Here is a 66,320-nt window from a genome sequence, read left to right on the forward strand (position 1 = left end):
AAAAAAAAAACCTGAGCACTTACTGGGTGTAAGTGTAAATTTAGAGCCCAAAACACCATAAATTGGACATTTGTGAAAAATTGTAAAAAGGGGTGTTAAGGAAATTTTTGGGGGTGTTTTATGAGGCTGTGGGCGTATTCGTAAATCATTGGCTCCAGTAAAGAGTTAATCCAACTCTGCTCCCTGATTAAACATAAGAAAATAAGGGAAAGTTCCCCATGAGGCATACATAGGGAATTGTAGGGGGTAGGGCCCCAAACATTTTACGGATCTCGGCCAATTTGGAGGTGATGTGGTCAGCATCACGCTCCGGCCGCCTTTACAGTCAGGTACCCATTTAATTGAGGCTGGGTGAGCCTCAGATCCGCTTTGTGATCACCCACTCCGGGAATCGAACCCGTGTCTCCCGCGTGGCAATCAGACGCCCTACCGACTAGAGCATAGCGGGCGGCTCCGATTAAACATAAGAAAACAATTTATTGACTAAATTATTATGATTGGTATGAAATGTACTCCCAAAATCATTGTACAGTGGGATCCATGAATATTACCGTGCAAATTGTCCATGACTAACTTCATTAATTATTCTCTTACATCCTGTGTGTTCTTAAGCGATGGATTTTTTATGTATGCTGGTGCAGAAATTGTCAACAGCTTGTTTTGAGTTTTCTTTTAATTCTTGAAGCTCTTATTGAGTCAAATAAAGTGCACGAACATGGTGATGGACAATTTGCACGGTAATACTCATGGATCCCACTGTACTATCCTGTATTTCACCGATTAACATGGTACTGGTTGAATCAGGCTAATTTCCAACACACAGTGGCGGCGATTGGGTTCCAAAACCGGAAGAGGGCAAAGACAGTATATTTCCCTTTGAAGATAAGGTTTAGCACAGTTCAAGGGCAAAAGTGGCGAAAAGCAGAGGGCAACTGCCCCCTCGCCCCCACCTAATCGCCGCCACTACCAACACATGTTCTGGCCAAATGAAGTCGTGATTGGCGATTTAGCTTCGGAAACTGAACTTGCTATCAGCTGTTCTCGCTGTCAGGTGTAAATTGCATACGCACAATGCTAGCCAGGTTCTTTAATCTTCTTGTCAGACACAATTACAATTGACCTGGAAGGAGAGACATCGGGATTAGCGGTTTAGCAAGACAAGAAGCGAAATCAACAGCAGTACACGAGTTCTTTTGCTGTGATTACTGCAATTTTGGTCGACCTTCTCCCATAGCGGCTGAAGTGTTTTTCTCTGTATTGTGAATTGTTCATGTGATTCCAGTCCGTGAATCAGGATCTAAGGTTCTTCATAACTGAAGAACTGATTGCTGATAATGTTTATTTCCACGCAGAAGTCATGTGCACAACGGAAATAGCAGCAGCCAGGCGTCTCATAAACGGAACCAAGCAGCAGGTGGAAGAAGCTTTAAGATTCCTTTCAGGAATGTTTGTAGGTCACCGTGTCAGAGGGCGTTGACGTCTTTGGTAACCTGCGGAGTGAGAACGGAAGGATAAGATCGGATGCCTTGAGGCAAAGTAAAGCAACTCAGGTATACACGTCGACCGCAAAATGAAGGTCAGGGACATGGTTGTGTAGTGTCATGGGCATAGACGAAGAGGAGGCGTTGCTTTTTGGAATTTTTAGTGTTTGGAGATAAATTCTAAAACGTGACAATGAGTCTAAAAGCAGAAGAAAACACCATTGGATTTATCCTAAAATCTCTACTTGCCGGGGGTAAGATGTTGTTTCATAAACTTCTTAGTGAGTAAACAGAGGTATTCGAGGGGTCAACCAAAGTGAAAACACTGAAACTATGCTTGCTCATTGTACTACAATACACTTGTTCATTGTGTGAAAGTGAGGTTCAGATAACTACGGATGAATGAGTCCATTTAGTGCCATGCTTTTTGTTTGACAGTTGCACTTCTACCATTAATTATTTCGACTGTGATAAAATAAAAATGAAACTTATATTTATTGTGAATAAAAATATTAAGACATGCTCGTTTACACATTTTCAATATGAAATTCCTTTTGACAGACATACAATAACGTTCAGTGGGGTTTTAAATGGATACGTAACTGCTTGTCTTATTCTGCCCCTAGATGCTAAAAAAAAATATTGTATATAAAAAGATTGGAAAATAATTTATCCTACATAATTTTCGGTATTGTTCCGATTGTTTTATGATTTCGGTAAATATGTAGTATCGCCCGAACGAATTTCTTCATTTTTAGAGGAGAAAGTACTTAACGAACTGAATTTCCGTACACTTTTGAAAGGTCGTGGAAGTGTTTTTTCCCATCGCTTAATTTGGTACCAGGAAGATTTAGTGAAAACACATTTAACTCGTTTATTTCCGAATTATTTACATTTGTACTTACCTTATATGCATAGTGGAACATTTTTCAATTTGGGATTGTTTTTTTCACTGAAAAAAATCGTAATTTTTCACATTACAAGTATTTATTGGTTGTTGCTAATTTGCTTTTGTTACACACAATATGGCGGGCAAATTTTGACTCGCGTTGTCTATATGCAGTGTTTCCAAACTTATGAACCGAAAAATGTCGCACAAACTATTCACAAAAGGTTTTTAAGCTAAAATTGATCCACAAACCATTCACGGAACGTTTGGTTAGGTTAGGCAAACAGAAAATTTAATTGGAAAAAAACCCCGCTCACACGTCATCTTGTAAAACTACCGCGTGGTTGCTACACTGACAGGGTGTTACATATTCGAACGCACAGAACATTTGATTCACTTGGTCGAGGGTAATGGTGGCACGAGCTATCGTACAACGTTGATACATTAATGTCGAAAATGACATTATTTACCGGCCGGATAAGTTCCCAGCTTTCAAAAGTCCACAGGAACTCAATTCCATAAGTACTTTCCCGTCATTTCTCCTGTAAATTTGAAGAAATGTGTTTTCACTATATCTAACTGTTACCCTTAATTTATTTTGCCGGTAAATCATGTATTTTTGAAGATTAATGTCTCTCCAATGCACGAAAGCTGTTGCCTCTATGTCCTTTCACTACGTGAATCAAATGTTGCGTCCGTTCGATGATGTAACTCCCAGTCAGTGTTTCCAACCACACCGTTGTTTTCCAAGAACATGACAATTTTAACTATGTTTGCCTAACCTAAGCTAATGTTGCCTTGGGTAACAGTTTCATACATCGGAGACACATTTCTTCATTTTTACTGAAGAAACTACTTACGGAAGTGAATTTCTCTAATATTTCCAACGTTAGTCGATGTATTTTCTTTCATCGTGGTATCTATTTGACCGGGAAATCATGTCAGTGTTTCCAATACTTCTTTTTTAAACTATGCTTGCCTAACCAAACCTAACCTAACCTTATCGGAAATGGTTTGTGGGGCTATCCGTCAGCTACCCGTGCATAATGTACAATTTGCACATGTGACGAACACGATAGTAGGTATTTTTCGGTGAAGAAGATTGGAAACAATGATATTCAAAAACAAAAGAAGCGATATCATTCACAAAGTAAGTGATATCACACCGTTACGTGCGTTCGGCAGCTCTTAGAAAAATGCATTATTTTAGTAGAAAAACTGTTTGTTTTCGTGTAAAAAGCATAATGGCACCTTGAACTATGTTCCGCAATACACAGTTGGTAAGTATGAATCATGCGATACACAAAATATCCGATTTTAATGTGTCTCCGATCTATGAAACTGTTGCCGTGCATGGTTCGTGGGGTTTTCGAACCTGGAAAAAATACAAAATCAGTAACACGACAGTAGGTATTTTTCGATGAAGAAGGTTGCAACACTGCATAACCACTGATCATCGACAACGCTAGTCAGCATGACACGCGATGATCCTCGACGAGTGCACGCCATATCGTCGGTTACACAAGCGAAACGAGGAAGACAAATAATGACTCGTAATATGAAAAGTTGATACTATTTTATGGAAAAAGGCATAACTTCACCTTAAAGAATCTTCTGCAATACAGAATAGGTAAGTATCAATGCTAAAATTAAGGAAATAAACTAGTGAGAGGCGTTCGGGTGATATTACATAATTACCATGATTTCTGCTAGCACAAAGACTAATTATCGTAGAATTTTGGAAATCATTGTTACTCGAAATTTGAACCTTTCCTAAAGTAATGAGTACTGTTTGGACTCGAAAAAAGTTATTTATGTTGAAAAACAACAACATGAAAATTACCTTACGCACTTCTCATGGACAAGATATTCGCCGCCGACAAGGGACAGTAAATATCTTAGAAGCGTGGGGATGAATGTAGAAGTAAATGGGGACCTTAGTAGAATGAATTTAGGGACTTTATTTTAATGCTAAGGGAACCAAACCAAAGCTGCATAACATAACCACGAAAGCACATATTGAACAAAACCTTAGGTAATCGCTAAAACTCCGCAGTATGTGTTAACAAACGTACATCGAAATTGAACCATGTAAAAATTGCATTCGTAGCATGATGAAATCGCAATAAAACAAAAGGAACTTGGGCCTAATTTTCGAAATATTAATTGTAAATTTAATGTCTGCTAGTTTAAATGACCTCTTACAATGTAGATATTCATGTAAGTTGTGCAAACACTAATATCAAAAAGTTGCCTGCTACAAAGCTGGAGGCATGTATAAACACAGGTCAGACATATGTTTTTTCTTCAATTTAATTAAGATAGAACTTCCGATTTCAGTTCCATGCTGTTTAAATCTAGAGTTTTGTGTAAACGAGTATGGGAGCACATATTCATGCTTCGACTTTAAATAAGGTACTTGATCAAATTATATCAATTTTCACTGTCAGGAATTATCTTAAGAAATGAGGGTTGTGTTATGTACAATACCTCAATTTCCAGTTGCTAGGTGCTAATATTGTCATCATACACATTCCTGTTCTTCCTTGCGTGGATTTGCTACACATATTACATGCCCAGTCTACAGAGGCATAATAATAACTTGGTGTATCTTGCAGAAGAAGTTATAGTTCCATAGGCCCATGTTCCGATTGTTGAATTCCAATCTAATCATGCTACACAGGCATTTTTAACATGGTTCGATTTCTATTTATGTCTGTTAGCATATACTTCAGAGACTAAGTGATTACTTACTGCATGCTTTCTGGAGAATAAATATGCCCATTCGTTTAGTGTTGTCTTCGATTACTGCTGCCATCCACTGCATGTGTGGGGATTTCAGAGGTGTATCAACTCTCTAATGCTTTCATTGTTAGGTTAGGCAGATTAGGTTTAGGGCTCTTAGCATTAAAATAACACCCCAAAATGAACACATAGACCTGGTCTCCTGCATAAAACCCCCGTCAAGTCTCTCGTAAAAGTCTGCTGAATCTGTGTGTCATACAACTGTAAACCAAGAACAGCTGTGAAGTGTAGATGCTCCTGTATGCTCTTCTTAAATCATAATTTCTTTGATAAGTTATATAACTTTTAAGTGTGCTAATTAGTTTCTCCAACTGGGCCTCCGCGATGGCGCAGTGGTAGCGTCGTTGCATTGTAATCAAGGTGTCCCGGGTTTGATACCGGGTGAAAGCTCATAGTGGTTCGGATCCCACTTTAAACTGTAGGTCCAGTCCCGATTAGCCTTACTGTGCATAAAGTGGATTTAAAACACCAAATCAATCAATGAATTACTACTTTCTCTAAGCTTTGAACTTACTTCCTCAATCAGTTCCAGTATTCTAGAGCACTTCCTATACTGCTATAACACTTGCGAAAAATCATTAACACTAGAAGCGCCACCTACGGTCAAAATGACCGGTATTTAAAATATGACCATTTCTCAAAATGGATTTTGCCAATAATCATCTTATTACTAATAAAACAAAATATTTTGTAAAAAAATACAAAAATATCATGAAACCCAGCGATTTTTATTTTCCATGCACTAATTACAACAATAAATATTCATTTTCTTCAAGAAAATAAGTTTCCGTCATGAAATTTCACATATTACATTTTTTGCATTTCAGTACCTTTTCTACACCAGAAACACATTTTCCACAAACATATTTGTTGCACATTGAACAAATGTCACTTGTCTTGTTTTCATTGCACAATGCCACCTGTCATTGGCGCCTCTTTCTGGAAACAGAGCCACTTACATTCCGTGCATGTGATATTGATGTTGACAATATTTTATTGGGCTTTGCATTCAAATGTCCTTCTCTCAGTTCCTCAGCTAATTCTATCAAAAAGTTGTCTCGTAACGTTCCTCCCCATGACTGCCTTGTAAACTAGCCATGCATTTATTGCTGCCAGATCTAAGATATTGTAAAACACATGTACCGGCCATCTACGTGATGAAGCACGGACTGAATATTTGTGTGCCATTTGATCAACAACATCAACACTGCATTTAGTTTTGTTGTAATACTTGATTGTTTCTAGTAGTTTCTTCTGGCTTTGCAAATCTACTTCTACATCTGAATGCACGGAGCTTAGGAGTAGAAAATTTTTGTTTGGTTTATCTTGGTATGCACACAATGTAATGTCCCTCTTTTTTTTAGCAAACATGTTTCATACACTTGTGTTCTAATGTTCACAATTTCATTACGAATCTCCTTTCTATTTTTCTTCATAGTGCGAATTAGGCTCGTCTCCTTCCCCTTTAGCTTCTCAGCGAGTTTTAGCGATGTGAAATAATTGTCAGTAGTTACATTTCTACCCGCATTTAGATAAGGTGAAGTAATTCTCAATACAACATTTTCAGGTACAGTAACATTATCATTCCTTGATTCATCTTTCCCAAGGTATGGAAAGGCATTGCACATGTATTTGGAATGTACGTCCACTAGCATCCAAAATTTTATACCAAATTTGTCTGGTTTGTTTGGCATGTACTGTGTAAATCTACACCTCGCTTTCGAAGGAAACAATTGTTCGTCAACTGTCAGATTTTCCCCTGGGGTGTAGCAACTCCTACAATTAGCTATAAATTTGTCCCAAATTTCAGAGCACAGTGCAAATTTATCAGTTTGTAATCGTTCAGATCTGGATGATTTTGAATCGAATCTAAGATATTTCATTATTTCCCTGAATTTGTTTCTTGACATTGTTTGTTGAAAGAAAGGTGGCCCCCAAAGTAGTTTTCCATAAAAAAATCGTAGTCTATAGAACTGCACCCATACACTCCTCTAGCATATAAAATAGCCAGGAAATCGTCAAATTCTTGTAATGACAAACGCCAGTTGGGTTGCTGCTTTCGAGCTGCTTCTTCTTCCGTACACTTTTGTATGTGTCGAAGCATGGAATCGTCTACAGTAAGATCTGGGTCCTCGACATCGGATTCATTTTCACTAATCTCCTGTAATACTTTCAAATATTCCTCTGGACTGAGGACACATTGTCTAGAAAACACGCTTACAAACTGCAGTGTTCAAACGAAACTGAGTCTTCACTTTCTCCTCCTTATCAGCTTTGACAATACACCAACATATATGGGCAAGTCTAAAAGAGGAAGGAAGAATACGGGTGGAAACTGTAAGTGCAACGTTCCAACCGAGAAGTGGTTTTCCATTGAAGTACATTAGCGGTCAAAATGACCGGCAACGGCTCTTCTAGATAGAAACACAAATATTTCCATTAGTATTATCTTTTTTGTAAAAAACGCATAGCAGTGACAATGTACTGCAAATTTTAGGAAAAGTCACAAAATTTCAACGCACGAAGAAAATTTTTTCTGTATAAAACAAAAATTAAAATTTGAAAAACGGTCAAAATGACCGGGTTGGCGCTTCTAGTGTTAAACATTAGGAACCATTATGCATAAATGCAACAGCTAATATTTATATTCATGAATGAAGTAAAGTAAAAGCATAAAAGTAACAGAAAATGTTCATAAAACAGAAAATTTGGAAAATTTTGCACTTTTTGTAGAGGACGAGGGTTCACTGACAGCATCAACATCATTGTTAAAATGTACTAAACCCATGTTTTGTTGTAAAGAAATGTATAGGTATGTACACATTTTTTTCATGGTTTCAGGGACACAGTATATCTAATTCCTTTGCTTGCAATTAAAATGGCACTTCAAAAGTTTCAATGCAATCAATATTTCTGCAATTAATGACACTTTTGCATACTTTTTTCTTGCAGGGGTGGCTGGCATGTGTTCAAAGACAGCTGTTGCGCCTTTGGACCGGATTAAGATTTTGTTGCAGGCTCATAATAAACATTACAAACATTTAGGTAAGTTTTCTGAATAACATATTGTGAAGTAATAATTGATAAGTTCGAAAATTGTGGAAATGTCAAGTTTCAATTTGGAACCAGTGGTCGATGGGGAGGATGGTATTTCCCAAGGTAGCCAAATTTTTGCAAAGCATCCTTCCAGTTAACTCCAAGGCTTATCCAAACATCCTCCCACTTGAAGTGTTGCTTGCAACCCTAGCACTCCATGTCAATATTCTACCCAGTTAATCTACGGGTGTAATGTGCGAACGATACAGTTTCATTTCTTAAATATTCTGCATGCAGTATCAAGGTGGTTTGATTTAAATAAGGTTGGTTTAAATTGGGTGATTAAAAGAAAAAAAACACCAATTTAAATCACTGTAAAGAAATAAATTATGGAATAATGTACACAAGGAATTTGTAGATACCAGAATCACTTTTAGTATAAGTACATTAATTTCGTAATCATTGAATGGTGTTTATTCGACTCTAAGAAAGAAAACAAAATACATGTAGTGCTGGGGTGAATCTCATACGAAAGAAAATGTATGCAAACTGTAAACATACTTAAATTTCTCTTGATTTAATATTCAATAATTTTGATAGGCACAAATAGTATGCAAAATCATGTTAAACTTTAAATAGTGTCATTATCATTAAGCTGTAAATAAACATGGTAGCTGATATTCTGCAAACTATCATTTAAATTCAGCTACAAAGACTATGGAAATATTTCAAGTTACAATTATATAATGCATCCAGAATATTTTATTTTCACTGAAAGAAAAGTTACTGAAATTATTATAGTTTCATTAACACAGTCAACAAACATTTCCATAGTAGGTTCACGTATACAGTATCGGAAACAGAAAACCTCTTCAATATTCGGCACCAGGAAAGCTTCAAGAATTATTTCAGAAAAATGTATATTTACATGTAATTTTTTGTTTGCTGTAATGAAACTGTTCAAATATTTTACAAGTCTGTTTACCAGAAAGAAGCCTCTCTATAAGAAAAAGATATATCTATGTATGGTGCCAAAAACACCTCATTTTTATCCACCCTGTGTAGTATGCGTATCCCAGTTGTGGTGTTTCATAACAGGGTATGTGGCAGTAAAAGGTTCACATCTTCTTACTTTTAATGATCAATGGTATATATTTTCCTTTTTTTTTTTTTTTTTTGCATCTGATTTTTTTAGTACAGAGCATTCCCTGACATTCACTACGAGACTTGTGGGCAAGCGGCCCGGCATCAGTGCTTGCCTTTCCCGGTGAACGGGGTCCGCGACAGTCGGTAGAGTCGGCTATTAAAATTACAGTTTTCATATTGTACTAACCTTGACTACAGAAGGTGTTGAAAATGATGCCCCTCTGCTGCAACACATCCTGGCATCTCTCAAGGAAATTGGCATTTACACGTGCAAGTTCGTCTATTGTAATTCTCCCGATTTCTCGTACAAAACTCTCTCTTTAACTCACGGGTGGTGTGCGGATTGTCTTTGTATACTTTATTTTTTAGATTTCCCCATTTTTCTTTCCACTTTTATTCAGAACTGACCCTGTTACTCTAAACTTTTTTTTACGAGGTTTAATATAGTGGTCCTATGTGGAGCGGGAACACCAGGAAATTTTGTTGCAAAACGTCATCGCACTTCTCCACAATCCCTTTTTCTGAAGTAACACTCGACAAGGTAAATCCTTTGTTGTAATGTAAACTTTTGTGGTGCCATATTGAGCAACAATCTTCAACACATGGACACAATACAACTTCCAAGGAAGGATTATACTGGCGTCAGTCTGCAACGTCAACAGAAAGGGAAAGAGAGCGAAGGCAGGGAGAGCAAAAAAAAACAGACTGTAGCGTGCGACTGTCGCGGACCCGTTCCCCGGGACAGACAAGCGCTGATGCCGAGCCGCTTGCCGCCAAGTCTCGTAGCGAATGTCAGGGAATGCTCTGTATTATTTGCAAGGAAAGGGAAGTAGTACCCTTGCAACACCCTTCCTTGAGCCCACAGCTACATACTGCTACTCCTGTTACCATGCTGTTTTTTTTTGGAGGGGGGGGGGTGAATGATCGTCTTTAATATACTTTTTCAATTTTTCTTCATGAAAATCAGTTTTTCACGATACTTTTCTCAATTTTTCATTATTTTTTGAACATTTGGATATTAAATTATCAACATGTTATATTCGACGAAATAGTATGTATATTGGAAGAAGGTATTAATTATTCTTTTTTAAGAGAATGATCAAGAAACAAAAACCAAGAATTTTATTCACAATCAATGCTTTTAAATGTAGCATTGATTGTGAATTTTTATTATTGTTATTATTTTATTGTGTACACATCCAGTATGCCAATTTTCATAAAGGCTTGGAAAACGAAATATTCTCAACAATTCGCACAGCAAATAAAATATGGAATTTTGCAATAACAAGTTGTCCAATTTAATAAAAAAAAGAAAGAAGTGGAGGCAATTGAGAGGGAGTTGAACCCAGAACCTTCAGCGCATGAAAGCTGACACACTACCAAGCTACTTGGCAGTTGGACAATATCTTTGCCTCATGAGGCATGCTTGGAAAGCTTTAAAACTTTGAAATGCTTTTTCTCGGAAATGGCTGGCTAAGTGCACACTAGTACATTGGCATATAAATACCCACAGAGTACCCTACACTACACGAAGTCCTGTTACAAACTCAATTTTCCAAGCCGTACTCTTTGCTTGTCAGTGTCCTTATCTGTAAGCATCCTTATCTGCTGCATATTGGCCTTCGTGAGATGCTAAAGCCTGATTGAGAGATCTGTAGATCCCATATGTTGCCCTAAATGCCTATTTTCTTGCTGTGAACAGATTTGTAGACTTTCAGAACAGAAGTAGGCTTCAGGGTCTATAATTGTAATGTGTAAGTTCTGTTGAGCTTCAAATTTAGTACCTATTAAATGTATAACGTTTAAAGAGAGAGGAAAGTTATGTTTCAACTGTGTTCTGGTGTCCTCCTGAAGTTGTTAATTGTTTGTAATTTTTGCACCGTAAGTGTCCGAAATTTCTTTAAATTAACAGTTTTTATTGCAGAAGTGCAGGAATAGAATTTCAAACGTTTCCCATCTCAATCCTGTTCTGGCAAAAAAAAATCCGTTCCTTACACTTCTAGTTACGGCAGTCACATGATTCTAGTGTCTCTGGTGAAAACGTTCTCTAGTTATTTTGTTGGGCATAACAACGATTTGTTGTAACTTACAGCCTGTAAATCTCGGAAACCAATATTTGTAACAAAATATCACTACAATTTGATCATTTGAATTACACAAACTTTTCCCAGATATCTCGTGCCCCTGGCCCCACTAGAACTTTCGATGACCAACAATGATCATAAAAGTAAAGGACAATCGCTTCTTTGATGTCATTTTTAATGTTCATGAAGGTACAGTTTTAATGTAATAGACCATGTAAGTGGCATTTTTTGACAACAGCTCAACTGTAAAGCTATACACACAGTAAAAGTAATACACGTAGCACTAGAAATGTTTGTTTAATGATTTGCGCTGTTTGTACATTTTTTTGTATTATTCTGTGCATTAGGTGTCTTCTCGGGTCTGGCAAACATTGTAAGGAAGGAAAGGTTTATCGCCCTTTACAAAGGGAATGGGGCACAGATGGTTAGGATATTTCCGTATGCTGCAACACAGTTTACTTCATTTGAAATGTATAAAAAGGTTAGTACTGTATTAGTACTAGGTCATTCAAATATGACCGGGACTGATTTTTTTCCAAACAACCTGCCATACACAGCAGTTGTGCATCCTTGGAAAAATAGAGCCACAACCCCCGCTCTCCCTTCTGCGCAGGTTAGAACCTGCTCAGTCATGTCTGAGTGTTGCTAGAGTGATGAGTGAACAGAAGGTGCCGCGGAGCGTGGAACAACGCATTGTGATCAGATTTCTCGTTGGAGAAAACGTCCAGCCATCTGAAATTTTGCAGAGACTCAAACAACAGTATGGGGAAGAGTGTCTCTCACGAACCTGTGTGTTTGAGTGGTGTAAGTACTTCAGAGAAGGAAGAGAGCATGTGGAGAATGAACCGCATGATCATCACGTGAGTGGCGGCATACCGGTTCTCCCAGACCCAAGAAAGCACAGAGGACCCATTCAGTAGGAAAAGTAATGGCAATTTTTTTTTTGGACTGGCAGGGGGTTATCCATGTAGACTTTCTTACAGATGCCAGAACAGTCACTGCAGCTTATTACTCAGAACTCATGACACAGAAGTGAAGGAAAAGATCCGATCCAAGCGGAAGAGAGGTGGAAAGCGGGTAACCTTCCTTCAAGACAATGCACGGCCTCATACAGCCAAAACAACTATGGCAACCTTCAGCAAATTGAAATGGGACCGTCTGCCACACCCGCCATACAGTCTTGATTTGGCCCCAAGTGATTTCTACCTGTTTGGAAGGCTTAAATCAGACTTGGAAGGCATGCATTTTGCGGATAACGACACTATCATCAGAAGTGTTCGAGAGTGGATACACACCCAACTGAAAAACTTTAACGAAAAGGGCAGTAAGATGCTTCCAGAACGTTGGAAAAAATGTATGAACTTTGGAGGGGAGTACTTTGAAGGGTGACATGTGCAAATAAGTAGCTGACAATAAGGGATTTGATAAAAAAAAAAATAGTCCTGGTCATATTTGAATGACCTAGTATTATTATTATTCACAATTACAATTATTTTATTGTTTCTGTAATATTTAACAGTGGTGTGCAAACTTTTATGAAAATATTAATACCATTGTTATAAACTAAGGTGCATCCTTTTGTTTTTTTTAAAAAAAAATATTTTGGATGTTGAAAATTCTAGGGTGTTCGGAGAAAAAGTTAAAGAATGAAATTTCAACAGGCAGTTATTTGTGTTAATTAATTTAATTGGAAACATTACAGGCTGGATATATGTGTTGGATCATCAGTGTTTAGAATCTTTACACATGCTCAATATAAATTTATACTCATAATATTTTCTTTAATTGATTCAGTGTGTCTTATATGAAGCAACAGAACATCACAGTTTGTGACTTAAGAGCTTCTTCCTGGACACCCTAGAATTTAGTTGCATCTTGAATTCAATTGTGTCTTGAATTTGATGAATATATGTATAATTATTCAACAGTATATAGTATCAGATGTTGGTTGAATTTGTGTGATTTCTTACCTAAATGTTTCTAGAAATCTCTTCTTGCCAGTGGTGGCTATTGGGGGGGGGGGGCAACTTCTTCTGCTCCTGCACTATGCTATACCTTATCTACCAAGGGAAAGCAAACTGTTCTATTAATAATAAAGACAAATATTTGTTTTACTCTTCAGATGTTTTCGTCGTTACTCGGAAGCAATTCTCACATTGGGAAGTTCCTGGCTGGTTCAGGAGCTGGCGTAACTGCTGTTACCTTAACGTATCCTCTTGACACCATCCGAGCCAGATTAGCCTTCCAGGTTACTGGGGAGCATATGTACACGGGAATCGTCCATACAGCAGTCAGCATTTTTCGTGAGGTACTGTCCATAAGTATTTCATGTTGCATGTTTAATATTATACTAATCTTGCATTAGTAATATAAATTTTTGTTAGTGTTTCAGTAGGTGTAAAAAAGTGTGAATTAGGTTCACATTGAGTGTAAACTAGAACTGATACACTTTAAACTGATACCATTGATAATACTATAACACGTACTTTTAAAATATTCAAAAAGCACAAAAAATGGTACTTACGTTTTATGAGTATGTTATTTACAAAACAATGTTTCGAGAATCTACTGTTCTCTTCTTCAGGTCCAAAACTTCCACTACAAAAAACTTTCCATAGCCACGTCAAGATATTTTAAAAACCAGGAATAAGGATGTGGATTTCATATAGGTTAGACACAAATTCAAAAACTCTGCCTAAAACTGTTGTGGCCTCCATATTCCGTTACAATTTAGCAGTCCCTGAAGTTAAAAGTTCCTTTAAATCTAAAACACGTATTTCAACCTTGAACGATTTAAAAAAGTATAAAATCTGCCCGCGTCATTTCACTACCCGTAGTGATCCCTGCGAACGTAAGTACCATTTTTTGTGCTTTTTGAATATTTTGAATATTTTTAAAGTACGTGTTGTAATTGCTATTGTGAGTAATTCACACATTCATAACGAGTTATTGATAATACTGTTAATGATACTTCAAAATTGTAAAGTTCAGAATATTTATAAATTTTAAAATACCGTGCGTTTGTTTCGATCTTCAGCCGAGAGATCGGGAGAAGCGTGGCGGGCGACGCTGACGGAGATGCCGACATTTGCGGCCTGTAATGCCCGCTTATTTTTATGGACATACGCAGACATTTATATAAATATTGCAAAACGAGCACTAACCTGTGTTATAACACGCAAAAGTTCTTCTGCAGGAAGTTCTGCCCTTGTATACACAAATAAATACGCTTTAGAAGCGATGTTAAGAGCCACAGATAATAAAACATTTTAATCATAGTTTTGACCAGTAACGTCCTGCTTAAGTTTATATCCTTGAAAGAGTTTTGTGTCGATGGGGATCGTTTGGAGGTTTCGAATGTGCAACACTGTATCAAGATTACGCTGCAGACAAAACCGTTAAATGTCAATGGTTTTCGTGAGCTTCCTTGCAATCCGAAATCTCCGAGCTCGAGTTCTTTGTTCCTTCACAACTAGTTGAATTCAAGAGCTGTGAATATAGTGGCGAGCAGATGTAAACCAAGAGCGTGTTAATTTCGTACTGTGCGCAAGAGTGTTATTCTTGGTTACTTGCTGTTACTTGTTTGTGTTATTGCAGTGTGTATGTGTGTTGTGTCAGTGAGACAATTGGAATGCCAGCCGCATGCCAGAATTTTTATGTATGACACTTACGTGAAAACAGACTCGTGTTGAGACATATATAGGCAATTCCCAGGCGTTTCACCTCCACATAGAGATACGGTTAGACATCTTCTCCTTAAATTACGAGAAACTGGATCGTTAAAGCAAAACTCGATGAAATTGGTGCAGCGTTAGAACGTTCTCCAAACAAACCTCTACGCCGTGTTTCACAGGAGATGGGCGTGTCAAAAGCATCAGCACATACAGCCTTATAACACAGGTTAGTGCTCGTTTTGCAATATTTATATAAATGTCTGCATATGTCCATGAAAATAAGTGGGCATTACAGGCATCAAACGTCAGCATCTCCATCAGTGCCGCACGCCATGCTTCTCCCGATCTCTCAGCTGAAGATCGAAATGAACGCACGGTATATGTTTTCCATCAGATCTCTACAGGGTGTTTCTAAAGGTCATTTACAACATTTGGGAGGTGATTCCTCACACGAAAACAAGCAAAAAGTGTGAGTTCCATTTTTACGACTGAGGCTTCGTTTCCGAGATAGGAGCCTCGCAAAAGGTGACAAAGTGAACGTCACACCTAACTGGGACGAATACTATCACAGATAGAGAGGCGGTTCCAAGGGAATCATCAAGGAATCGTATGTGCTCAGTCCGGAAGTCACTATGAAAAGTTCACTGCATGCATGCGCAATGGAGTCCTCAAAGAAATTGGGAATTTCCAGCAAGAACAATGCATGGAAAGGGTATGTAACGCAGAAAGAAGGACCGTGAGAATGAGAAATGCGTGAAAGACAACACATTCCGACCTCAAACATCAAAACATGAGCATGGAACACAAAATCCGAAAAGTTGAGCACAGGTGCATACCCCAGTTACACACTAGGAATGAACGAATCATGTCATGTGGCATATGAGAGACACATTACTCCACCAGGAGGAGGGAAAGAAAAACACAATATCAGATGATTGCGACAACGTGTATTGTTACATGCGACAACTACGTAATACCCCCCCCCCCACACACACACACACAACAAACAACAAATGCTACAATGTCTGACGCACAGAAAGTGATGTCACTGTACACCAACTGAAGATGTCACTTTCACCACACAAAGGGGGTGGGGAGCAATACCAAGAGTGTTCGCACGCGATCACTGTGACGTAAAAGAGACCGGTTTTGGAAGTGCTGCCCAGGCAAGTCTGGCTCTTGTAGTCTACGTTTGACCTTCATGACTGCTGTACCTACGAGAGGAGCTCGAAGGGTTGGTTCTCACCGGCAGTCGTCCCAGTCGTGTTGCAGGTGCTGGGATATGATCAGCAGTTCGCTCTAGGTTGTTATACACATTGAAGAGCACTAGTATGTTGTTTTGAAAGAATTTGACGTGGTAGAGTGGGCAAGTCAAGTATTGCAACAATTGGTCTGTGGTGTTTGTACGGTGATATGGCCAATTTGTGCAGTGTGCCAGTTTTAACAAATATGATACTTTGCAGTTCCAGCTCCCTATTACACAGATGGCTGCATATACGACCCAGCAGCTAGCAGACATGCATCTCATGTATGGGGAGGCACGTGGTAATAGCTGTGATGCAAGGCGTCTTTATGGAGAACGCTTTGCACATAGACGTTTACCGTCTCACGCCTTCTTTCAGGTAGTGGACAGTCAACTGCATGAAACAGGGTCAGTGTTACCACCGTGGCAAGAAGTTGGAAGACCCCGAAGTGTACGCACACATCAGTTTGCAGAAGATATGTTAACAGCGGTCGCAGAACATCCTGGCACCAGTACGTGTGTGCTTGCTCGGGCACGAAACACCTCTCATGTGAATGTTTGGCGAGTGTTGTTAGAGGAAGGAATGCACCCTTTTAAACTGCAGAAAGTACAAGAACTGTTACCTCGTGACTTTCGCCCTCGTGTGGAGTTTTGCCAATGGTTGTTGCATCAGCTGGACACAAACCCTCACTTCGGGGCAAAGGCATTGTGGACAGATGAAGCCATTTTCACCAGGATGGATGTCTTCAATAGTAGAAACAGTCATGTCTGGGACTTTGACAACCCACATGCACTTTTTGTGGCCCATCACCAGCACGGGTTTTCAGTGAATGTGTGGTGCGGGATAGTACATGATCATTTAATTGGACCATACATTCTCCCTGTTCGCCTGAATGGCCGCACATATCATGCATTTCTTAGTGAGGTTCTGCCTGAACTGTTGGAGACCGTACCTTTGACACTGCGGCAAGAAATGTGGTACCAACACGAGGGGGCAACAGCTCATTTCGATCGTAATGTACGACATTTCCAGCATGACGTGTTTCGCAATAGGTTCATTGGTAGGGATGAGCCTGTGCCTTGACAACCGAGTCGCTAAATCTCAACCCTCTCGATTTTTTTCTTCTGGAGAGAAATGAAAACCATCGTATACGACACACCTGTCACATCAGCTGAGGACCTCGTTGCTCGCATCAACGTCGCCGCCGCGACGGTAGCAGATACACCTGGCTTGTTTGCTCATACTCAACAATCCTTGATTCGTCGCTGTCATCTCTGCGTAGAAGTGAACGACAGACATTTTGAAAACTGTCTGTGATTATGGCCCTAGGCAAATCCCAGTGAGAACACTCTTGGTATTGCTCCCCACCCTTTGTGTGGTGAAAGTGACATCTTCAGTTGGTGTACAGTGACATGCACTGTCTGTGCGTAAAACATTGTAGCATTTGTTGTGTGTGTGTGGTGGGGGGGGGGGGTATTACGTAGTTGTCGCGTGTAAAAATACACGTTGTCGCAATCATCTGATATTGTGTTTTTCTTTCCCTCCTCCTGGTGGAGTAATGTGTCTGTCGTATGCCACATGACATGATTCGTTCATTCCTCGCGTGTATCTGGGGTATGCAACCGTGCTCAACTTTTCGAATTTTGTGTTTCGTGCTCATGTTTTGATGTTTGAGGTCGGGATGTGTTGTCTTTCATGCATTTTTCATTCTCACGGTCCTTCTTTCTGCGTTACATACCCTTTCCATGCATTGTTCTTGCTGGAAATCCCCAATTCCTTTGAGGACTCCATTGCGCATGCATGCAGTGAACTTTTCATAGTGACTTCCAGACTGAGCACATACGATTCCTTGATGATTCCCTTGGACCCGCCTCTCTATCTGTGATAGTATTCGTCCCAGTTAGGTGTGACGTTCACTTTGTCACCTTTTGCGAGGCTCCTATCTCGGAAACGAAGCCTCAGTCGTGAAAATGGAACTCTCACTTTTTGCTTGTTTTCGTGTGAGGAATCACCTCCCAAACGTTGTAAACGACCTTTAGAAACATCCTGTATAATAGCAATCTACCAGAATTTAACATTGAAATTTTCATAATTTAACACAAGATAGTAATTTAATCGTAGACTCCATCACCCTCCATAATGCTGTTGCAACAGTAATGAAAAATATACATTTTACATAAATTTCCAGGATATTTAGAACCTGCAAAAGGGTTACACCCAGACTCTGGAAAAGTGTCATCTGGTATGGGTGATAAAATTCCAACCAGTGCATTGGTATCGGCTAAGCCCTAGTGTAAACTTTATTTTTGCTATAAGAAACATACTTGACTACACACATTGTCAACAAGATCAAGAAAAAAAGAAAAGGATCCACATGTGTATTAGGTAGGTTGGAGATTTAATAGTGGCAACACTACTGTATACATGCCATGAAACAGAACCAGTGCTCCTTGCACATGTTAGTGTAATACCTAAAGTACCTCCCACTAAATTGACTCTTCCTTCCAACAGTAGGTGTATGTGGAGTAACAACAGGAATAGAGCATCGTTGGAGTTGGCGGTCTAAAGTTGTGTAGTCAGAACCCCACTAATGTGAAAGTTATGGTGATTCTTGTGTACGACTGAGATGGTGTTATCATACCACACCTCAAGAAAAGACCATCAATTTGCAGTGTTAATGTTCATTTCGAACATAACCTGTGACCTGCATTGCGAAAGAGGCGACACTTTCTGCTAAATCTCATCAATTTGCAGAGCAATGCTCTTGCATATGTAGCTCAACCTGTGGTTGATTTCTTAGCTTGATGATGGCCTCCCCGATGGCCCAATGGTTGCATCGTCGCCTTGTAATCAAGGGGTCCCAGGTTCGATACCCGGTGGAGGCACATAGTGGTTCGGATCCCACTTTAATCTGTAGGTCCAGTCCCGATTAGCCTTACTGTGCATGAAGTGGACTTAAAACACCAAATGAATCAATCAATTGTATCTCGATGGAGCTGGTAGGTGCTCTTTTTTGTATGATTTTGTATCATTTGTAAATAAATAGTTGTCACTATTAAATCTCTAACCCACGTATATTCATTTCCTGGAACATTTTCAACTCTGCTTAGTTCCATCATTATTAAACAGAATTCCCTTTAATTTCCAATGTTTTTTCTGTTTGTTGTCTTGTTGATCTTATTATTATCCTTAATATTCTTTGTGTGTGCTTTTAGGAGTCATAAATAATTTTTAAGAAATTTTTAAATGAGTAGTTTTTAGATTTATAGCATAAACAAGGTTAGTATAATTATATCTGCGTAACTTGGGAGGAAATGATATATTTGCCTATCAATTTCAGTGATGGACTGCCAACTTTCGACAGCCTTCTGTGTATGATGGCAGTGAGCAGAGGCGGCACTGGGGGGGGGGGGGCATGAAGGGGTGCTTGCTCATCCCCTATTCGAGACCTATGTTGAAGACATTAACTCTTACAGTGTCATATGTCATAGTCACATTGAGCACCCTATTGTTAGGTATTGTAGTGAGACCACTTATTGTATACAACAGCCAAGCATTGAAAGAGAAGCCGCATGTATATTCCTGTACTGTGGGCAGTCTCTACAAAGATCAGAGGTCGCTGTATTTTCTTTCGTCAGTTGTTAAGAATTGTTTCTTCTCTTAAGTGACCTGTTTGTGTTTTTCGATATTTGCCTGCAGCTCTTTTTTTGGCAATGTTGGTAAACGGTTGTTCCATTTTTTTTAAAATCTCACTGGAACAAAAATTTCAGGTGCTTTCAAGTTGTCATCAGGTCGTGCTTGGGAAATTATTTAATGTGAGTTGTATCGTGATGGGTAGTTTACCTGTTCGTACGTTCTATATGTTCTAGTTACACAGAATTAATTATATTTGTATAAGAAATGGATACGCAGTTATTCTTCTAGAGTGAAATCCTAAGTTACTGTGTGTAAATGTAAAAGATAAGCTAGCTACCCCTTGCACATTGCAACGTGTTATGAGATAGGGCCCCACACATTCCTGTTCTCAGCCATTTCTGGAAGATATGATCAGCACCTTTGTCCGGCTCGAAATATTCCCACCCAATATCACATACCCTGGGAATTGAACCTGGGTTTCTTGCATGAGAGTTAGATTCCATATTAACTGAATCACCATGGCTTTCACATGTAAATATGCAGAAGTGATGTGTGATGCAGTTAGATATTTACTTAATGCTTTCCATATAACAGAAGCCATTCAGGATGAATTACAAGTTTAACTGAGATCCTGGTTCATCTTGCTGAGATTTAATCATGGAGACTCTTGACACTTTGAAATAAGCTGATTACTTGAGCATCTGTAAGGAGTATATTGGGGAAGGCTAGAAGGGATAGAAAAAGGAATGAGGAGATCTTACAGACAGTGCGGGTGGTGAAGCTTCAGGACAGAATAGATGAGGCACAGATGAGATGGTTCGGACACATGAAGAGTATGGATGCAGAAAGACTACCAGGATGAGCTTACAATGCACAAGAAGTGGGAATATAGCCAAGGAGGAGACCAAGATGTCTGTGGAAATAGCACATAACAGAGAGAGTTAGGAGAAGGGGACAATATTGGTATTGGAACACTGTGGAAAGGGAGGAGTGGTGGTGGAAGACCAGATAAAAATGGAGAGGCTTGACTTCTATGCCGACACAGCCAGAGGCAGGAAACAGCAAAGGATGATGACGACTTGAGCATCAGCCATCCTGATAAGGCACTACCATTTTTTTTCTTTTTGTAGTTTTTGTAAAAATATTTGCAGTCCATGTAACTTTGCATACACTATATCCCATGTAGAAACTTCATTAAAAAGTGCAGGCTTGACCAGGACTTGAACCTGGGTCTCTAGCATACCATGTTACCGAGCCAGCCCTGGCTTCACCTGATTTTTCACTGTCACTGATTTACCTATGTGAACAACGAAAAGTCAGACTTAGCCATGCTGGCTCGGTACCTCAGTTGTGAATCCTGATTGAACCTGCATTTGTGTCTGAAATTTCTACATATTTCATCTGTGTGTGCTAAATCGTAAGGTACTTCACCCCATGTATATATTTACCCTCATTTTTTGTTACCGTATTAAAAAAAAAGGTAAAGTGCTCCCCTGTGCTTAGCACCATGCCATGAAGGCATATAGGGGGTTGGGGGGGTAACGCCCCACACTTTCTTGATCCGGTCGTGAGTGGGGGTGATGTGACCAGCATCATGCCCCTGACTGCCTTTACCCCCCCCCCCAGGGTTTCCCCCAGGTTCCCATTTCATTCAATGCTGGGTGGGTGCCGGGGCCGCTTCCAACGTTAAAAAAGTTCCCGGATTTGAACCTGCCGGGGATCGAACCCGGGACCTTTAGCATGGTAGTCAGACGCGTTACCGACTGAGCCACCATGGCCACAATGGCCCCCAAGACTGGGTGCGTGTTATGCACAGAATAATTTGGACAGCCAACATTCCATGTATGTTTTCACTATGTCACTGCTTATAACACGTATATATGAACATGCACAAATAAAAAAAATACCAGGTTAGATTTCTTTAGTAATAATAGTTTTTTAAAGAACACCATGAAATTGAAATGGCCATTTTTCATGATTTTTCACTTTGTAACGGAACGTTTTGCAACACTGAGAATAGCAACATTGTGTCGTTCTGGCAGAATTCAAGCATGCACCTCCCATCACATGGGAATTTTGTTCATGCTTTCTTCTACTGCAGAATAAACTAGATAATTACAGCAGTGAAAGCTTTGAGATGCTAAACACAGGAGGTGGCATTGGTTGGTGACTCACTGAATAGGTATGATTTCATTTGCTCTTGATTGGCGTAGCAACAGCTTTACGACCTACAACTATTAAAGCCATTTCTTGAACCTGAATTGTATTGCTCATTATATATGAGATATAATTGTTTGTTGTGGTAGCTCTGTTGTTAGGGAAAGAACCGGGATTTCTTCCACCAGTTCAAGCAGATCCGGCACCCACCCAGCATCATATAAAGTGGGTACCAGGAGGAAACTCTGGGGGATAAAGGCAGCCAGGGGCGTGATGCTGATCACATCACCCCCACCTTCGGCTGTGATAAAAAAAAGTGTGGGACACCCTAACTCCACATCCCCTATATGCCTTCATGGCATGGTGCAAAGCACAGGGGAGCACTTTACTTTTTTTTCCACAATCAATAATCAGTGTGAGCATTATGAACGCGTAAATACGGTATTTTCCTGTGTCTGGTCACATACACTTTGATCTCAGTTTTTGCATGTTATCTGTAGAAATAGTGGTAAGGCACCAAAGCTTCTAATCAATTATTTGCAAAATGAATTGAAACTGAATTCCTTGTGCTTTCAGGAAGGAGGCTACCGAGCCCTCTATCGAGGCTTTATGCCAACGCTGTGTGGTATGGTACCGTATGCAGGGTTGTCTTTCTACTGCTTTGAAAGATTCAAATTCCTTTGCATGAAATATTTGCCACAGTTTACATGTCAGCCTTGCTCAAGAAACACAGGTAAGATTCTTTCTGACAGATGTGGGTTACGACTGATGTTAGGTATTGTTTGTATGTTTTGTGTATCATTTACACACAAACACACATATATGATACACACGCTGATTTTTCCATGAAGACATAGTAATAATAGTAGGCCAACCTCATAGTGTACTGCACTATGAAGCCATGGTCCCAGGTACACACTCAGGGTACTCTGATGGCAATGGCAAAGTGGTAACATAGTTGCCTTGTAACCAGGGTTGCATAATTTACTTATAAATTACTTTGGGAAGAAAACCAGTTTTTTACCCAGACGTAAGAAACTAATTTTCTTTTGTCAATTAGTAATATAAAAACTACTTTAATTATATTACATTTTAAACTTTAATTTTCTCACATATTTCATCACAAAAGTAATATTTTATTAAGATTGTGTATACAGACACCTCACATCCTCACCCTCACAAAGAGATTTTTAAAAATAGAAGGCCAACCTCATAGTGTACTGCACTATGAAGCCATGGTCCCAGGCACACACTCAGGGTACTCTGATGGCAATGGCAAAGTGGTAACATAGTTGCCTTGTAACCAGGGTTGCATAATTTACTTATAAATTACTTTGGGAAGAAAACCAGTTTTTTACCCAGACGTAAGAAACTAATTTTCTTTTGTCAATTAGTAATATAAAAACTACTTTAATTATATTACATTTTAAACTTTAATTTTCTCACATATTTCATCACAAAAGTAATATTTTATTAAGATTGTGTATACAGACACCTCACATCCTCACCCTCACAAAGAGATTTTTAAAAATAGAACTGTTCTTTGATATATTTAAGAATAGAGAAACTTGTTGATATATACGTATTGAACTAGAGTGTGCGTCAAATCTCCTGCATATGGCTATAGCCAATAGCAGCGCACTGCAGCAGTGCCATGTCTTACACGGAAAAGAGACAGTGCATTTGAGCGAAATGCCTTGTCACAGAGAGCACGGAACTAGCACTGTGATTCGCTGGTGCTGTTCAGCCTTTCAAGGCCATATGCAGGAGATTTGACGCACACTCTAGTACTTGTATTTATAATAATGAATAACAATTTATTTGGATTGAATTTCAAAGTAATAATAACATCTTCAAATTCCTTTTTTATGTGTATTATACACTTGCATAAGCTAATTATGATGTGAATGTGAATATGGCAGTTTGTAAAATTCCAACATAAGAGCATAACAAATTTGGAAGGAAAGTTTTTTAAACCCTTTTTTCTTGTTTTCGACCACTGCGATACATAACAATAACCATGGGGGAAAAAAATTGCTTTTAATTTTTATGTTTGATTCTAGTTTTTTACGTATTTTTTTTGTTTTATATATATTTTACGCATTTTTATGCCAAATTTACATGCCATGTAGAAAACCTTTTTTTTTACCCATAGTTTTCGCCATTTCATCATTTCTCCTCATCATAGTACAACTATCTTGTTTACTCACAAGGGACTTATTTGACTTCGAGGTCGCGATCACACAATGGTGTTGACAGTGTTCAAAGCCCCACACGACGTGTACTGCAGATGCCCGATATTGGCTGCTAATGGCAATGAGTGGTATCCAAATGTGAGCTGGACGTGCAGCTATGAGAGACAGTTGAATGGCAAAGTCAAGATATACAGCACAACAGTGCTACGGTGCTAGTAGTGTGGACATCAAAACAAAGCAAACAATGCATTATACTTACAGCAACAATTGCCAAAGCTGACATTTCGGCAGAAAGGGACGCAAACAATTTCCAACAGTGAGAAGGAAGTGGCAGATGACTTTCATATTCGGTTGCATGCCATCCCCTTCCATCAGTTCTCATAATCATTTTATACCAGTATGATTGTCTATGCATTCTGTAAGAGCGGGTACCTAGCAGATTGTCCTGAACGCTTTACAACTCTCAAGGAGTTCGCCTTTGATTTTGCTGGCACAAACTTTTGTGATCACTGTTGGTCTCTATTTGTGTGCTGAGTGTCCCTTTACAGCCTCAATTTTAAACTTAGAAATGGAGACTTTATCCTTTGAGACACTGTAGTTTTAGTAGTTGGTAAGAGTCTTAAGTTTTAGAAATCGAGTGGAATCGTTTTGAAAAGGCATTTTATTTTATTGTTAGTGTCCTGCCCTCAGTTTTCTTTCAGCTAAGGGGCTTGTACCATATTGTGTGTTGCACACAAATAGCCTATGTGCTGACATGCCCATCATTTAATAATTCGATCAGTCAAATCAAATCAACACAATTTACGTTTGGCTTTTGGAAAACTGTGAACATGATGAAATGTAATAGCATTTACAAAAAAATAGCAGTTAGAATTGATAACAAAACAAGTACAAAACAGATACATTGTTACATTTGATTGTATCGTATCTATACGGTAGGCTCTTGCTAATCTGGCCATTCTTTACTTAGAGATGCCTAGCAAGAGTTCATAAAGGCTTTAGTTTAATTCTTTATTGAATTGAAAGTCACAAGCATATATAAAAGAAAGACCACCATGCCAGTCAGCCACTTTTCCCCATGCTACAAAGTGTAAACTAGCAGCACTTTCCCGAATTCACCAGTGTGCACCAGACTGGTAAACCAAAAATAACATCGGATTCGGTGAAATCCAGAAAGCTTCATACTGAAACAAATTAAGACTAGATTTGGAAAGTTCACACACACATTTCCATTTAATGTGTCACTGATAGAGACTAAATCACAGAAGATATTTTATGAATATTATATATTTTCACTTCACACCACCTCATTATGCATGTGCACTACAAATTTAAGTGATATTGTTTATAAAAATATTGAATATTGCAAATGGAGGCTTTCCTGCATGTTGCAGCAGAACACAGACGCGTATTTTCATGCATCAACATACTTCATTTCACTTTGCATGCAAGTGAAGGAGCAGTACTATTAAAAATGTCAACAGTTCATGCCTGTGTTCAGTTTATTCGCACTCAGTGCAACAAAATCTGTTTGACATTCCGTACTATAGCTAAGAACGGATATCATGAATCAGGACAAGTTTGAAAGCAGACTACATCATTTCGATTCGCAAATTGATGACATTATGGTTTAACCTAGTGAAGCTGTGGTGGACACCGGTGAAATATGGAATGCCAAAGCGTTCATCAAATATTGCATGACACTTTCACTTAATGTAATTATCATGGTAATCATGCAAAATTCAAATAATTTATTTGACACCAGTATTTTGTGAAGAATTGGGTTTTATAGTTAAATGGCAGCTGTTTGAATATTCTATGAGTCTTGAATACTGTGCAGTAAAACTCTGGTAAATAGAGGCATATAATTGCAGTGGAATACTTACATATTAATGTAAATAGAAATTTTGTAAAAGCAGGTGGCAAGTGACCTTTTATAGTGTCAGTTGGTCTAATAATAACTAGAGCTGAGCTGATACGGGTAAGTATCGGTTAATATTTTTGCACCGATACTAGCCGATACCATTGTTTTTGAGTTGCTAGAAGTGCAGCCAAAACCAAAATTTCTTCCCTTTCAAAGGTTCGTTCACTTTTTCCAACTTACCTTTGGTTTTGAAAAAAATAGAAAATACAGGGTGGCTCAAAAAGTCACTTAACACCCCCGGTACAAGGCCACTGCAGCACGCAACATGGAAATGGTGATGATCAATCGTTATCAGGCCAAGGGGGAAGCACATTGACGCCACCTGCGCGGTCGGCGGCCATCTTGATGTCCGCCATATTGAATTCAACTTGAGAATTTTAAATGGGAAGGGGGTGATATGATATATGAAATCAGGCTAGAATTTCACGAGAAATGTAATGGTGAAGGTTTTTTTTACTTATCTTTAACTAGTAAAAAGTTATGACTGAATTCTTGTACCAATTTGCTCCTTTTCGAGGTGTTAGAAAAATGCCTTAAAATTTGTTTAGCGCATCGGTAATGCATCGAGATCAAAGTGATGTCTAGGGAGAGAAGTTCACATGCCATTGCACATGATTTTGATCCACGAAGAGCTGTGCATTATGAATGGTTGTCGCGAACAATTTACAGTGTGACGCTTCCATTGAATTAAAAGTCCTTCACAGTGACAAGGCTAATGTTTATGTTCATAAGGAAGTTCATAAACAGAATATGCGACCCTTTTCATCTGATAACTAACTTTGGACAGAAACTGCTTCACAACGTACCCATAGTGTTCTGGTGTTCCTCCCTATTGAAAAAGCTCTGTAAAAAGTACCTTCTTCCATAAGCAAGGATTTATTTAACAAATCCAAGGAGCCCTAAGCATTTAAGGTTCCGTTGAAGGAAAATTGACTAACCAATCGTGTTCCACTCAGCATGCGACACCATTAACTTACCAGCACTAACCATTCAGGTTTGATCTGTCGAAAATGAGTTATCAGATAAAAAGCATCGAATATTCTGTTTATGAACTTCCTTATGAACATAAACATTAGCCTTGTCACTGTGAAGGACTTCTCATTTAATGGAAGCGTCACACTGTAAATTGTTCGCGACAACCATTCATAATGCACAGCTCTTCATGGATGTATCCAATTAAAATCTTGTGCAATGGCATGCTAACTTCTCTCCCTAGACGTCACTTTGATCTTGATGCATTACCGATGCACTAAATAAATTTTATGACACTTTTATAACACCTCGAAAAGGAGCAAATTTTACAAGAATTCAGTCATAACATTTTACTGGTTAAAGATACATCAAAAAAACCTTTACCATTGCATTTCTCGCGAAATTCTAGCCTGATTTCATATATCATATCACCCCCTTCCCATTTAAAATTCTAAAGTTGAATTCAAGATGGCGGACATCAAGATGGCCGCCGACCGTGCGGGTGGCGTCAATGTGGTTCCCCCTTGGCCTGACAACGATTGATCATCACCATTTCCATGTTGCACGCTGCAGTGGCCTTGTACCGAGGGTGTTAAGTGACTTTTTGAGCCACCCTGTAGTTGTGCATTTGTTAAATGAACCTGTACTTAAGTTTCCATGAACAGCAAGTACGTGACACAAAGATCCGTACTCAGATAAGATTCGCAGTCAAGTATCTTGCAAATCAAGCGTAACGTGGAATTATCCCCATAGGAGTTCACTGCTTCTGTTCCGTTCTCTTCGAAGTCTACCAGGCTTTGTTCGTACAGATGCGGTCTCGTGCAACAATAACCCCAATGACGTCCCGAAAGCCAACAATGCACATGTGGGTAATCCTTCCACTTTCTTTGGTGTTTGCGGACATCTCTCTCTCTCGCTCTCTTTAGAGACTTCCCACAGTCAAAAAGGTCATTGTCCTTGAAAGTGGTGGACGTGTCTCAGACATAGCACAGCATTTTCCTGGAAATTCAAATATGTAGGCTAATCCCCCTATTCGTTTCCAACTTTAGACTTTTGTTTGTCCTCACGTGGATAAATGGGTTTCAGCAGGTGTGTTTCGGCACAGGAAAAGCAGCAGGGTAATAATTTTCTTTGAACAACAGTTGATGGCGCTTACTTTCTGGAAAGTGTAGTGATCGGTTTGGATTTCCTTCCACTCCAAGCGATAGAACTATGCATTTATTTCTTTTTAGACATCATTTCCCGATAGTATGTATATCGAAAGCAAAGTCACGTCGGAATATCACTGTACTGAAGTCAATTGCTTGATATAGAAGAAAGAGACTGGTAAGTTTTCATTCTCTCCTTACATTTCGTTTTCTAATTTCTGTTCTCTTTTTTAAAGGACAAAAAAGAAACCGAGATTGGTTTTACATTAGACGTCGTGTCTGGGGCTGGTAAATCGCCAATTATTCTTGTGTTCATGAATGATTTAATGTTAGTTTGGGAAGAGTGATCCCGTAGTTTTAGACTAGGTAAAGAGGCATGATCTCATTTTTCCAATATGGGGGTAAGGGGGCAGATGATGACGACACAATTATCTAGCTCTTAGCTACTCTTAATATTTCTCTCATATTTGAAACATCTGATCGATTTCACTGATCTAGAAAAAGACTGTAAAGTTGAGATGCATCGTTGCAACAGAGTATCGTTTGGTGGGTTAATTTATTCATCGCCCCTCATCAGAAATGTATACATATAAAATGTAATAATAATAATTACACACACGCATACATACATTCTGTCGCCTTTAAAGTAGGCTCCATTTTATGCAACACACATATGCCAGCATTTTTTCCAGTCTGTAAAACACTCTTTATAGGCACTTTCCGGTATGGCCTTCAGCTCCTTCCACGAATTTTGCTTTATGGCTTCAATCTAGTCAAAACGGGTACCCCGGAGTGGCAATTTTAGTTTTGGGAACAAAGAAGTCACATGGGGCTAGATCTGGTGAATGTGGTGGTTGATCGATGGTATTTATTGTGTTTTTGGCCTTAAAATCGTTCACAACTGTCGCTCTATGCGATGGCGCATTATCGTCGTGTAAAATCCACTAATTGTTGTTTCACAAATCTGGCCGTTTCTGACGGATTTTCTCATGCAAACGCTTCATTACGGCCAAATAGTATTCTTTATTGATCGTCTGTCCCTCTGGAACAAATTCATGATGCACCAAACCACGAATATCGAAGAAAACAATGAGCATCACCTTGACTTTTGAGCAACTTTGACGTGGTTTTTTCGGTCTCGGTTCATCTTTTGTCCTCCATTCTCATGACTGTTGACTTGTTTGCATGTCAAACTCGTAGACCCATGTCTCGTCACCAGTTATGATGCGTTCCATGAATGTGGGATCAGAATTGGTGCGATCCAGCATATCTAAAGAGACCTGCTCACGGTACTGTTTTTGAAGAAAATTCAGCTCTTTTGGAACAAGCCGTGCGGCAACGCGTCTCATGCACAAAATATCCACCAAACTCGAACGAACAGACTCGTGAGAGATGTTAAGGTCACTAGCTATCTCTCTTAAGCTGGAATGGTGATTATCGAGCAAATTTCCTTCACTTTTTCGATGTTTTCATCGATTGAAGAGGTTGAAGGTCATCCAGAATGAGGCATGTCTTCGATGATCTCTCGGCCCTTCTTGAACGCTTTGTACCACTCGTAAGCCCGTGTTTTTGATAAAATTGATTCACCATAAGTCTTTTCTAACATTTTTAGCTAGTCAGCACACGAAATTCCGTTCGCAACACAAAATTTAAGGCAAACTCTTTGTTCAATAATTTTGTTCATTGTAAAAATCGTGATGCACTACTGAAGTGGACTGATTTACAGCAACAAACTGGTTGACAGATCGCACTCATGTTTGGCATAGTAATTAAGTACAGTGCTACCAACTTACGGAAAAAGAGATTTTTAAAAAATCATTAGCGCGGGCCTTTTAAATTACAAATTCCTGGTACTTTTTTGACGGAATATATATATATGTATGTATATGTATAATTAGCCTTCGTTATTTTAAATTTGAATTATACAAGTATCGGCATCGGTATCGGTGAGAGTATCGGCATCGGTTCAAAGTGCTATCAGCTCAGCCCTAATAATAACAACCCTTCTTCACAAATTCAGCATAGTATCAAAATTCTTTCCAATTGTTCTGTCACTGTTAAACTGCAAATATTATTCATTTTTATGCGAGATATAGTTCCTTAATGCAGTGCTCAATGTTTTGATATTTCACAAGATCATCATGTGGAAGTCTTTGGTCAAAACATGCTGTAATCTCAAACAGGGAAAGCTAAAAAAGAAATAATGTTCTCACCACATGTACTAAAACAGATTTTTGGGCCTGTTGTATTGTATCAATCTCAAAACCTTACAAACAGATTTTTTTTTTTTTTTTTTTTTTTTTTTTGCTTGTAGGCGGACTTGTGTTACTTATCCCAGCTAAATTGCTGTGTGGAGGAATGGCTGGTGCTGTAGCCCAGAGCGTATCCTATCCCATGGATGTTACAAGGAGGAGAATGCAGCTCGCTATGATGAATCCAGACACAAGGAAATTTGGGTGAGTTTCACGCGTAATTCTATACTAAGTAACTTTCAGGTTATTAGCCCACAGCACCTGATCTTGGCCTCCAATCAGACTGATTCTCTGTGAGGGTTATCTCAGGCTCTGAAGGTCCCTCTTCGCCACAAGGCAGTGATTCTCTTCTGAAGAGATCAGGTTTCCTCTTCTGTTACCTGTGCAGAAGGACTCCTTCTGCCGGGGCAAGGGATTCTTACTAGGGATGGCCAAATCCAGATTATTCAGATATCTGAAATCTCCAGATTATCTGGATGTCTCATATTTGAATTATCCAGATATATGATATTCAGATTTTCTGAATTTATCCAGATATTCGGATTATCCAAAATATCCAGATATGTGCATTATTCGGACAGTTTTATCATTTATCCATTTTACGGGCTATCCATATATTCTTTTATTAGTCATTTTCGTATTTCACTGTACATATTTTCCACAAATCCTTCATCAAATCTGTTCTATCTGGATATCCAAATTATCTACATATTTGGATTATGTGGATATCCAAATTATCCAGATATTTAGATATTTGGATTATCCATTGCATCCAAAATGGACATCAGATAATTTGAAATCCAGATATCCGTTATCCGGATTTTGTGGCATTTTACAAAGTACTACACTCCGTGGCAAAAAGAATCGCCCCCTAGTGATAATATCTAATATTTTCTTTCAAGCAGTATGTTTTATTTTTTTGTAATTATTTTGACAATTGTACATACTATATGTAATTTTAACATTTTCTGATCTTTAACTTACCCTAACAATGAAGGTAATAATGAAGAAATCAACAAAGGAAGCTGTTAGTTGATTAAATTGTTAAGCTTTATGGCTTTTATTGCCTTCCACTATTGTTTAGTTACCTTTGTTTGGTCTGATGTATAGTTCAATTGTTACATTTGTTTAGGGATTGGTCGCATAACCTTGCTGAAAGGTTTTTTTGATCAGAAGTCTTCCTTCTTGCTCACACAAAGTACAGTAAATTGAAATTAGTAGAAAGCAGGGTGTTACAGATCTTAGTCCAAGGAAATAAAAAATATACATAACAAGGACCCGGGTTCGATCCCCATCCGGTTCAAATCCGGGAACTTTTCTAACGATGGAAGCGGCTCCGGCACCCACCCAGCGTCAAATAACATGGGTACCTGGGGGAAATCCTGGGAGGTAAAGGCGGTCAGGGGCGTGATGCTGATCACATCACCCCCGCTCACAACCGGATCAAGAAAGTGTGGGGCGTTACCCCCACACCCCCTATATGCCTTCATGGCATGGTGCTATGCACAGGGGAGAACTTTACCTTTTTTTTTTACCTTTTACATAACAAGGAATTATTGCAATTTGGGTCACAATAGTAATAATAATAATAATAATAATAATAATAATGTGCAAAATTGCAGGAAAATGTAAGAACTCCCTCCTTCATCTACATAGTATGTACTTTAAAATATCACGCACACTGACTGTTGTAAATATTACATTGTTGAAATAAATCCACAAATGAAGAAATAATGCTTCAAAGAAAATTTTTACACTTTATTACTAGGGGGCGATTATTTTTGCCGTGGAGTGCATTAGCCAGAGCCAGTGGGACAATGTTTTTTTTTTTTTAATGAGATGTCCCCCTTCCCCCCTTTTCTCATCCAGGCTTGTGATTGGCAGACACAAGAAAATTTTGGTGAGTTTCGACATGAATTTTGAGGAAATACTTGTTGATAGCAATTTCGTATTTAATCTTAATAGTAACATGACAATGACACTAAAATGAAAAAAAATGTCTACACTGGTTACCAACATTCTTCCAATAGAATATAAAGCTTTAAATCTTCATGAAGTAGAATTGTTCATTCACTTTCTTAAATAAGGCATGTAACCAGGTGGCTTTAGTGGGTTTTTACTTAAGAAAAGAAGAAGCTAAGTACGTAACATATTTTCTCGAGCACCCTGTGTCCTTTTTTTTTAGCTAAAAATATGATAGGAAATGAAGATGCACAGCTTAGGCTGGTATAGAGCTTATCCTGTTTAGGTATGAAACTTGATATCCAGAGAACTTCCATGACAATTGAATGGAAAGCAAGAGGCATGTAATGCTATGTATTGTTGGAAAGAAAATGTGAAAAACATTTTGATGCATACTGCAACTCACTTATGAACCGAGAAAGTTCTGAAAAAAGCCATTACTTTAGTAACTCAATTGTAAGTTTCACTCAGTGATTATCATTTTGTGACCCTTTCCTTCTGAGTTTGATACCTGATGGAGGCATATTGTAGTTTGGGCTCCACTTTAAACTGTAGGTCCAGTCCTGATTAGCCTTTGTGTGCATAAAGTGGACCTAAAACATGGTGTCTACTAGTCATGAAAGTCGAAGAAAAAGTAAAGAAACCAACAAATAGGTCAAGAACCAAGAAATTACACTTTTGGTCAAAAAGTTTTGCAATCACTTTGATCGATTTAGTTTATTTTACTTCGCTTTTCTGGATACTCATGTAGATGAGGATGAACAGTGATACGATCAGATTGGTGAAGAGACAATCACAAGCATTCAGGGACAACAACGCGAGCCCCACAGATTATACTGGCTGTGAGCCCAGACGCCAGAGTTTCGTTAGTCTTTCTAAACAACTTTCAGTTGGTTTCTGATCATTCCTAGAGAAACTCATACAAAGTAGCCAATAATTAATATTAATGATTTGATGGCATGCTCCAATTTATTATTTCTTAATACCATTTTGTTTTCCTTTTATCTAGATTACTTTCTACACAATGTTTCCGTTAGTTCAGTTAATTTGTTGCTGGCTGTAGACTTTTCCATTTCTCTGTATAGGTCATGTATTGGAGAAATTGGAACATTTCTTTACAACAACAGTTGTTGAAATTCAAATATCCAGTACGATATTAACAATATATTAACTGTAATTAGAAATGTATGCATGCACTGTTTGGTTATCATTATGTCATGCCTTGCACTGCACAATTTTATTAGTGAATGTGGAATTTCAATCAAGTGCTAGAGGTGTATTTTAATAACAGTGTTGTAGTCCTACTCATTAACAAGCACAAGATCAATTTTAGTCAACTTTGCAGCAATATGCACATGTATTGGCACATTCATTACTTTACACATATTTGTACCTAAAATTTGAAGTATGATAATATTTGTTTTTGTTTTTAGGAGTTGCTTTGTAAAAAGTTCTTTCTCTGAAACTTGAATAAATTAATCTATATGTGCCTTATCTTGTTTCCATGTTAATTGCCTTTACTTCTGACTGGTGATGGGATGACCTTTTTCACAGACGGTATGTAAATTTGCATGCTTCCTGTAGCAATAGGTGTCTTTTTCGTTACTTGTAATATTATTCTCTTGTACTTTTTCTTCTGACTTACACATTAGCAGTGCATAATTTAGAGATGTAAATACAGGGTGTCCGGCTTAGACCTTTAACATTACAAAAGAGCATAATTTTGCAGAGAAACACAATTTTATTACCAATATTTACATTCACACAACCTTGATATGAGCCCCCCCTCCCCCCCCCCCCCCCCCGGGCATGGCAGATGTCGAACCGATATTCCAATTCCCTCCAGGTATCACTAGCATTTGAGGGGTCACATTGTTAATTGCCTGATGAATTCTGTTACGCAGATCTTATAAGTTTTCGACAGGCATACTGTAGACTTGGTCCTTGATGAATCCCCAATATAAAGAATCTAAGGGGAAAGATCCAGCGACTGCAGAGGCCAAGCTAGTGGTTTAGATCCTCTTAATATCCATCTTCTAGGAAAATGCTCGTTGAGAAATTCTCTTACAATGATAGCAAAATGTGCCGGGGCTCCATCTTGTTGGAAAATGGTTTCTGGAGGCATTTGAGGTACAGCCTCACAGGCACAGACAGCTGAAGCATGTCTAAATAATTCGTTCCTCTCACTGATTCTTCAGCAAAGAAGAATGGTCCTATTATCTTCTCTTTCATTAACCCACACCACACATTAACTTTTGGCGAGTCTCTCATAATTTCATGAAACTCAGTAGATTCTCGAACAGTAGAGAACAATAGATTCTCGAAACATCGTTTTGCAAATAACATACTCATAAAACGTAAATACCATTTTTCGTGTTTTTTGAATATTTGTAAATATTTTTAAAATATGTGCTATGTTGTATCACTTAGATGAATGTCAATTAATTCAAGGTACCGGGCAAAATACACAAACATAACTTATTTTCATGATGGATACGGTAAACTCTGTTTAAAATTACTTACATAAAATTTTGTATTTCCGCATTGCACAATTTAATGGTTAAATCCTATTAATTTTGAAGTCTCTCCATTTTCATTCACTAAGGTAATTTCTTATTTTCATGTGATTTTATTCTCCAATTCCTATCACATGATCACACAAAGATGTATTCAACTATGTAAGTACAAAAATAAAATGTCATGTGCTGGTGTTATGTATACGAGTCTTCAACAGAAGGAAACATTTTAAGAGAAAGAGAGAGGAGAAGATATATGAAGTAAGCAATAGAGAATGAGAAAGGGAGGGAAATAAAGAACCCCGACATATAGAAAAAATTGATTGGTCGATTGATTTAATTTACTTCTCTTTTCTGCAACTTGTGGCTTCTTCTGAAGATGAGGATGAGTTATGATAAGATGAAACTGATCATTGGACAATCAAAACACAGGACACGACACAAGACCCACAAGGGATTATACTGGCTGTGAGTCCCAGTGCCAGAGCCTCGTTAGTCTGCAAAATGTAATAAGAAATCGTAGTATATCTATCCTTAATAGAAAAGTACAGATTGAATGGGATTTTGTCTATATTTCTATTAACAGAAAGTGTAGTATGTGGAGGGGAGGGAGGAGGGAGGGAGTGAAGGAAGGACAGAAAGAAGTGTATAATATAATACAGAGTGGCTCACATAAAAGTAGCCTGGTGGAGTAAAATTGGACACCGGCCGAAAGAAAGGTAGGAAAATGTGAACACTGGCTTACCTGCATGTTACATGAGATGCTGAAAGTGACCCCCGTTAACGTCGAAACACTTCTGCGCACGTTGCAGCATATTGGCTGACAGCCTGTAACTCTTCACGGGTGATGCTCCGGATGGTGTTGGTAATGTTTTGCTGCAGTTAGCCAGGGTATGGGGGTTATTTGCATACACCTTCTGCTTAAAGCATCCCCAGAGATAAAAATCACAGAAGGATAAATCCGGGGAACGAGGGGGCCACAACCTCTTGCTTACTGTGCGCTTTTCTGTAAACAGTTCATACATCAACGCCAAGGATTCGTTCGAAGTGAGGCTCCATGTTGGAAGTAGGAGTATAGTCTTTCTTCTGGTGTCAGGTCATCATAAAAGGTTTCCAAGAAGCCACGATAAACTGCACTATTCACTGTTGATTTAAGGAACACTGGACCCACTATACGTGTTCCTGAAACTGCACACCAAACACCAATTTTTTGGTCATGAATGGGTGTTTCGTGCAGGATATGTGGATTCTCAGCAGACCAGTACCGCGTATTCTGCGCATTCACGTAAATAAATAAATGGAACCATGCTTTGTCGGACATAAAGTACAGCAGAGGGTCCAAACGTCCGTCCGCAATCATTGTCGGTAACCAATTACACTACATAACTCATTTAGCTGTGTCTGGCTCCTTCAGTTCCTGGACACATGTTGCTCAGTATGGTTTCAGTTTCAGAGACTTCAGCACACGCTGGCACGTTGTTCGTGACACACCGACCTGCTGGGATAGTTTTCGGGTAGACTTTCTCGGGCTTGTGTGTTATCTGCTGCTGAATATCACGGATGACCTCCGGTGTTTGGACAACATTTGGTTTCCGCCTCCTCACATGCATGACAGACCCGGTTTGATGCCATTTTTGCACCTGCTTCTGAACACAGCGTTTCACAGGTGGTTTTGTTCCTGGGTACCTGGCAGTGAAGGCCTCTTGTGTGTTGTTAATTGACCCCGTCCGCACATATTCTTCCACTATCACAATCCGCTGCTGCACGGAAAACACCATCTTCTCGACGTGACTTGTTTACCAGAACTGCTAGGAACGGAATTCCAGCTAAACAACAAAACTAAACAACTGCACATCGGGCAGGCATGCCAGCGCCACATCGCAGCGCCAGACAGAAACAGACCCTACAAGGTGCTAACTGCAGACATCAGAGTTACAAACAATTATTTGCTCATCTCTGGTATTATCCAGCTGGGCTACTTTCATGTGGGCCACCTGGTATTATAATAATGTATAACTGTTAATGTATTGCATGTATCTGTAAACATATAGTTATTTATCTAAAGATATTGCTTATTTTCAATTAACATTTGAGAACAGTTTTCAGTATGAAAGCTTGTGTTTGAATAATGCTTTGGTGTGGTAGTTATGTAGAATAACAAAATCAAATATCTGTAGAATTGATTTTTTCATGTTTCCAACAAAATAACTTGAAGATGGATATTTCAAGCACATGCACACAAAAAATGTGGAGAAAAGACCAGGTTGCTACTAGCATCCATTGCTAATGGAGGTGGCTTTTATATACCTTGAGAGTCATAGAGCTGTAACATGCCTAGTATTTTCTTAGAAAAGTAGGGTATGATCACATATGGTGAAATGTGACACCTTTTCCTTAGAAGTCCTAAATTTACCTCTTATTTTGCATGTATATTTTCTTTTTGCTGTCAGAGTTTGCTTTTATAAAATCTTTGGCTCACCCTACATACATGTTGGGTTGCATGACTTTGCAATTACACTATACTGCACAAAAATCAAATTTAACATGTTAAAAGACGTATGAAGTACATGTTTGTCGCAATTAGGGCTGATCCGATACCTATATTGATGCTGGTACTTTCACCGTTTCCTACCGATACTAATGCTTGAAAATGGTAATAGTTAAAACTTGTTCAAAGTATTAATTAATGTTGGTGTGTTAGTATTCCACTCCAGTTACATGAATGAATAATTAATGAAAACTTTAATTTCCAGGATAATTAGATTCATAATTCTCTGAATGTTAGAGATGATGGTTCTACATTAGCATGCAATGTTAATTCGACATTATCCATTTTACCTATATTTATTCAGTGGAGCAACGTAAGAGTACTACACAAAGAACTAAGGAAAATAGGGAAGCAGCCTTCGTAGTAATGGCCCAAAACCCTCTTAGTCATCCTAATGTAGAATTAAGCAAATATGGTCCCTTTGCTCAAAAATTGGAAAGAGTAGCATAAATGGAGCAAATGTTACAGAATTCTGGGGGGAGGGGCCATGGATTAGTTAATTAGAGCATCGGATTTGTAGTAAAATCACAGGTTCGATCCCCACCACTGGCTAAAAGGAACTTGTTCATCTCATCGTCTAGAAACCAAAAGAAGTAAGGGAGCACGAACGAGGGGAAAACTATGCAATGCAGCACACTTAGTTAAGGTGAAGTTCCAAGGCTGAGTTGACAGATAAGTACAATAGTAGAGTGCAGCAGTGGCCTGCAGCCTGGTGGTGCTGCAATCAACTGATCTGTTGATAAGGCAAAGGAGGAAGTTTGATCGCTGCGAATGCACTGTTTGCAGACTATGAATGGAATTGTGGAATGAGGCATCAAGGTTATCTTGGCTAGAGAGCATTGCGAGATGAATAACTTATGCCCTCTATTGATAGCCTCGAGAAAGAAATGCACGATTGAGAAGGAAAATTGCCGGAGGGAATTTTACGAAATAATGTACCGGCGATGATGATCAAAAAGGTTACTTAAAATTTGGGACAAATTATTTACATCAATGATCAACATAACAAAGACGAGAGAAGAGGCACTCTCTCAAAATATAGTGTTGGAATAAGTATAGTGAAATGCACTAGACAGTGGATAATGTCCTATTAGCATTGCATGGTAATATAATTAGACTCGGCAAAAGTGCCTGTTGGCATTTTCACAGACGCCACTAAAGACCAAAACTGGAAAGGTATCGGTAAATAAATTCCAACTGATGCTTCCCAATAACGATACCAATACATCAACATCGGTATCGCTCAGCCCTAGTTACAATATAAAGTAATGTAAATATATATGAAGCATAAACCTCAATTGCTTGTTTTCTAAATTTAGGATGGGTATGACTCAAACATTGACCTTGATATACAAGGAAAATGGCGTGACAAAAGGCTTGTACCGAGGTATGAGTATTAATTACCTACGAGCCATACCAATGGTTGCAGTCTCCTTCTCAACTTACGAGCTTATGAAGCAGCTTCTAGACTTGGACACAGGAATGAAATTGGGATGATGCATTCACGTGTTAGTAATGCCTATCAACACAGTACTGAATCTCATCACATTGTGAAGCTTTACTACATTGGAAAATGCATTTACTTTTATTAAGGTAAAAATATGGTGCAGTGCACATTTATCACAGGAGTTTTAAAGGGAAAAAAAACATGCATAGTATCATTTTCTTGCAACCACGTTTGTTTTTTATTTCATTGCACCAAGTGGCCAGAATTAAAGTTCCCTACTCTGGAGCCCGTTCGAAGCATCAGATTGTGGTGAAACTAGGTATAGAGGCTGTGAAGACCATGGGGAAGCATATACTGATTTTTTTTAAAAAAATAGTTCGAATTCTTTACACCAGGTGGAAATGTGGCGCTGGAATCTATTGCCCAGTGAACAACATCCTGCTGCTGAATCACTGAAATTCTGTCGTACACATTCAAAGGGCCATTCACCTTGATGGCTCTCATATTGAACACTGCTGTACTGACGTGAGCTAAAAATAAAGTTTTGTATGCCGACTTTAGTTTGTTAATTCAGCGCCACATTTCCACCTAGTGGTGAAAATTTGAACTATTTCTTTTTTTCATCAGCATTCATTTCCGCAACAGTATACATAAGCCTGTATACCAAGTTTTTCCGCAATGTAATGCTTTGAATGGGCTCCAGAGGATTCTGTGGGGAAACTTTTAATTCTGACCACCTGGTTTGTATAATTTGGACTAGTACCTCAGTTATTGTACACTCTTGTAAATTGTATGTTGTGACTGTAACATTTCAAGCAGTATTCTCTTTGTGTACTGGAATGGGTGGATGGTGTTCTTATCATTGCAGTGCAATGAAATGTGATATCAAATTTGTTGTCTTCCTCTTGTGCGACAACTATTTTTGAGTGGAATAGTATTGAAAATGTCAGAATTTTTATAATATTGCTCAGAACCGGGTTGTTTATATACTCAGGCATAATACATGATATATAGAACAAATTTTAAGGAAGAAAAGACAACTTTGTAATACTTTCAACGTTTTTCTTATCATTTACTATTGAAGTATTATGTTGTCAAATTCAGAAAATGAGACTTGAAAATATTTTCCTTTTTAAGTGATGATTGATAGTATAATTTAAATTATATTTTTATTGCTTAGAATTTCATAGAGAGGATAGGGAAGTAGCCACATTATCATAATTTTATTTATTTTTAATGTTATTCCATATCATTAAAAAATCATATTATTTCTTGGAAATAGGTTAATTGACATTTGTAACTATTATTTACTTTGGTTAGTAAACTTTTAATTATATTATTTTACAAAACAAATTAACAATACCTTTGAATGTTGATTTTTCATTTGTACTGTAATAGTTTTATTATATCATGTTTCAATAATCTTGATAATCATACAAGACATATTTCAAATTTATTTTCTTCACTTCAATGCAGTGTGAATATCAGAAGGAAATTATGTGAATATTTGGATCTTAATCTTTACATATGTGAATCTTCCTATGAAAACTTATTCTGCTATTTGGCTTTTAGCGCATTATACTTCTGTTATAGTTCAGAAGAAAGAAAATGTTTTTGTAAAAGAAAGGAACTTACCATGACTTAATAACTTGTTCTACTTTCTACGTATTATGATAGAAAATGTTGATGTGTGAAAAGTCTTATTAATGCTGTTAAAATGCAGTAATTTCATGTTTTTTCTGCCAAAAATATTCATGAAACAATGACTAAATAAACCTGGCCAGTAATTCATGAAATAAAGATGAAAACTTAGCCAGTTATTGAAAACATGTAGGAAAGTTTTTATTATGTTACGAAATGTTTAATTTAAATTTGTGTTTAGATGAAAGTATGTGTGTATATTTTGGTTTATTTTCTGTGTGGTTGCGTTTGATTGAAGCTTAATGCAATACTGATATCATAATTCTTTTATTTGTATACCTGTTATTGATTACATAGTGCTGGAGAAGAAAAGCACATTTACCTTGTGATCTAACCTTTTGATAAGATGCCTTATATATGTGTGATCATGACACTTTTTTTTAGAACAGACTTTATGACAGGATACTACTGTGTAACAAAGTTGCAGTAGGTTAGTTGGTGTCTCAGATTTGTTCATTCTGTCGTTTATAATACTGGGATTTTCATTATTTAAGGCATATACAGTATTTTAACAGCATAAGAGTTAGTGACAGTCTTTCATCTTTCTGCAATTATAGTCCACTCTTAATGATTTACGCTCTTTGGTAGAGTTACATAAATGCACAGCTGATATTACATTTCACAACACTTAATCACTGGCGGTTTAAGGATTCGTGAAGAAGGGGTACGATAAGTAAAACAGCGCTCCCCTGTACTTAAGAATGAAAATCGATTACACAGTTTCACGCCATCTTTTATATATTACAATACCTTTACCAATGTACGTGACTAATGTACAATTTATTGCAAAAGCGAAGCAAGTGCAAAAACAAACCCATTTTTGCGTAAGTGCGTATCCTATTTTTGTTCATATTGAATTTCAATAAATTTCAAATTTCCTGCTTTTCCGTTGATCCATTGATAATTTTGTGCAATAAGATTTGCTCTTGGATTTCTCTTCTAGTAGAATGTATTATACTATTTTTTTTCTAGCAATTTTATATGTAGTACCTGTATGACAATTTTTTTATAAGTTTAATAATACAGTATAATTAACATAATACAGTATAATCGCCCCGACGTCTGTGAAACAACAGGGGGTATGGCCATACCATCATACCCTTCCCCCCCTGGAGCCACCAGTGCTCTTAATAGATCTTTGTAGAAGAAAAATACACACACACACAATCTGGCATCCGTGACTATTGAATTATTTGTTGCAGAATTTAATAGGCAAAGAGAATCATAGATGTTTTGAAAATAATTTTGAGGCACAACATAAGTTCATAATTTAGTTTTGAACACACTGATTAGATTATGTTCTAATGTATTTTATCCTATGATTATTTTCTTTTAACATGGCAGCAAGGCACCTCAAATACTATCAATAGCCATAGTGAAACTGTGTGCAGAATACTTCTGAAATTATTTCCACAAATTCAAATGTTACGTGAAATATGAGAATTGCTTTGAAGTTTCAGTTTCAAGCTTGCCAGCCTTCATGGCAGAGTGGTCGTCATAATGCACTACGAAGCCAAAGGTCCGAGATTCAAACCATGGTCTTTTTGTTTGTCGCATCATCAAACTATGATTTTTGTGTTAGTTTATCCTCAAAGCAATTTTAAAATAAACTTTAATAGAGAGAAAAACAGTTCCAGGCCTTTGGTAAAGCATTACCAGAAATTTAACATTTGAGTGTGCACGCCATTTTGGTGAGACTTGTATTCTTTTACTGACAGTGGACGTGCTAAGGAGATTTCACACTGAAGCGACAACTGACACGTGTCTCTAGGATTTCACCAATGAAATGGAAGCTTTTTGCAGCCTGTTGTGCTGCTACAGTGTGAAATGTTGCTGTTGAAGTGGTCATTACTAAGCAACATGTGTTGTGTGTCGCTTTGATCTGAAATATTCATAAAAGGTCAGCGTATTTGTTAATGTGACTTGCTTTGTAAATTAAATTCCTGTATAAAAGTCATCTCCTGCCTCTTAATAACATGAAGGATACATGAAAAGAGACAAAACAGAAAATAAAGTAGATCCTAGTCTTTCACATTACACCTTTACTTTGTATAATCTTAGCAGATCATCTTTAATTACATTTTATTTGAATAATTTGGAACTGATATTTTGCATATGTGTTGATTCTGGTTCAGTTTCTATCGTATAGTTTTCTGGATATTTAGAAATATTGAATGCATAATTTTTGTGAGGATCCTGTATGCTTTTTTTCGCTGGAAGAGTTTTATTTTCATCCTTCTTTTTTTATCGTAGAAATAACTGCATGGTTAACTAAATTGGGAATGTTACAACTTTTTTTTTAAGGAGGACTTTGTATAGATATTGTTACAAGGCAGAACATTGAGAAACTTTGGAATTTTAATTTTACAAACTTTTATTTTCAGACTAATAATTGATTACATTGTCATGTAGAAAATACATACATTGTTAACCTCAATCTACACAGAGCAATTAAATTTATCCTACTTTTACTGACTGCTAAATCTGTTCTCGATTATCTTATTCAGCTCATTTCTATCTATGTACATGTTAAGAACTGAAAAATTCTCACTCTGAACATAATGAAAAATTGCTTAAAGACTGAAGCATAGCTGTCAGCAGATGCAGTAGTAGATAAATTGCCCATCACATTGTTCATTCGGTGTGTTTTATCGAAATCAAGGTGAAAGATGTGCAAGAGCAGCATTTAAGCAGAGGTCTGTGTCTGCCATTAAGCTTATTGGTGAAAAACTGACTTTGGTTAGAGATCTGTTCGTTCACATGAACTCTCCAGCCTCACCATCATCAGCGTGTTGTTTGAGATTGGTTAGTTCATTGAACTCCAGCCTACTATTGCCTATTTTGGGGGGGGGAGCAGGAAAAGGTTCTTAAAGTCCTTGCCTTGACTCATTCTCACCCAACAGGTTGTTATGTGCCAGGACTTGCCCTGAGTTGTTACCTTCCTGGAGATGAGGCCTGCTCGAAAAGGGTCTTGAAGTATTAAAGTGTCTGCTCCAGCACATCATTCACACAGAAAGGCCTCCCTGATGTCATAGTGGTAACATCATTACCTTGTAATCAAGGGGTCCCGGGTTCGATACTGAAGGCACATAGTGGTTCAGATCCCACTTTTAAACTGAAGGTCCAGCCTATCTGTGCTTGTAGTTCAAACAAAACTCAAACTCTGTGCCTACACATAAAGATAAACAAGCTGTTAAAACAAGGAGAATTACTATATCATTGGGCAATTTGCATATTATTACATTTGCCACCAGTTGTACAAGATAGCTTGTATATAGTGAACAATAAATTAAGAACAATACTGAAACGTAAGAGCTTTTTATGTATGAACATGTGCTCATAATTTTGCATATCTTTTTTTACTATTTTATTAACGTTAAATGAACATATTGATATTTATTATTGGTATATAATGTTGATATACACAGTACAGAAATCTAAAGATTTCACCGTCGCCTTGTAATCAAGGCTTCCCGGGTTCCATACCTCACATGGTGTTTCGGATCCCACTTTAAACTGTAGGTCCAGTCCCGATTAGCCTTACTGTGCATAAAGTGGACTTAAAACACCAGATCAATCTAAAGATTTCACGAACAATTCACGTCACAAGGTGATCAACTTTCTTGGGAGTTGGTCCCCTTAAATAAACAAGAAGTAAAAGTTTTCTATTTTGTAATGCTGTGTCTTTTAGACGAAAAGGCTCTCCTTTGATATTTGATTTGAACTGTGGGTGCTCATGAACAGTAAAGATTTCTTCAAGTGTGTTACTGGAGCTACAATGGCCCATTTGGTACGATGTCTTGACTTCCATATGAGAGAACTGGATTCAGTTGCATGGTGATCTCCGGTGGGAATTTTTCTAACAATATCCCTGCATAAAGTGTATTCGGCACTCATCGGACATCTAATCATTAAGTACCTGGTGGGGATAAAGGTGGTTGGAGCATGGTGCTGACCACATCAGCTCCAGCATGGCCGAGATATAGAGAGTAAGGCCGTAGTTCCACACCTTGCGCCCCTGTATTTCCCTTGCACAGTGCACTATGGGATAACTTTACTTTTTATTGTCATTTGCTTTACTTGTAATTCAGATAACTTTACTTTTTATTGTCATTTGCATTACTTGTAATTCGTAGTATGTATACATTTCTTTCAATTTTATTTTGGCAGTAGCTAATTTTCTTTGATGTTTCAAAAGATATTGCACAGTTATTTTCTAAAAAAGTGTTCCAACCTCTGTGGCAAGTCAGACACAAGGGTTCCAGGTTCACATCCCAACCCCAACATGGATGTTCTCCATGATCGTCCCTTTCAATTTTTTCATATCACTTATCCTCATCATTTCGATTAGCCAAAAGTCTCAAATAGTAGCAAATATCATAAAGGAATGGGTTTGTTCACCTGATGATGAAAACATGATGTTTAAACATTGAAAACATGCTGCTAATTTGTGGGCTGTGTACATCAAGATTATATACTAATAATGTTGTTTACAGTACATAATATTAAAGTGCATTTGAAATTGTATTGTTTTTTTGTTCTCAATATATTCTTACATGAACTATGTATGAACAAAGATTAACTATGATTGATTTGTCTGTTTTTACCCGAAGAGCTGTATCAAAAATATTTCGTACCATTCCATTGTTGTTAATATTGTAGTTTATTGTTATGTTTTTTAGATCAGTTTTTACCTTGTTTGTATTGTAAATACATAAGGCAATAGTAGGTGAATATGGAAATGTTATGGTTTGGGTTTTTATTGTTTGTAGTGATGGAAGTTGGTGTATATATTTTCTATAGATAAAAGAAAGGGAAGTAAAAATATGCAAACAATGTGTTGTTTCATTTTGTAAGACATATTTGTGTGGCTACTCTTCTTGGTACTGGATGGCCAAACGGATCCGGATCTGAAAATTCCGGATCCGAGAGTTTCGTATCTCAATCCCATTATAATATTACCACACCTTAAAAGGTATTATGATCTTCGATTACAAAGAAAATTTTCATTAGTTAGTCCTTCAAGATTTTTTTTCAAGTGTTGTTCCTAAAATACTTTGCTACGCGTCGGCTAACACACTCGTGCATAAAAATAATCTTACTTGTTTAATATAAAATGTCAGAGGTGATTTTGTAAATGCCATTGAAACGATTATGTATTCATTCGAATGCATTGGAAATGGAAACACATAAGTATGAGACATTCCATTCCAGGATGAAACCTTTAACACATTTAACAAGATAGAAATGTTATACAAAAATTATACAATTGCTCTACAGTTACAGTTTTACAAATTAAAATAAAACCTTATAATATATGCAGTGTTATATAATTATAAAGTGTAAGACTAACAAGGGAGGTTATCTAAGTGTCCCCCTCCGATTTCCATGAAACTTGGCAGGTGTATAGAGGGGCTCAAAGGAAGAAATACGTGTTTTTTTAGGGGGCAAAACCCCCTCAAATGTCAAGATGAGGACAAATTGAAGTAAGGATCTGACCCCTGTGCCCCCTCTGATTTCCATGAAACTTGGCAGGTGTATAAAGGGACCCAAAGGAAGAAATATTTTTTTTTTTTCGGCTAAAAAACTGTTTTATTGGGGGAGGTTGCCCGCTAAAACTGTTTTTTAGCTGAAGCACAAAAACACTTATTTCTTCCTTTGGGCCCCTCTATACACTGCCAAGTTTCATAGAAATCGGAGGGGGAGACTTAGACCTCCCTTGTAAGTGTATCAATTACAAATCACTATATATATATATATGTTTGTATATTATATATATATATATATTTATGTATATTAGCAGGTAACAATATGTTATAAACACATTCTTACTTTCCAAAGAAGCGCTCATGTTGGATGGCAAAACTGATCCAGATCCAAAAAATTCGGACCCGTTTGGATCCAGATTCAAATCCAGAGCCAAAAGTTCTGGATCCTGATCCGAAAAATTTTAGGATCCAGATTTTGGATCCGCCAGGATCCGGAGCTGGCCATCCCTAGGTACTACTAGGAGAGTCAAATGAGAACTAAAAGTCCAATAAATATTGTAGAGGAGACTGTATGCAGCTCAAATTTACATGAGGTTATCAACCGTTATTTACAAAACGGCTTCCAAGACTCCAACACTAATCAAGTGAACTTCAAAAATGCATTTGCACCAGTGAAGAGAAGTGGTTTCTTGAACTTGATCTGCCTAAAACTTACAGAAAATGAAAATTCGATATCTCTGCACATGCTTACCACACCAGCAAGTTTACTGATGGAAGTTGAATATAAATGTAGATCAGCAAAAGGTCTGTGCTAAAATGCAGCAAACTTGTGCAACCCTACATACAGAAATCTATTACATAAGAAACAAAAACAAATTGAGGCTTTCGTTTGACTCTCCCTTGTATATTGTCATGAGTGCATTTCTGGAAACAAATACAACAAAGGTCAATATGTACATAAGTGCCATGCACCTCAATCTGAAATATGACCAATTTTGAATAGCACAGTTTTTCATGATGCATAAATGAACAAACAGCCTGCACGATGGATCAAACTCGGGACCCCTTTATTATACAGCAATTTCGTTACAACTACCCACTGAACTTTGAGGGAAGTCTGAGTTTGTTTGTTTATTTATTATTTTGAGTGACCAATGGTTATTTAAGTGCTCAATTATAGATTTGAATTTGACTTTTGTACACTTTATGCACGGATAAGACTAATCGCGACTGGGCGTACAGTTTAAACTGAGATCCAATCCACTGCCTCCACAATGCAGTAATGTTACCACTACACCATTCAGGATGCTTGGCTCGATTATAGGTCTCTTAAAGTAAAGTTCCTTGCCCATATGGCACCATGCCATAATTACACATTTATGGGATAAGGCCCCGCATATTCTCCATCTCAGCCATTTTGGAGGTGGTGTGATCAGCAACACAATCCAGCTGCCTTTACCGCTCATGTACCCATTGATTTGAGGCTGGTTGAGCTCCAGAGCTGCTTTATACAGGGACAAGTGTGGAAAACTTCCATCCTTAGATCACCCACCATGGGAATTGAACCTGTGTCTCCCGTATGACAGTCGAACACCCTACCAGCTAGACCACTGCGACACACTCAACTATAGGTCTCTGCTACTGACAATACATGTAACAGCAACCAAAATATCCTCCCCCTTTTCTTCCACACAGAGGAGTTTGTGGTTTGTTCATTTTGTAGGAAATTATCATGTTGAGTTACATTATGTTTAAACAAGAAATATCAGTAATTATCTGTTAATCAAGTTCCTAATGAATTTGTGCGTATATACAGCACGTTTCAAAATGATTTGAACGATAAATCGTTCCATGAGTGTTAAAACACTATCAACAATTAAAATTGTATTGAAATACTTTCGACCACATCCTCGAGTTTTGTTTGGGGGTGTAAGGGGTACCTTCCACATAGGCACCAAAAAGTCAACCTCACTTCCACATAGTGCACCCTGGACTAAAGACTAACGAGGCTCTGGCGACTGGCACTATGGCCAGTATAATTTTGTGTGTGTTGTTCTGTTCTTTGTCCTTGTGTGTGCTGAGTGCCCATTTACAGCCTCAGCTTTTAACAGAAGTCGGCACATTTTAAGATTTTTAGTTATGCAACGTTAGAGTTGTTATTTGTAATGATAAGGGGCTGGCCCCCGTATAATGTGACGGGAGCAAAATAGCCTAAGTGCTGACGCTCCCAAAATTTTAACTTCAAATTCAAATTCGAGTTTTGTTTGGCATGGTCGTAGTAGTTCAAAGTTCTTCCGCCAGGTGGTAGAGTGACAAGTTGCAAGATGGGGCTGCCTGTGGTGCAGAGAAAGCATTTTGCATCCTACAATTTCACGTTAGTCAGTCTGTTGTGAGTGTTCAACGTAAGTTTCATACCAAATTTTGTAAAGAACCACCATCAAGGAACTCCATTCGCAATTGGTATCAACAGTTCAAGACAATAGGATGCATTTGCAAGGGAAAATCATCTCGTAGGCCTTCAACATCTGAGGCAGATGTCGAGAGAGTTCGAGCTTGTTCTCGAGGCAGTCCTCAAAAGTCTACAGCGAGAGCTAGTTGAGAACTTCAAATGTCTCGAACAACTGTGTGGCGAGTAGTGCGTAAGAGTTTACACATGTATCCCTATTGAGTGCAGTTGTTACAACATTTAACACGTAATGACCACAAGTCCCACAATGAATTTTGTGAGGCCAGCAAGATCACCGGACTTAACCCCCTGCGATTTTTTTGTGGGGACATTGTGTACAAACCATCTCTACCCCAAGATGTCCATGAACTGCAAGAACGCATTACTGCTGCAGTGCAAACTATTAATGAAAACATGCTGAAACAGGTGTGAAAGAATGTACTACCGAACTAATGTATGCAGGGTAACAAAGGGGACTCACATTGAGCGTTTGTGAGTTAATGTTTTACAATTTTTACCACTAAAACTTGGACAGTTATAGTACGTATGTGTTAAATTTTAAGTAAATTGCACAATTAATTAAGAAATTATAAGGATTTGAAATAGTTCAAAACATTTTGAAACATGATGTACAAGGAAAAAAAAACACTTCACAGTGGTGATAAAGTTTCAGAATCCAATCCTCTAACAAATAAATTCAAATATTAATTGTTTTCATCTGTTTCAATAAAAAATCAATTATGAGTATTAATGTACTTGTGTTTGCAATATCGCCCGTCCTTCAGAGACTTGTTTCTTGGCTTCCCAACAACAAATCTTTTGTAACGTCATGCAAATTCTCATCAGGCCAAATGCCTTCAACAAGATACCAATTCAAACTATCATTTCGTGAATTCACGAAAATTCTTTGTGATCACATAAATACACTGCTTGTTTTTTTTTCCTTTTTACAATCTTGCATATTGTACAATGAAAGAAATATACAGAAGCAATGAACTATCACTTAGTTAACTATATATATATTTAAATTTAGGATATTCATACCTGAATATGTCTTAAAGATCATGAAGTGTTTTTTTTTTCTTGCAATACAATTGATTGTATTGTGCAGGGAGGGGTAACTGTAAATTTAGAACCAAACAGACTATAAATTGGGCCTTTGTGCAAGATATTAGGGGGGTGGATAGGGTTACCAGATTGCTGTAAGGGAAATGTAGGACATTAAGTCAAAATGTAGGACACAACACATTCTCAATAAATAATACATATTTCTATAGAACACGTTAGAAAGTAGTTGAAAATTGACACTTTTCAGTTTTAAAAAAAATGAATTCTCAATTAATTTTTAAATGCAAAATTTCAAAACTCGCAATCATATAATCAATGCATCTCTTACTACATGATTTAAGTGGTACTTCTCAGAGGAGACAATTTTTATCAAAATTTCAGGTTTAGTCAAACTATAATTATGTTAGTTGAAATTATGGATACCAGTACCAAACATTTTACAGACTTTATGAAAAAATAATTTCTCTCGTGTGTCTGTTGTGATAATGGTAATGAAAGTACTCACTCAACATTTGAATTATGGCCTATAATGGCAAACAAATATTCAGCAATTACCGTAATTTAAAAGTGTTCCAGAAGTTTCATCTTGGGTAGTTTTTAGTTCAATAACAGGGTGTCTACCAAAACAACAAACCCAAAATTCTTGACTTTTTCCTGTTTTTCTTAACGTTTATTTATTGGACCCCTACTTGAGTAAAGTTGGAAATTAGTAATTAAGAAAATAAATTTATTTAATGAAAACCCCTACCAAAGGGCCAGTTAAGATGAAAACTGAAGCTGAATTTAAGAAGAGAATTACATCTGCTTTCTCGTATTAATGCATTCTGAACTGTGTTTGGCAGACAAGCGAGGCTTTGGCGTCTGGAATTTCAGCCAGTATAATCTTAGGTGGGGCTTGTGTCGGCTGTCCCTTTATGTTTATGACTATCCATTCATCCATCTTATCTTACCACCATTCATCCTCATCTTCGCAATTAGCCAAAGGGACAGAAAAAAGTGAAGTAAAATAAACTACATAAACCAATCAATAGCATAAATTCATGACCACAAGAAAAATGTATTACCTTTTTATTGACTTCTTGACCTACTTATTGATTTCTTTACTTTTTCTTGACTTCCATGACTTTCTTGACTGGCAGACAACCTGAATAACTTTGTCCTCTATACCCCTGCTTTACAATTAAATTATATTGAGTACTGAATAAGAATGGGCAACACCTCGTACTCGTTTCATCAGTATAAACCCTAAGGCAAGAAATTCTGTTCAGGCATTGAACAGTGACGTTATCAAAAAGTGGTCCCAAAACTTTGTTCATTAATTGCTTCTGTTTTCCCGTTTGTTTAATAGCAGGGCAATTTTTTTTTTTTGGTGCAATGATTGAATCAAAATAAATTTCGCTATTCAGTTTGGAAGCGCAGACTTGTAACTTGCATGATTTTTTTCTGTTACGTATTTTCCTAATTAATATTATGAAATGCTGAAAATGTAGGACATTTATGATATTTTTCAAATTCCTCCCGCACGCCGGACATAATGCTAAAATGTAGGATATGTCCGGGAAAAACCAGACGTCTGGTAACCCTAGTCAAGTATCTGAGTGCTCAGCGAGCAACGTGATTGCTCAGCTACTTGGCAGCCAATGAAGCGCTGCTCACTTGATCACGGATGACCTTGACCTTGAGCCACAAAAAATATGGTTTTTGTGTTTTGATTTCGTGAGGCAAGAGGATAACTGTCGGAGGATGGCAGGCTGGCAGCCAATGAGGAAATATTTATGATTAATAGCTTACGATATAGTGTAATTACAGATGAAGTTTAAGTAACAGAAGGTAATATATGTAATATTCCAGTTGTTATAATTGTATTAAAATGAAAATGCTGTTTATTCCATATATACATTGAAGTTTTGGAAAGTTGTGCAAGGGTGTGAAAATGAACATTTTGGCAGTTTTGTGTTTTCACATCAACAATTTCCATAACAGCTTTTCAAACTGAAATCTTGTCCACTCGATGCTTCCACATTGATCACAGATTCAAAGGCACTGCTATTTTGATCAATGAGCACACACCATCAAATAAATTATATGTCTGCTCAATGAGTGAAAATCTTGCTAAGCGTGCATTGCTCAGATCTCGACGTGCTCCAGAGGGGCGAGGGAGGTGGAGGTGGACGTCCTCCGGTCTACAAGTAGTAGTAGTAACATCATAAGAAAAAAATTATCTTTTAGCCCAAATATGCATTTTTGTATGGTATGCCCAGAAAATATTTCTGCCCCTCGTCTGCCTACCTACTTGTTTCTTTTTTGGGGATGTTTAGTAGCAATGCAGGTGAAATTTGTAAAACAGGCTCACCCAATAATGGGTCCTAATCATACTCTAAAGTGGTTTGCAGACATGTGCTGCCAATGGCTGAAGGATCCAGGAAAGTTTCAAGGGATGATAAAATCTCACCCTGTAGTCTAGAGTGCGCGTCAAATCTCCTGCATATGGCCTTGAACTGCTGAACAGCACCAGCGAATCACAGACGTGCGGCGTTGCCTAGTTCAGAACCTGTTTCACCTCGCCACTAAATCGTGTACCTGGCGTTCGGATATAAATATATTATTTCAAGTGTCAGTAGTTCAACAGATGGAAAGATAATGAATTAGCGAGTATGTACGAAAAACAAGCGTGATTGTAGCTTATACCGTTCCCTCTGTAGAAGCAATGTTATTATAAACGTATTTGCATTGTATCGTTTTTGTTCTCCCTTCGTTCCTGTCGCATTCCGAAACTTTCCGATTAGCTAAGGGAACAGGGCACGTTCGTTCCCAGTGATGGTAGAAGGATAAATTGACGAAGAGGATACCGTCACTGTTCGTTTTTCCCACGTCTTTAGTGTGTGTGTGTGTGTGTGTGTGTGCAGCATGTCGTTGAGTAAACCAAGTGGTAGTGATAGCGAGAGAAGAGAGAACAATGCAGTGTTGTACGAAGCCAGGCACGACAGGTGATTTTTTAGGTGTACAATTTTTTTTAAAAAAAATGTTCGAGTGAAGAAGAGAGCAGTAAAATCGACTTTAAGAAGTGCCAGGCTCTAACAGCTCAAGCGTGTGGTGTGAATCAAGCTACCGTTTCTCGGATATGTTCGGGGGCAAAACAATGTGGATCGGGTCCTGCTCCAATGTTTCAATCACCTAGAAAGCACATTAACGTACCAAAAAAGAACGACAAACTGATAACTTTGAAAAAGACGTAGTTCGTAGAACCGTCTTTGAAATTTACGATTGTGGCGAATTTTCTACTGCCAAAAGGATAACGTACTCTTTACGGGACAAAATATCTTACAAAGGCTGTACAACTTCCACCTTGAGAATATTGAAACAATTATGCAGTCCCTCTGGCATAATCAGGTATGTTCTTTTCTCCCATTAAGTTTATTATATGTTATATTATCTAATGTTCCGTGCTCTCCGTGACAAGGCGTTTCGCTCAACCACGCTGTCTCTTTTCCGTGTGAGATTTCGAAATGGCACCGCTGCAGTGCGCTGCTATTGGCTATCGCCATATGCAGGAGATTTGACGCGCACTATAGTAGTCTCACCCGATAGATCATTAATTGTATGTATTATTTTAGTCGTGTTTTTAAATTTTAATCAAGGTGCACCTAGCCATAGACTGCAGCTAGGAATGGAATCGATTCGAGAAAAGTCTTGGACTTATCAAATAAATGCTAATTTACACTTTTGCCATTTCACGTCACTTTTCTTTAATAATAAATTTCTTTATAAATTTTCTTTATTCAGCGGACGAGGTTCAGCCAAGGGATGCTCCGGTTTTTGAACTTAAATTGCGATGCAACAATAAAAATGGCTAATGAACTCATGGTAGTAATGAAGAAAGTCATACATTCATACTGTACTCGGAATTTGAACTCAAGACCTTTCTTTATTTCAAGTGAGTATTGTTTTCCAAGAGTGCTTTCTTAAAATTCCCTGTCTGTGTTGTGTGTGCTTGCGTGCATAGGCCCAAACAAAAAAGTTTTTAATGGAGGTCCGGCTGCTGAAAAAGTATTTTGGATGTCAACTTTGGTAGGAAAGTAGCCAAAATAATTAAAATTACCTACTTATTTTTTAAAAGAAACAAAAGAAGATTTATGACCACCATAGCACCCTTTGCCAGTTTGTATTTCTTTATTTATCATTTCTGTTCTATCTTTAATTGCGAAAGTGAGGCCTGATATGCAAAACGTGCTTAATATTCGAAGTGAAACTTCATAGAGGATTCATGTATTTGCACATGCGGATACAGATAAATAAAATTTAGGTTTCGCGCTAAATTATCACTTCCATGAAAGTTAAATCATTTCGTGAAACAACACTGAAATCTAAGCAATTTGGGTATCTCGGAAGGAGGGGGGTATGCAATGTTTTAAAGCCATAATCAGTTGTACCCCAAGTGTCGAGGACAAACAATCCACTGGCGTACGCAGAGGGGGCTGAAGGGACTATAGCCCCCTCCGAAATTTTGAGAAAATCAACATTTTCAAATAAAACCTTAAAGCATTTTGCCGATTGCCATTTTCAGAGAGGAAAATTCTAAATATACGAAACATCTTATTGTATATGCACCTCCCAGAAAGCCTCTATGTATCCACCTTTACAATTCCAACCCCTCCCGAAAAGAAATCCTACGTCAGTGGAACAATTCATATTATTTTGTATTGAGGGTTAAAACAAAAGTTGTGGTAGGCTAATAGAATTTTTATAAATTATTGTTTCTTTTCATTTCCGATGTGCCCACTACTGGTGCGATGTTGATTATATTTATTCAGGCCCGTACTCAGGATTTTTTTGAGGGGGGGGGGCAGACCCATAGGCGAATTTTCATAAATTTTCTCTTATATTATACACTGTGTATATATATATATACAGATGGGAGACAAAATAATACGAACACCTGTGAAAAAGCATGCCACATTTCACATGCCAGTACAGCAGCAGCACCTGGCACTGAAATCTGCCACCTAGTGGCCGTGAAGGGTAAGGTATTAGTCTGTCAACAGCAGTCATTGGTGGTGCATTCGTCTATAGTACGCTCTCAAGAGACGCTGCAATATCAGACCTGACAGAGTTCCAAAGAGGCATGATTGTTGGAGCTCGTTCACCTGGAGCTACGGTGACGGAAACTGCAACCTTGTGGGGTGTGCAAGGAGCACAGTATCAGCCGTTATGACAGCGTACACAACGCACGGTAAGATGGCATCTTCAAAGCACAACAGTGGACGAAAGACAAGTATTCCTGCTCAGGATAGGAGGGTGTTGAAGGGCATAGTGGCCCGAAAGTACAAGCAATTGTTATCCGAGATAACATCTGAAATGAACAGGCATCTCCAGGACCCCATTTCAACCAAAACTGACAAAAGGGAACTCCATGCTGAAAACATTCATGGCAGAGTGGCAATTCATAAGCCGTTGGTGACATCACGTAATGCTGTCCACCAACGCCAATGGTGCAGAGCTCACAGAAGTTGGTCACCACAGCAGTGGCAACAAGTCATCTGGTCTGATGAATCAACATTCACGTTATTTCAGACCACCGGGCACGTTTATGTGTGGAGAACGCCCCGAGAAGCGTTTCATCCTGGCTGCCTCTTGCCGACTGTGAAGCATGGAGGTGGGTCCATTATGGTATGGGGTGCGATATCTTGGCACGGTGTGGAAACTCTTGATTTTCTGCATGGGAAGATCAACGCCAATCACTATCGGAGCATTCTGGGAGATCATCTCCATCCTTTTGTCCAGACTTTATTTCCTGGGGAGCAGCCACTTTTTCAAGATGACAACGCTCCTATCTACACTGCTGGGTCTGTCCAAACATGGTTCGAAGAACATGACGATAAAGTAGGACGTCTTGAATGGCCCCCACAGTCTTCTGACTTCAACATTATAGAACATTTGTGGGGATATTTGGAGTCCAAACTGGGTGCTCGAAGTCCGCCTCCAGCCACTTTCGGAATTGGAGACTGCTCTGGAGGAAGAATGGCTCCAAACATTGTGCCTGACCTCTATGCGTCCATACCACGTCGCATACAAAGTGTACTTCAGTCACAGAGTGGACCAACCTCATATTAATAAAGATTTTCTCTAATTTCACAGGTGTTCGTATTATTTTGTCCCCAATCTGTATATATATATATATATATATATATATATATATATATATATATATATATATATATATATATATATATATATAGACACACACACACACACACACACACACATACACAGATCACTATCACTATATATAATGTGTGTGTGGGGAGTGTATGAGAGAGCGTGGGTAGAGAAATTTGCTCACTTTTCTACGAAATATTGAAGAAAAGCATTTTCTAACCTATATGTATGCAACCACTTGACAAATATTTGCAGTTGACACTGACATTTGTTTCTGTCAGAGAGCAAATAAAATATATATGCTACGGGTAGACTAGTAGTGTGCATAATGCAAACAATTCAAATAGCCTACGAAAAGCAACATATGTGTGTGGGTTTGATAGATGAGGGTTCACACCCATTTGCGTCCCTGACTTCTCCAGGTATTTTACATAACTGTGTAATGATTTAACATGCTAAAAAATAAGAGTTACACTTCAACTTTATAAGTTAATCAAATGAATCACGTTTGTTGAACATTTTTGAAAATAAATTAAAAATAAAATGAAATAACCTTTTTATAAGCAATATTATACCCAAACAGGAAGATTGTTGGGAAGATAAAACGAAACGTTTTTGCGATTACAAATTCTGCCAAGCAAAAATCGTTTAATTCCCCTGACTTTTCCAGGTTTTGAAAGCTTTCTTTAAAAAATAATTTGTTTCCAATGACCTCAGTCCTAGCCTTGTTTTCCTGACTCCCAGTTGTCAAGGACCTTAGAGTCAGTGCAAATCCTGCAAATAAATTATCTGAAGGGAACGACTAATTGACTTCACCCTGGCAGTGTGTCTACTGGCATAATATTGTTTCCATGGATTTTATTCGACAGTAAAAATAAATGCCAGTGGCAACCAAGAAGCTATTAAATGGGATGCATACATGTGGGATAGAAAATGCCATTTTCAATGGCTCGTAGGATCGAATTTTTTTGGCCTTGATGTCCTCTGCACACTGTGAAAGGTGTCTGTTTGTTGTACGGTCATACCACTGTGTATTTATGTTCAAGACAATTACAAGTAAAATAAGAAAAGTTGCAGTAAAACAAATTCCGATCGACAGAATTTCGTAAATAATAATGTACTTAATTTCTTGAGTGTTTTGGACAAATAACAATATAATATGTTAAAAGTACTTCAGGCAATTTTTTACCCCAAAAATCTAGCAACGATTCTGCTGTGAAGTGGATGCTCCTATTTACATAATATTAATTAACCCTAAGCCATTGAGTGGCAGAATGGACATCAGTTGCAGAAAAACCCTGATGTTGGAGAGAGAAAAAAAAGTTTTTTATCATTCTGCTCAGTGGTGGCGAAAAGGGATCACAGACCTTGCGGTGTGGGTTGGCTTTGTATTGCAGTCATTGAGGAACCTTTCTTTCATAATGCAAAGAGTATAGAAAATTCCCCTCTATTCTAATTACGTGAAACATTAGTGACACTGTAATAGAAGAAACCATTCAATAATCAAGGGGTTCCTATTTGTCGAATGTCGTCAATCAACTGTTTTTGACTAAAATACCTCAATATTGCAGACTGCAGACTTCTAGAGCCTGCCTTTGTCCAGAAACAACCTATTCATTTGTGCAAGAACAAAATCGAAATTCATGCAAAATTTGAAAAACCATCAACGTAATTTTTGCAGGTTTATATACGTTCAAATTTAATTTTTCATGGCTCGAGGGCAGCCATGGCCCCCCTGCCCCTCACTTAGGTACGGGCCTGTATTTATTACAAAACGTGGTATTCAATATCAGACAAGTATTTTACCTGTCAAAGTGGCAACTTTTTATGATATCGATCACATTCTTTATCATAATTATCTTGTTTAATTTTCATTGAATTTTGACACTGTAGTGAATTTTAGTTCATGTGAATCTAATATTTTCGCTTCATGATTTCATTCTTAAACGAATAGTGCGTATTAATTAATTTTGATTGAAGTATTTGAACATGATTTTTACATAGTACGAGATTTATTTTTTAATTAGGGACCGTTTTGAAATAAAACGAAAACATGCAAAGGAAGAAATTTAATTATCTCTGTGGCTGTTCATATGTATTTACATTCAGCTACTTCTCAACGTAGTTCCCATAGTTGTTGATACACTTGTCGTAGCGGTAGATGAGCTTTTGTAGACCCTCATCAAAGAAATCTGCCGCCAGGTCATACAGCCAATCCGTCACGGTCTGTTTGGTTTCATCGGCGCTGTTGAATCACTTCCCAGCGAGGAAAATCTTCAAGTGGAGGAATAGGTGATAATCGCTAGGGGCGAGATCCGGACTGTATGGAGGGTGGTCCATCCGCTTCCAGCCAAATGAGTCAATGAGCGACTGTGTGGCCCGTGCGTTGTCGTGCAGCAACATGATACTGGAAGACAGCATTCCTCGTCGTTTATTCTGTATTGCTCGGCGAAGTTTCTTGAGAGCGTTGCAATGCACGGCCGCATTAACTGTTTGTCCATTCGGGAGAAACACTGTCAAATGGCGGTTGGCTCGTATCGCGCTCTCAACATCATGCACCAATGAGTCCGTTATGATTGAGGGGCGTCCTGATCGTGGTTCGTCATGAACATTCGTGCGATCGGCCTTAAACAGACAAAGACTTACGCACTTTGCCTTTAACAATGACATTCTCACCATACACCTTACGTAACTGGCGATAAATGTCTGCCGCTTTCACATTTTTCGCGGTCAAAAACCTGATCACTGATCGTATCTCACACTCGGCGGGATTTTCAATTACCTGCACCACTTCCATTGTCCTCCTCAACCACACCAAGCGTTTTACAACGTGCAAATGGCGTCTGTTTACGTGCAAGGCATGTCGGTAACTAAAAACGCCAAGCACGCAGTGTTGCCAACGTGAGCGCAAAACGGCCCCTAATTAAAAATAGTAAACCTCGTAGTTTGCAGCGGCGGAGCCAGGATTAATCATCTAGGAGTGCTGAGGGGGTGCGGAATTAAATTTAGGGGATGCGATGTTGAAAATAAGTAGAACATGAAATAAGCATGCAACCTTTAGCCACTACATCAATATCAATCAACTTTTAGTATGCATCTATGATAAGGACCTCCCCGGTGGCTCAGTGATAGCGTCGTCACCTTGTAATCAAGGGGTTCCGGGTTCGATACCCGGGGAAGGCACATAGTGGTTCGGATCCCTCTTTAAACTGTAGGTCCAGTCCCAATTAGCCTTACTGTACATAAAGTGGACTTAAAAACACCAAATCAATCAATCAATGATAAGCATCTATGATAATATGCCAATAAAACTGAAGATTTGATTTTATTTTTGTTATTTGGCTAATAGCGACCATGAGGTCTTGCATTATGGAGGGAAGTGACGCAATTTGCTGGAGATCGGGTGCGCCTCTACCTTCTCTCTGGAGTCTGAAACATCGGCATTTGCCGTGCAAGAATCATTTTGCTTTACGAGAGAATTGGTGCGTTTCTGGCGGAGATCGAGTGCGTATTTATCGTCACACGGGAATTGTAACATCTGTATTTGTCGCACGAGAAAAGTTTTGCACTACCGAGGAAAGTGGCGCGATTTTCGTGGAGATTGAGTGTGCACTACCATCACGGAGGAGCCACAACATCCGTATATATATATATATATATATATATATATATATATATATATATATATATATATATATATATATACACACACACAGGGTGTCCCAGAAGTCTTTCCCTGATTACAAACTTTATTCATATCTGCTATATGCAAGGTAGAGATGTGAAAGTGGTGCCAAAATGTTGGAATACTAACCAAGTTTTTTGTTGTTGCAGGTTTGAGTAACGTGGCTGTAGTGCCCAGAAAACCGGAAATGTTCACAAATCAGGAAAAAGCTCAGCATGTCCTCTGGTATCACGAGACCCGGTCACCAATAACAGTGCAGAGGAACTTTCAAATGTACAGAATTCTTTCGTCTAGAATATCTGCCATCAATAAGTTGGTATTTAAAAAAATGGAATTTATCTTCATTCCCAAATCCTGTCAAGTTCAAGAAACATTGTATGGAAAGATGCCACCCGATGTCAAGAGCATTAATTCCGGATTCCTTGGCACTGACACTGCTACACTACAGCCACATTACTGAAACCTGCAACAAATAAACTTGGTTAGTTTTCCAACATTTTGGCACCACTTTCACATCTCTACATTGCATATAGCGGATATGAATAAAGTTGGTAATCAGGGAAAGACTTCTGGGACACCCGGTATATCGCGCGAGGAATAATGGAAAATAACTTCCTCAAAAGTCGTATCCAGTGTATGAAACTATCACGAACAATTGGAAGCACAATGAAGATATTTTGGGTAGATATACAGGGTGATTCTAAAGGTATAGTACAAACGAAAACCACAGATACCTCCCATGAAATAGAGACAAAAGTTCTCCTTCCACTTTGCCGAGAGATGCCTCCGTGAGGAGCTAGACAACGCCGAAAACGTGTGAAAATGAACTTCACACCTCTGACAAGCCAGTACCAGTGAAGATAGAAAGGCGGAGCAAACGAAGTCAAAAGGAACACCAAAGTCGCCCATTCGAAAAACACTAGGCGGCAGCTGCGCAACGCATGCGCATGGGGTTCCACAAAGGAAATAGGAATGTCCCGCAAGACAAGTGAAGGGAAAGGGTAGCGATCGACAACGGTAGGGAGAAAAGAAGCTATGAAGCATGAAGTAACAATTGCACAGCGGGAAACACACACCATGACTGAAGCAGTGCAGTCGAGAAAAGTAGTGCGGGGCTGCAAACCACGGGAGGACGACGTAGGATGTAAAAACACACCGAGAATGCAAGCAAAGTGGTCCGTGACACTCGACAGGCAACAGGCGCGTACATGGTTCTGGGCAGAAATGGCGGCGCTGGCGGTGCAGCGCAAGGGGAGTCCCCAAAACACAGTGGGGAGACACCGCAGCAAGAACAAAGCACGGTGCAACAAAAGAGAAAGAGGACCGGACGGGGAATGGTACCTGCCAAGGAGACAACAAATGCGGGACGAGGGATTCCCCGTAGCAGCACCGAGGGGATGTCACACAGAGGTCGTGCGCCAGCAGGACAAACACAGCAACTACGGGCACATGAGGTTATTGCTAATGAAAGGTGCACGTACAGATAGGACCACGTACCCCGTACTGACGTTGTAACAAACGTCGTGATGGGGCCCAATCCCCAATCAGCCTCTTAGAAATGAAGCCGGAGGCACATCGCTGGGTGGGAGCGGGCGAAAGGCTGCTGGAGTGTCGTACGGACCCCACCACTCCGTACGGTGGACGACACTAATGGACGAGGTCGGAATGTTTCCATCCCGATCACCAGGTCCACCGTTCCCAGACCTGACGCGGCTGCTTGCTTCCGAGCGCAACCCCAGCCGAACAACTCGAGTCCCTCCTCGGCCGCAGCCTTCCGCTCCGAAACCAAGCGTGGCCTCACACCACCGCAGCCGCACACTGCCGCGTGGGTGTGAGACCGGCCCGAGCAAGGCTGGACAGATAAACTGCGTGGGACAATCGTGTAATGAAGCTACGTGGGGGTATGCACGTCTGTTCAACTGCTGGGTTACCCCACATTGGTGTACACAAACACCACACGATCGTACGTAGTGCTCCCCGTCGGCTCGAGCAAGACGGACGAAGTACGTAAGTACGTGTTGTGGGTGAATGGGGCAAGAATGAAGAACGCTACATGTGTTCCACGATGACAAGGCCCCAGAGTACATGGCCCCACCTGACGGTAGTGGTCAGGTAGTGAAGAGCACAGGCACGGGTGGCTCAGGAACGTCAGCTGATTGTACCACAGCGCCGTGCGGACGTGTGGGCTGATTGGAAATGCAGCGTCAGGGAGCGTGTCAGTGAAAGAGCCGGTGCGGTGGTGGTGTGTTTGATGTACGACAATTGAGTACGTTGTTTCGAAGCCGTTGTGACCAGTGTGCGTGTGTGTGTGCCACCTGTGCACTGCAGTACAGTATTCCATAATTGGCACTATCCTCACCGTACCATGGAACGCTACACATTTGTAGAACTGAGGGACATGCATTTTGTCTACGGCCTTGCAGATGGCAATGGTCGAGCAGCTGCACGCCTTTATCGCGGACGGTATCCGGAGAGGCGACAACCCGACAGCAGGTTGTTTTCGAACGTGCACCGTACCCTTGGTGAATCGGGTGTGTTACGTGCAGGCCATCATGTCGGTCACCCAAGACATGTGCGCACCGCGGCGGTCGAGGAGGACGTACTTGCTCGCGTGGACGACACACCGTCCACTAGCACCCGTAGCATTGCACGTGCAGTGGGAGTATCACAGTCGACAGTGTGGCGTGTCCTTCATGATGATCTGCTGTATCCCTATCATCCACAGCGAGTCCACGCGTTGCAGGCTGGGGATTACCCACGACGTGTGGAATTCTGTCAACGTCTGTTGCAGTTTTGTACCGACGATCCCCGTTTTTTACGCCATGTGCTTTTCACGGACGAGGCAACATTCACCCGTGAGGGCATCTTCAATTGCCGAAACAGCCATGTGTGGGATTATGAAAATCCACATGCAGCAGTCGAGGTGCACCATCAGACCCAGTTTGCAGTGAATATCTGGGCAGGTATCATCGATGAACAGATTATCGGTCCATACCTGCTGCCACCACGTTTAAATGGCCGCCTCTATCGCACCTTTCTTGCATCAGTCCTTCCATAGCTGCTAGAAGATGTACCCCTCAACGTGCGACATCGTATGTGGTTTCAATTGGATGGAGCGCCTGCACATTTTGATGGCACAGTGCGAACCTTTTTGCACCATACCTACCCACAGCGCTGGATCGGCAGAGAGGGCCCCGTTCCCTGGCCCGCCCGTTCGCCTGACCTCACACCAATGGATTTCTTCTTGTGGGGCCATGTGAAAACACTCGTCTACGAGACCCCGGTGCCTGACAAGGAAACATTGGTAGCGCGGATACTTGCAGCATCGGCCGAGGTGTGTACCATGCCAGGGATTTTTGATAGGGTTCGCCAGAATTTCCTGCGACGCTGCAATGCCTGCATTGAATGTGGTGGTCGTCAATTTGAACAACTTTTGTAACAACGTCAGTCCAGGGTACGACTACGTACTACGTACTATTCCTATCTGTCAGTGCACCTTTGCGTGGCAATAAACCTCCTGTGCCCGTAGTTGCTGTGTTTGTCCTGCTGGCGCACGACCTCTGTGTGACATCCCCTCGGTGCTGCTACGGGGAATCCCTCGTCCCGCATTTGTTGTCTCCTTGACAGGTACCATTCCCCGTCCGGTCCTCTTTCTCTTTTGTTGAACCGTGCTTTGTTCTTGCTGCGGTGTCTCCCCACTGTGTTTCGGGACTCCCCACGCGCTGCATGTGTTTGTTTCCCGCTGTGCAATTGTTACTTCATGCTTCATTGCTTCTTTTCTCCCTACCGTTGTCGATCGCTACCCTTTCCCTTCACTTGTCTTGCGGGACACTCCTATTTCCTTTGTGGAACCCCATGCGCATGCGTTGCGCAGCTGCCGCCTAGTGTTTTTCGGATGGGCGACTTTGGTGTTCCTTTTGACTTCGTTTGTTCCGCCTTTCTATCTTCACTGGTACTGGCTTGTCAGAGGTGTGAAGTTCCTTTTCACACGTTTTCGGCGTTGTCTAGCTCCTCACGGAGGCATCTCTCGGCAAAGTGGAAGGGGAACTTTCGTCTCTATTTCATGGGAGGTATCTGTGGTTTTCGTTTGTACTATACCTTTAGAATCACCCTGTATTTGGCAGAAAAGTGTGCTAAAATAAAAATGAGAATTTCACACAGATTTTTAGGAGAAAATAATAGCATCGAAAAGTCGAGGTTCCTAGTTATAGGCACTATCCAAAACCATAAACAGACCACTTGAATAAACAATTCTTAACAACAATGCTGACAATAGAAAGACAACGGCCGCTGATGATTATAGACACTGCTGCCAGTGCAGAAAAGTAAATGCGGCTATTCAAAGTATAGGATCAATGCTTGTCTGTTGTATACAATAAAAGCGGTCTCACTTCAATATCTAACATTCGACGCTCAATATGACGACATGACATAATATGCCATTGTAATTTCTGTTGAACACATGTTTTGAAAAATGGGTGCGCAAGCATCCCTTCGCACCACCCATGGTAATTTGTGGAATATTGATTTCAGTAATTTTGAATATTTTGAAGTATGTCAAAACAACCCATGAAGTCAAGGCCACCCGCAGTGGGGGAAAGGGGAGGTGAGTCTTTCCCCAAAGTTAACAGAATTCTCATGAAGCTTTCCCAACATTAGGATAATTTGCATAGGCACTTAATCTGCTGTCACCCCTGAGGCACCCCTCGTCCATGTTATCACGCTACAATTTCAAAATTTCAACGAATTACAAGAAGTCTTTCTATATATCTCAAGGTCTGTAAGTTCCCCCTGGTCCCCCTCTGCGGACGCCCTTGCACGAAGTCAGGGAAAAATAGATTGGTTGTTTAATTGGAAGCACCGGGGGAGATTGTATGTTAATATTATAATGGTTTTTATTTTTATCTGGTGCGGGACTCCTTCAAGCGCGAGCCCACGACGAGTGCCCGAGGCCAGTAGCGCAACCACAGGGGTGCAGGGGGGCATTGCCCCCCTCAACCTTCGGCGGGGCAAGGGGGCAAACATTGAAGGCCAAGGGCACCTGCAGGGGTGGCGCAGAGGAGAATTGCCCCCTTCAATTTCAAATTTTGTGCAAATAAAAGTACATTTCGTAAAATTTTCTCGCTCGCTTCGCTCGCAAGACCTGCCTTTCTCAGTTTCGTCAAGTTCAGAGCCGTAGCTACAACGCGAGTCAGCCATGAGTGACGAATGATCCAAATGAACAGATGTTGTGTAAGAGAGAATGCCTTGACGCCCCGTAATATTATTTTCACCCTATCAGGGGCAAATAGGGGCGGGGGGCAAACATTGACGGCCAAAGTTAAAATCTTATGCATATTAAAATACATTTCGAAGAATGTTGCTTCGCTCGCGCAACAGTTTCGTCAACTTTGAGCCGTACCTATGGGGCAGGCGGGAGTCAACAATGACATGGCGTCCAGTGAAATTATTTGTGCCCAATGAAATCAATATTGTTTTCAATTGCAAAAACTGGATCTAAAAATTATCTTGCTCTCTTCGCTCGCAATCTACTTCTTTTCTATAATGTGACGTATTTAAATAATATGTATTGTATATATGTATACGTTCACAATTAATGTTAGCATGTTGTTTATGTATTTTATGTCGCTCCATGTTTCATATGTTTAAAACATATGTTGTAAATGAAAGTTATACATGTACAAAGAGAAATATCTTCGGAATGCATTTCTCATTCATTTTCTGCCATCCAAAAATATTTGTTTTCCATTATTAGCTAATGTGAAATCGACTGTGTTGAAAAAATATTTCAAATAGTTTGTTCCAAACAAATGCTTTAGTACCGACTTCTACCCCCTCCTTGTGTAATTTATGAGCATAATAACGTATTTGATACTACTACAACTACCACTAGTAGTAGTAACCATAATAATAAAAATGCCATTATTATTGTTGTTGTTGTTGGTACGTTTATCCTGGTACTTGCCCCCCCCCCCCCGACAAAAATTCGTGGTTGCACCTCTGCCCGAGGCTGGCTTTTCCTAACCTCTTGTTCCGTTAACCCTCCTTAAATGTTCGCAGAACTACAACTTATGGTCATTTTCAGGGACGTCGGAACTTATTTTGGAGTGGGGGGGGGGCAAGTTTTCAAATCTATCAACCAGTTTTTAGTCTCATCCCCCCATATATTATTAAATAGCTTATTTTATTTTATTGTTATGTATATATTTGTTTACTACATAAATAATAAATATATAGTTATTGAATGAATATATGAATATCCACAGTGACGAAGCCTCAGAAGAGAAGGCCCAGAGACCTCTATTACGGAATATTTTATTACTTAATAATTCCATTAAACGGCGCTTAATACATGAAAACTGAAATTTTAGGTCTTACGATAATTACAGCAAATTTCCACCCCCGTCTGGTAGCTACTCGATCTTCGCATACAGTGAATCATGATGGTATTGAGACATTCCTTTAATGATTAGTTACATAACTGAAAACGAACAACTTTTGAAAGGGTGCGAAGTACACGTGAAAACGTATTGAGAAAATCCATGTTTCTGAAGCTTTCTGATCGATGTATCAAAAAGAAAGTTGCCCGTAGCCGTGTTCTCATTTACCATTTAATCATTTTATAAATCTTCTATAATTTTAACAAAAACGTCGCATAC

General features: G+C 39.0%; 1 protein-coding gene across 1 annotated transcript; it reads left to right on the plus strand.

The window, feature by feature from the left end:
* Window positions 1-1,054: 1,054 nt before the first annotated feature.
* Window positions 1,055-39,446, plus strand: LOC146003676 (mitochondrial coenzyme A transporter SLC25A16-like). Its single transcript, XM_083142037.1, has 7 exons — window positions 1,055-1,735; window positions 8,128-8,220; window positions 11,789-11,922; window positions 13,564-13,749; window positions 22,729-22,885; window positions 30,706-30,847; window positions 38,989-39,446. The coding sequence occupies exons 1-7, from the start codon at window positions 1,675-1,677 to the stop codon at window positions 39,164-39,166; spliced, it is 951 nt and encodes a 316-aa protein (XP_082998163.1). The 5' UTR covers window positions 1,055-1,674; the 3' UTR covers window positions 39,167-39,446.
* The last annotated feature ends 26,874 nt before the right edge of the window (window positions 39,447-66,320 follow it).

This window comes from Lepisma saccharinum, chromosome 20 (genome assembly GCF_977018435.1).
Source record: "Lepisma saccharinum chromosome 20, izLepSacc3.1, whole genome shotgun sequence".
In the NCBI taxonomy this organism is placed as follows: domain Eukaryota; kingdom Metazoa; phylum Arthropoda; class Insecta; order Zygentoma; family Lepismatidae; genus Lepisma; species Lepisma saccharinum.

Coding starts and splice junctions, on each gene's coding strand:
- LOC146003676 (XM_083142037.1), top strand. CDS start 1,675: ATGAGTCTAAAAGCAGAAGAAAACACCATTGGATTTATCCTAAAATCT. Junction 8,221..11,788: donor TAAACATTACAAACATTTAG/GTAAGTTTTCTG, acceptor TCTGTGCATTAG/GTGTCTTCTCGGGTCTGGCA. Junction 30,848..38,988: donor CCAGACACAAGGAAATTTGG/GTGAGTTTCACG, acceptor TTCTAAATTTAG/GATGGGTATGACTCAAACAT.